General features: G+C 51.2%; 1 protein-coding gene across 1 annotated transcript; it reads left to right on the plus strand.

Moving 5' to 3' along the window:
- Positions 1–8363: 8363 nt before the first annotated feature.
- Positions 8364–35047, plus strand: NGFR (nerve growth factor receptor). The gene is made up of 5 exons (XM_032791483.2): positions 8364–8500; positions 21444–21803; positions 30470–30713; positions 32790–32950; positions 33373–35047. Exons 2-5 carry the CDS (start codon positions 21518–21520, stop codon positions 33672–33674), a joined length of 993 nt encoding a protein of 330 aa, XP_032647374.2. The 5' UTR covers positions 8364–8500; positions 21444–21517; the 3' UTR covers positions 33675–35047.
- The last annotated feature ends 35850 nt before the right edge of the window (positions 35048–70897 follow it).

Consider the following 70897-nt stretch of genomic DNA (forward strand, 5'->3'; position numbering starts at 1 on the left):
TACCCGGGTACAGGGGGGAAGGGGAGTGGTTAGCGGGGAAGGGGTGCGGGGAGGGGCAGGGTAGTGGATAATGGAGAGGGGTGCGGTACGCGGCACAGGGGGGCAGAGGAGTGGTTAGCAGGGGAGGAGTGCGGAGGTATCCAGGTACAGGGCGGCAGGGGAGTGGTTAGAGGGGGAGGGGTGCAGAGGTATCCAGGGGGCAGGGAAGTGGTTAGTGGGGAAGGGGTGCGGGGAGGGGCAGGGTAGTGGATAATGGAGAGGGGTGCGGTACCCGGCACAGGGGGGCAGAGGAGTGGTTAGCAGGGGAGGAGTGCGGAGGTATCCAGGTACAGGGCGGCAGGGGAGTGGTTAGAGGGGGAGGGGTGCAGAGGTATCCAGGGGGCAGGGAAGTGGTTAGTGGGGAAGGGGTGCGGGGAGGGGCAGGGTAGTGGATAATGGAGAGGGGTGCGGTACCCGGCACAGGGGGGCAGAGGAGTGGTTAGCAGGGGAGGAGTGCGGAGGTATCCAGGTACAGGGTGGCAGGGGAGTGGTTAGAGGGGGAGCGGTGCAGAGGTATCCAGGGGGTAGGGAAGTGGTTGGGGGGGGTACAGGTACCCGGGTACAAGGAACGGGGGGAGTGGTTAGCCAGGGGAAGGGGGTTTGGGGAGGGGTACCGGGGTCTGGGGGTGTTTAGCCGAGGGGAGGGGTGCAGGGATGGAGGGTGGCCAGGCAGGAGGGGTGCAAAGCAGTGGGCAGCTGGGCAAAGGGGCGGAGGGGTGTCACCCATCCCTTCCCTTCTCTTCTCTCCAGCCTATCCACCCACCCACACACCAACCTCCTGAACCTCCCCCCATGCCCCTTTCCAAACACTCCCCTTCCTCCCCCCCACTACCTCATTCTCAGGGATAGGGGTGGGGGTAAAATCTCTCCCCCACCCGCAGGAGTCTGCCTGAGCGTCATGGCAGGTTCCAATGTCCTTGCTTGGGGTGCTCTGGAAGCCATCCCCACCAGAGAGAGGGGAAGCCGCAGCCCAGGGAAGGTCTCCGCCTGCAGGCACCTTTCCACAGCTGGCTCAGCTCAGCTCAGCTAACCTCACCCTTAGCCTGGGTAGCAGCCCAAGCGCTCGGACCCCTGTGACCGTCACACATAGCAGAAGGGCCTAGCAGAGGGCCAGTGGTTTCTCCTCTAGTCTGGGGAGGGGGAACCTACCCCCATGAGATCAGGGCTCCCACCTGAGCAGGAGCTACAGGATCAGAGAGAAATTATGCTTTTTTTTTTTTTTGCTAAAGCACCCCCTCCTCCACCCTCCCTGGGTTCTTGGGGAGCACCTGACATTACAGTACAATAGGGGGCAACCGTTAAAAGCGTTGCATAGGGGAGAGTGCAAAAGGCCAATGAAATATTCACAAACCAAAGGCAGTGACCAAGCAGAAGAAAAGGCTCCTAGACAGAGGTAAATTATAGATCCTAGGGACAGAGGAATTGCTAGCCCAGCTCAGATCCGCAGCCTGGGCAGGTGTGGATATCAGGAATATCCAGAGTTATGAGAGTTACTGCTGGGCACATCTTGGAGGGGATTTTAACCCTCATGCTTCGGGGCTTGAGCCAACCTCATTTATTTAAAGCCATTTTGCGCCAGTGAGAAGTTCCTCCTCAGCTCACAACTTGATCTACAGAGCAGATACAGGCCAGGCACCCCCAACGCTCTCCCTGCTCAGCTGTGATCTGGAGGGATCACCTCTAGGGCTCAGAGGGGAGTTCGTTTGCACCCTTGATTCTCTGCTCAGACAGTCAGCCAAGCGGAGTGGGGGGCAGGCAGTAGTGGACTGCAATGAGAACATCTGCCCCTAGAAGTTAGGGAGACACCCATCAGCTCACTTCACACAGGCCACCGAACAGATGGCAATAACTTTCAGTCATCCCTGAGCTGTGCTGGATCAGAACCGCTTACTTAGTGCCAAAAATCTCAGTGTGCTATTTCCAACCCCAAGCAGCAGATAAACTCTTTGGGAGGACTAGGAAGGGAAGAGGAGCTCATCTGCTCTTTGGTTTGGTTTTCAAGTGGCAGGATCCAGAGAGGAACTGCCTATATGGTGCTGTGACTTGCGAATGACCCAGACTATAGAATTCAGATGCAGATTTCAAATGTCCCCAAAATGAGGGGGTTGTTCTGAGCTGGCATTTTGGTTCCGCTGGTTGTTGACAGTGAGGCAAGTAGCCATGGAATGTGCCAAGGCTGCGGGACAGTACGACTCCGGGATTTGGGGCCCATCTCCAGGTCAAAGTCTGCTCCAGGTCTCCTGTTCAGGATAAAATCTTTTTCGTGCCAGAGATTTACTGATAATGTGCTATGCTACCATGTCCTATGTATATTCAGGAGTTAATGATCAATCATCCTCTTCCTTAAAAAAACAAAACAAAACACACACATAACACACACATACACCCGAACAACTTAAAAAGCAATTAAAAGCTCACAGAGGTGTCACTCTCCCCTTCTTGTTCCAGCTGTCAAAATGCTTTATGGGGTTAATACCTGCGGCTTTGTCAACAGGAGTTGTGTTAGTAACATGCACATTTTGCTGGACTAATGCAGACCATGTGCCCTCCCATAAATGTGCTAATCTTTATGGGAGTTTTCAGGGCTCAGGACCGGAGCAGAAAGGGAAACGCAGGCTGGAGGGAGGGTGGATTCTGGAACCTGGGAATGGAAGTTATATTTTCCACACCATTTAGTAGCACTGAGGGGAGGGATTGCCGAGGAGCAGGGGGCATTGATAATTTCTTCTTATCTTCCCTGGCAAGAATTACAACAGAAGATGCAGAGTGCGGGCTGCCAGTCAGTAGCCCTTCCCGGAAATCAGATTGCGAGGGACTGGCCATATCTCACAGCTGCTCATCTCCAAGCAGGGGGAACTGCAGGGATTACTGGTGGCAGGAAAGCCTGTATATTTCACTTCCAGCTTCTAGGAAACCCTGGCAAAGGCTGGGCTGAGAGCCTGGGTCTTGGTAACCCATTTCCTTCAGTCCCAGCCAGCCTGAGCAGATTGGGGCCGAGAGCACAGCTGCTGTGGTCCCATTCATTCCCAGAGCTATTCACAGTAAGAAATGTGAGCAGCTGGTTTGTCACCCCAGCCGCAGCCTCTGGGAAGAGGCATCACTACTGGAAAGGATGCAGGACAAGTAACTAAATGGTGATCCAACTGCTGCAGTTCTTGCTCCTCTCAGCAGGGGTCACTGTGGGGTGATGCAGGAGGTGAATAGGATGAGCAGATGTCTCCATTTTATAGGGACAGTTCCAATATTTGGGGCTTTTTCTTATATAGGGACTGATTATCCCCCACCCATTTTTTCACACTTTCTATTTGGTCATCCTAGAGGTGAGCTGGGTGTAATGGCACTTAAAGCAATTTTGTTTGGAATCATTTGGGAATTTTTTGACGACACTCCCCGCTCCCCCAACCCCTGTTGTAGGCCAAAAGCCTAATGGGGAGAAATGGGGAAATTGGTCAAAACTCTTTGGTGGAAATTTACCAGTTTTAATGAAACTTTCACCAGGCAGATTCCTTGGGTCAGGATGGAATTTCTGAGCAAAACAAAAGCTAGCCCCTTGCCATGTGATAGCTCAGTGGTTAGGGCACCCAGCTGGGCTGCAAGGGGTGACCCAGGTTCAAATCAAGTCAAGGAAGACTGCCTCTGAAGCTGGTGGAGCCAGACAGAAGAAAGCCTTGAGTCAGGGTGTTTCACCTCCCTAGTCACAGGGCCCTTGGCTTTTTTCTCTCTCTCTCATGTTTTGTGGACTGTTTCGAAAGGTTTTGGTTTCATTCCAAGGTGGAATGTAAACACATTTTGGAACCTCAACATTTTTCACCAAATGGAGTTATTGTCTTCCGGCCCGCCTTCATTTAACTCTGATCTTCCAGCAGGGGGCATTGTTGAATGATGTGACAGTGCTGCCTGTGGAGGGGGACCCCACAGCTTTTCCACTCCCAGCCTCACCCAGCAGAGATGCACTAGACCAGGATTTCTCAACCCATGAGGCAGCACCTGACACTGGGTCACCAGACTGTTTCAAAGGGCAGCTCCTCTCCCACGGGGCGGCTGGGCTCGCCTTCCTGCAGCCTCTGGAGTCCCAGCGTCGCTCAGGTTTGGCCGAGCTGTCATAATGGCGGGAGCCTGGGCAGGCTAAATTTGAGTGAGTGGCGCTGCAACCCCACGAGCCAGGGCACAACTCTGCTCACACCAACTTGGTCCAGTTGAGGGGTGGGGGCAAACCGAAGCAGGTTGCAATGCCTGGAGCGGAGAGCCAAGCCCAGCCAGACCCACAGCACAGGAGCTGCAGGAGCTGCCACTGTGCGGTGAGTGCCAGGCAGGACCCAACCCTCGCAGGGGGCAAGATCCGACTGAAACCACCCCAGGGCCTCCACCCCCAGACTATTTACTGGATTGCGAAAGGCCATAAGAGTTTACAAATGGGTCCTGAGCCCAGGGTCACCTGGGGGGAGCAAGTGGGGCAATTTGCCCCAGGCCCCGCAGGGGCCCCGCGAGCCCTGGCCCAGTCGTGGTCTGGGTCTTCAGTGGCATTTTGGCGGCGGGGGGCCCTTCAGTCACTCCAGGTCTTTGGTGACATTTCGGTGGCAGAGGGCCCTTCAGTGCTGCCAGAGACACGGAGCGACTGAAGGGCACCCTGCCTTCGAAATGCCTCCAAAGACCCGGACTAACACCGAGTGAGTACAAGTGCTGCAGCTTCCTGGCTTTGCCCCAGGTCCCCTGAATCCTCTGGGTAGCCCTGCCTGAGCCCAAAACCATTGAGAACCATGGCCCTAAAATAATGATACAGGAGCCTGTGAGGAGCTTGCAGTTACTACTTTGCTTGTCAGGGACACTTCTTAGCCTGGAGATGCCAGCTGGTGCATGAAGCCCCATCTCTTGGGGTCACTGGTGTGATGCAACGTTTACAAGAGGGAGGGCATGTGCACCCTGCAAAGAAAAACCCGCCTCATCGAGCATCAGAGCCTGGGTCAACTGAATTGAGCTTGTGGGGCTTGGGCTGAGGGGCTAGAAATAGTCGTATGGGTGTTCAGGATCGGGCTGGCAGGCAGACTCTGAGCCATCCCCTTCACAGAGTTTCAAAGCCCAGGGTCCAGCTCAAGCAACACACCTACACTGCTACTTTGAGCCCCATGAGCCAGAGTCACTTGATCCAGCCTCCGAGGCTTGATGCCGTCGGTCTTTTAGTGTAGTCTTGCCCAGAGAGAGTCACCCCAGGGCCCTCACTAGTTAACTCTGCTGCCAAATGCAGCGCCAGTGCCCACAGGCTCTCAAGCGCTGGATAATTGGAGCCCTTTGTCATTCAGATGCCTGTAACTGGCGCTCCCTTGTCTAACGCCAGCATCTGTAAGAGACACAGAGTTTATCAAGTGGACACTGAGGGAAGTGCCTCCCACTGTGCAGGGAGCTGAGCTGGCTTTGCGAAGGCACTGGGCTCCTTAGCCCCCCAGCTTGTCTCCCTTGTGTGACAAGGGGCATGCGGGCAAGAGAAATTGTCGGGAAAGCATCTTCCCTGCCTCGATTTTTCTTTTCCTGGCAGGGTTTGTTTTGAGGGATGTTGTTTTCAATGCTGTATTTTCATTTCTGGTATGAATTGTATTGCTCATGAAAGGCGCAGTAGGGAGATGCTGCCTTAGAGTCCTGATGGGCTCGATAACTGTCCCAGACACTTCCCCGGCACAAGAGTAAACCTACTCGTTAGAGGCTGATACTATGGAAGTCAAGGGGGAGTGTGATGGTGAAAATCCAGGAGCTCCTCTCCTGGTTGCTGGGAACGTGGGTAGGACTGGGATTCCTTCTAGTGATGCTTTTCCTAGACTTTGCTCCATCTTGTGTAGCTGCTTCTGGCTATTGGTGGCAGATAAATGTGAATTTCCTATGTTTGCTGGCAGGAAGGAAGAACTTTTTTTCTCTTCCAACTCCACTTAGCTCTTCCTCCCACACTTTTACCTGCTGCTGCTGGAGAGGTCAGATTTCTGCTACTCTCCCCTTCTCCAAGTGCCACACTTTGACTCTTGCTTCATGAATAACTCCAATGCTTTCTCATGCTGCTGCCCAGAGCAGCAGACTAAAACTGACATGATTCTTGCTCCCAAAGGCAGTGAAACTGACCAGCTTGTAGGTTTTACTCTGCTGCTGTTTGAAGAAGCAGTCTGCAGCAGGTGAGCTATCTGTCTGCAGACTCAGGAATACAGTGCTGCATCCATTCCCATTTGGGAGGTTTTCTTCAGAAACCTAAAAGCTAGAAACAGAAATATTTTTTTTTTAAAAAGAGAATCTTAAATTGCGTAGAGTGTTGATTTATGCCTCTCATCATCATCACTCCCATAACCGCATTGGTCATTGGGGCACCACCATTGATAAGCAATCAACCAATTATCTTCGACCCTGATGATTGTGTGTCAGTGCTTGAGTTTCCGCAAAGTCCATTCCTGTCAACTCTTTTATGTTGTCAATCCATCTCTTCTTCTGTCTACCTCTTCTCTTCCCCTATACTGTCCCTTGGAGGATGATCTTGGATAGGCCAGATGATCTTGTTATATGGCCATACCACTTTAGCTTGTGCGTCTTCATGGTCTTCAGGAGGTCTTCATATGACCCAGTGCGTTGGGTAATAATGTTACAGACCTCTTCATTAGTGACATGGTCGAAGTAGGAGATGGTTATCAAGGGATTAATTTAGAGTATTATGAGTTGGAGCCATGCTCCACCTCGCCCTTACTTCCTGTTTTAGTCAATGGAAGCTTCCCCACTCCACTCTGTTGTGATGCAGTTGAATAAAGTAGCAAGTTCCAGCCTGCAGTGCTGTGAGCAGGTGTATTTTTGTTGCACTGAGTGGTCGCTTTTCGAAAATACCCCACTCCCAGGAAATGTTTCCCATTCAGAACTAGCCAAAAGGATTGTTCAAGTATAGCTGTGTTTATCGACGACCTTGTGGGACAAGGAGATAGGTATTTCAGCCTGTCTCTCCCATGTATTCCCGGGCCTTTCTGTTGAGACCGTAGACATGGTCAACAGTTAGCGCCAGTGGTGGTTGGTTTGTGATGTGCAGAATGGAAAGTGGTGTGATGCTGCCAAGCTCGTTTCATACAGAGTGCCAAACAACCGCCAGATAGTAGCACCTTTTGGTCCCTGCCTGGGCTAGATTTGCACTGGGGCCCAGAGCCTCAGAAGTATTTAGGTGCCCAACTCCCATTGGTGGAAGGTTCTGAATCTCGTTACCGTGCGCTGAGCCATCCAATCCTCCTCTTCTTCTTTTTGTTACCACAGCTCATACAAACCTGCAGGATCCTTCTACCAATGAGCATTGCAGCAGGGAAAAAATAATAGCCTTTGTACAATGTAACCTTTGCCGACACTCAGCCACTAGCTGTCTCTTCTAGGGAAGCAGATGCCGTGTTGCTAGGGAAGGTGCTTCACAGCAAGAAGCACTTTGTGAAGTTAAAGCACCCAGCCCTCCCACTTCTCAGGAAGATTGGTCTCGCTCATCTGCCGTTTACCAAACCCTCATGATGCATGTGCAGCTCTGTCCTAACCGCACAACTTGTGGCGTGTTATTGCTTCCATATGCCGGGGCAGCGTTTATTTAGAAAGCAAATACAGTACTGTTGCTTCCATTAGACGGTGATGCAGCCGAATCCCTTGGCACCATAATTACCAAGCACTTCTAAGCGTGCGCTTCCATTATCAGTCCTCGGAATTCAAGTACTGGAGCGCAAGTAAACCACGGTGCGCTAGGCGTAGGGTGACCAGATGTTCCAATTTTATAGGGACAGTCCTGATAGTTGGGGTTTTGTCTTACACAGGTGCCTATTACCCCCCCATCCCCATCCCAATTTTTCACACAATTTGGTCACCCTAACTAGGCGAGGGTTTGGGGTGGTAGTGCTTTGAGATCCTTTGGTGAAAGGCTCTATATGAGTGCGACTGAGGAGTGCAATAGGCACCCAGAAGAACCCAGCCCTCCCCTCCTCATCCTCCCCAATGTGCTGTGCTGGTGGAAGCCTGAATCCAGGCATTTGGTTGCTCTCCTAGCTGATGTCACTCTAATGCTTTTGGGGAATGGGAATCTGGGGGAGGTGGAGGGGAGAAACTATACTGTTTAATCCCTTTCTTTTCCCAAGTCTTTGATGTCAATAATAGTTGGTAGGTGAGCTCATCTTAAGCCCAGATGTTTCCAATCACGTGCATTTTAGGCGGGGGCGTTTGATCATGCTGGACACTCCTCCTGCTGGTGGGACTGAATGTAGTTAGTTTCTTAGTTTCTCACCCACCCCACCCGCCCAGCAAAGAGACTGACCCGCTCACTCTGTTTCCCTCTCGTGGCAGGGGCCGGCATGGGCTGCGAAGGAGAAGTGTCTCACCAAGAGGTACACCACCAGCGGGGAGTGCTGCAAAGCCTGCACCCTGGGAGAAGGGGTAGCGCAGCCCTGTGGGGTGAATCAGACGGTCTGTGAGCCATGCCTGGACAGTAAGTAGCTTGTCCTCGATGTCATCCCCGCAGCGAGCTTTGGGGGTGGGTGGAAACCGCCTGCTGCCTACTGCACTGGGGATAAAGCTGGAGGGAAGGGAGATTCCAGTAGAGGGGTGGGATGTCTGGGTTGAAAAGTCCTTTGGATCATTGCGTATGTATTGTCTTCTCATGACTACAATACAGGGTGCACCTTGAAAAAAATAGGTCTCCCCTTTGCTGTGTCCTCCCTTTTGGTACAGTCCTCACTCGGGTATTGGCTTGCTCCCGATCTAGCCAATTGCTCTCACCTGCAATTTTTTATGTGCCCGTTACTACGGTATCTGGTCTCCCTTTATATCAGTTAAACCCATTGTATCCCGCAGCAGGTGGGATATAACAAACAGAACATACACTCCACAAACACTCCAGCTACTGTCACTGAAGCCTGTCAACTGAAGTTGGCCGGTGTGGCCTCGGAGTCTGATCAGCCAGCTCCCAGTCTGCACGTACCAACTAACTTGCACATCCAAACGCAAAGAGGTTTGTGGGACTTTGCCCCCCGAGCCCTCCTCTGAGATCCCGGCCCTGTACGTTTTCTTCTACTGGCATTCCTGGCTTCCTTGGGGTCTCTATTCCCCTCCACACCCACTTGACCCCTACCCCTGGGCTTGCACTGGCCGATGGCAGTTCCTTGGTCCTCTCAGACGTTTGGGAAATTATCTATCTCTTGCTTAGCTGTATGGGCTGCCCAGTGGGACGTTTTCCAATGATCCCCCCCGTGTCTTTTATAGTGTAATAAAAAAGTGGTATTAGACTGACCATTTAGCAGGGGATGAGAACAAGGAAACCGCAGTAGGACATCAGATGCTTCATAGGCCCTGGTAGAGTACATGTGCTAGTGACCTGGGTGCACACGTAGTGATGAAATGATCGAGCAATTAGTTCTGTAGTGTAGTGTCATGGCAAGCACCAGCCCCCCCACCCCCAACCCGGCAATCCTCCACCACCAGAGCAGCCTGCCCTCCAAATATTTACCATGGCAGGAAAGTGCCAAAATGCTGCTGGTTCCAACTGTTTGCAGCGAAATCCACCCAAGCCAAAACATGATGGTGAAGGGCTGCGTGATGGTTTGTTTCACAATTATTATTATTTTGACCCAGAGCAAAACTGAAAATGCTGTTGGGGGAGAAGCCATCCCTGAGGGCAAGGCTGGGGCAGGATGGCTCAGTGGTTTGAGTATTGGCCTACTAAACACAGGATTGTAAGTTCAGTCCTTGAGGGGGCCATCTGGGGCAAAAATCAGTACTAGGTCCTGCCAAGTGAAGACAGGGGGTTGGAGTCAATGACCTTCCAAGCTCCCTTCCAGGTCTAGGAGACAGGTGTATAACTCTATTTACTATTATAAGGTTTCCCCTGTGGAGGAGAGGTCCTTGGGGCAGGTGTCTCCTGAAAACAGTTTTTGGAAGAGAGAGGACTGGTGGAGGAAAGGGTGCTGACCGGGAGGGAGCTCTGGGCAGGTGATCTGGCTCCATGACCAGTCACAGCTCTGCAGCACACCAGCTAAAAATATCAGCCTTCCTTCAAAATCAATGAATGCCACTTAACCTCGGAGTGAACGGCAGTAAAGACTCTGGATATTGAATGCCAGCCCCGCTGTCTGACCTTGGAGGAGACGCATGTTAACGCTGTGCAAAGCAGCTTCTACCAGGGAGCAAACCCTGCCCTGAGAATAGGCTGGTAACTCTCTGCAGCATTCTCTTTAGGTCTCTCTCCAGGTAACTCCCTGAGCAGAGATTCCATATTGATGCGCCTTTACAATCACACAGAGCACATGCTGGGTGAATCAGGTCCCAGAGGGACATGCCAGCTCTTCATTCCAGAAGGAAATGTGGCTTGAGAAGAAGATAAAATAATTCCCACCTGGGTAATGAAGGGAGCGCTTATGCAGTAAATGTCGAGTGGACGTGAATGGACATGCACGTGTCCTTGGATCACATTTGTTTGTGCAGGCAGATGGGAGTATCATGACTCTGACTCTGTGCTTGCACAAGTGTGTGTTGTGCCCCCACCTTTCGTGGCTGGTTCCCTGAGGATAACAGCCTACTACTGCTGCTGGTTAGTGATGTTGCTCCGTTAGCTCAAGTCTGTGCTGTGTAGCTGCAGGTTAACCATTCCTGGGGGTGGCTCTGTGTGCAAGTGTTTGCATGCTGGCTCTGTGGACCGTAGCTGTGTTTGTGGTGTGCATGCTGTTGGCTTTTCCATGCAGCGGCGGCTTTGTGCGTGCGATGTGCTGAATGCCAGGCTCCCAGACTCTTTCACAGATGTCGATATTAATCCTCATGGACACATGTTCGCTCTCCACTCTTGGCTTTCAAGTCGTTTCCAGCCTCACAATCCCAGAGTGGAGGCATGACATTTTTCTGCAACCGCCCCATCCTTCCGGCTGGGACGCATTCTCCCTGTGGGATGGAGCCATTCCAGTTCCAGGGAATTTGTGCAGCGGGGGGTGGGGGGGATTAAGAGAGCAGGATCAGAACTCGGATGCAGCCCTAGAGCGACTGGGAGGTGGCTGCATCTGTCCATTAATCTGCACGTGGGTGGCTGTGTGTATAAATACATAGGTTTCTGTTTTATGTGCCCAGCTGACCTTGACATGTCTTTGTATTGCATTAGTCCCAGGCTGGAGTGTGTATTTCCATCCTGCTGCTAGGACTCAGGATTAAAGGCTGGGTTTGGTCTCTGCTTTGTCACCCTGAGGAACTGAGCTACGCAACCAATCATGCATCAACAGAGTCTTGAGATGTCCCCTTCCCCTTACTCCTGTGCCACAAAGTAATCCAGAGGCAGGAGTTGCTCGGGGTAGAGGGACTGTATGGTCTAGATCAGGGGGTCTGAACCTTTTTCTTTCTGAAGCTTCCATGGACCACCAGTGCTGCCACAACTGGTTTTCTGCACATAAAAGCCAGGGCCGGCATCAGGGGGTAGCAAGCAGGGCAATTGCCTGGGGCCCCGTGCCACAGGGGCCACCATAAAGCTAAGTTGCTCAGTCTTCAGCTTCAGCCCCAGGTGGTGGGGCTCGTGGCAGCTGGGCTTTAGCTTTCTGCCCCGGGCTCCAGTGAGTCTAACACTGGCCCTGCTTGGCGGACCCCCTGAAACCTGCTCGCAGCCCCCAGGGGCCCCGGACCTCTGGTTAAGAACAGTTGATCTAAATAGGGCAGCAGGCTGGAAAATAGGAGCTCTGGATTCTAGTCTGACTCTGCCACTGACCTGCTGGGTGCGATTAGGCAAGTCATGTCGCTTCTCCGTGCCTCAGTTTCCCCATCCTTTGTTTGACTTATCTGTTTAGGCTGTAAAATCTTCAGGGCAAAGATTGTCTCTTACTATGTGTTTGTCCAGCACCTAACACAATGGGGCTACTTTAATGAAAATAATAAGGAAAAAACTAAGATGAGAAAAGCTATATAGAATAATTGTGCGGTTGCTGGTCATTATGTGATGGAGCCCTCTGATAATCCAGCCCCGTCATTTGGCCCAGGTGACCACCCACGCTCGCAGATTCCTCCAGTTCGCCCTGTGCCACCTGAAAAGCCTTTCCTTTGATTTGCTCTTGACTCGCCGGCCTTGTGTAATTGCAACTGATTCGACAACAGCAAGGCACAAAAGTCCATCCGTGCAAAACTCAGTCTGTGCAGATGGAGAAGAGAGCATCATTGGCTGCTAGGGAGGAAACCAGGTCTCCTTTCATGTTGAAGTTCAACCTGAGTCCTGCATTAGCCCAACTGGCTTCATTCCCCCTCCCACCGACAGCTTCTCCCGACCGCTGTCTCATGATTTATTTATTCATCTCCTCAACATCCATCGTTACATGGGGGCCTGTTGGATTCTCAGCTGTAATTGTTCAGCTCACATACCCTGCTGCCACTGAAAATGTGCCCACTCAGCCGATATGCTTTTCCGGTCCAGCTCCCCGTTCTAATGGCAGCTATCAATAATTCAGAATAATGTAAGGAATTAACCCAGGTTAATGGGAGCTGTGCACTTCAGCGTCTGACTGGGAACTGCTCAGAAAGGCACGGGAGGTGGGCAGGGGGGGAGCAGGACGGGTGAGAGGGAGAGAGAGAGCACAGATCTTTGTGCCGAGCTGGTGATGGGGTGGGGGTGGGGGGTCATGGGGGTCAGAGCCTGAATAAAATAGATTGGGGAGGGCTGATCTCCGTTCTGTGTTCAATTACGACCGTGAAATTGGTGGCTGCAGGAGGAACCAAGAAAGCAGAGGTGGGCAGAGAAGAGAGAGCTGCTGCTGGGATGGAAAACTGAAATCAACAGATTTAGGAGGAGGAGAAGAATGCTCCCCCCACCCCCCGCCCCAGCACACCCACATCCACTCCTTGAGGGGTTAAAGGGGCGGAGGAGCGCCTCCTGGGCAGGCTGGGACTGAACTGAGCCAGAGAGGATGGGAGTGTGGCAAATGGGAACATCATGGGGTGCCAGGGTGTTTGTTTGGGGGGTGCTTTCTGCCACAAAGCAGAGAATGGAAGCATCTTTCAAGGGCCAGCAGGGGGTGGTAGTCGTCCCCCCGGGCAGCACATGGTACAGCAGGAGAGGATGGTGTGGAGAATGGCAATACCTGGCCGCTGCCAGCAGGGAGGTGCATGGACAGCCTGGCAGAAGAAGCTGTGCCAAGGAGGTGGAAAGATTGGCAATATCCCCCTGGCACGCTCACCTTTCTGGATGCTCTTACTGCCGCCAGAAGCACTCTCTTCACCGGCACCAATGTTTTCCCTTAATAGCCAAGCTAATAGCGATCAACTGCTTTGGGCCACATGAGGACTCCTCTGCCTTTCATCGCTAGCAGCAGCATCCTTCTGGTGATCCTTCAACCCCAAGAACTGATGCTGCTGAATTATTGCAGACGCTGCCTAAAATAGCAAACCATGGCTGCTTTCCTCCCCTCTGAACCGGCGCACTGTCCTGCTGAAAGAAAAGCCCTCTGGCTGCACAGAGATGGAGCCGCGGGGCTTGACTGGCTGCCATCCATTCCCAGACCTCTTGGCAGATGGCCGGGACAGCTCCAAGCTATTCACTATGGCCGAGGACCCTCAAAGGTGCCTAACTTCCATTGGACCTGGGCCCAAACTCCAAAACCTGGTAGACACTATGGTAGGTCACCGTGTTCTGTTTATTGACATGATGCAGACCATGGGGAAGAGGAGGGGACTACATGGCCTGTTAAATTCTGTCCAGTGGCATGTCTGTGCAAGGAAAAATCAGCTTGTGATAAAGTCACCAGTCTGGGACTCACGTCACCTCCGAATCACACACCTACACGGGTCAACATGGAGTCTGTGGCTACCATTGTCTTCTCCTGCAAGGCAATACACATCCTACCATGGAAGACATGTCTACCACTCCCTGCCAATACAGCATCATGCCACAAGTCCGTGATTTAGCCACCTCTCCTTCAGGGCCGTACAGTCCTGCCAGGCAGGCCTTGGCTATACAGAACTCATTGCTTGGCATTGACTATCTTGCCAGCTCTTGCCCTGTATCGAGTCTTCCGCATTTGGTTGAGCTTATGGGAAAAGGTTGGGATGAGACCATGCTCAGATCTCCTGGCCAGTCTGGTTACTGAGAGAGACAACTCTGGTGGATGATCTCCTAATGATAGATGAACAGGAAGGACTGAGGCCAGTAGATTTGTCAGCCGCCTTTAACCCCATTGACCATGAGGTGTCACTGAGCGAGGCTGGTTCACAAGGTGCTCTCCATGAAGGCTCCGGACCTTTGGAGTTCACTTCCTGCCAGCCTTCAGGGGCCTACCTTTTCTCCTGGCTGGTGAGGAGATGAGCAGTTGGTAGGGATGGTAGCCATGGGTGGGTCTCTGGGGAACGTGTGTGATATGGTGCTTATGTTGTCGTGGGGTGGTTGGACTGGCTTGGTGGGAACTGACGGGTCTGTTTCTTTATTTTTTAAAAGATTGTCAAGGGCACTGGATGGGCTGCTGCCTTCTCGAGAGGAAGGGTGGCCGAGTGGTTAGGACACAGGACTAGGGAGACCTGGATTCAAGTCCAGAACTTTGGGCCTGTCACTTAGCCTCAGTTCTCCTCTGTACCATGCACTGCCTCACCAGTGGTGTGAGGCTCGGTATATTAGAGATGGTGAGGTTATAAGGTAACATGGCAATGGGGCCACCTTAGCTAGATGATAGTGCATACAAATCCCAATGGATGCATCTCCTTCTTCCTCAGCCCCACTTCTGTGCCTTTATTCATAGAGGTTCAGCCAGAAAAGGCCAGTCTGGCCTCCTGCCCAACACAAGCCAGCAAACCTCATGCAGGAATTCCTGCATCCAGCTAATAATTTCTGTTCTAGTTTCATAGGGGAGTGGGCAGGATATGTCATCCCACAGCGATCTGGCTTGTTCCTCTGCTCCCTTAGTTCTCAGCCCATGATCTAGCCGCCTCCTGTCTCCTCCTCTGATCCCACCATGACCTCCAAGTCTCCTTACTTCAGTGTCCCAAGCTCTGCACTGCTATGAAAGGCTCAAAGACCACAGCCCCCCTCAACTTTTCATTTCGAATGAAGCTGGAGTCAGATCCTGGCTCTGCTACAGACTCCCTGTCTGGCCTTGGGCAAGTCACTTAGGCTCAGATCCTCAAAGGTATTTAGATGCCCAACTCCCATGGCACTGGGAGATAGGTGCCTTAGTCTCTGTGCCTCAGTTCCCCATCTGTACAGTGGAGATAATACCACTGCCTTGCCTCACAGTTTGTAGGAGCTCAGGCTACAGTATCGGGGATCCTAAGTACCAGTGCTAGACAGGAAGCTAGCAAAGGGCAGGTTTAACCAAGACTCCAGGAGCAGGGCAGCTGTGATGGTAGCGCTCAGTCTGAGCAGAGCACTTTATGCCCTGTCATTCAGCAGGATAATTGCCGTCTCCGGCGAACGTCCTCGGGAGCTCGCCCAGGTAATTAAAGATTAATACAGGGATGGATCGCTTTCAAAATGCGGGGGAGGCTGAGCCGAGGATTAGGGTTAATTTCTCTGACACCTTTCTCCCCCAATGAGGGGAGAGATTCCAAGGCCCAGAGGGAGGAAGGAGGTCGGAGGTCCTAGCAGGTCAGAGCAGAGGAAATGAATTCAAAGGACGTAGTTGAAGAGACAGTGACGGGAGCCCTACAGGAACTCCTCTTCCCCGGGTTAAAAATAACTTCAGATACTGGGGTTCTTCCCAGTAGCTGGGGGGCGAGGGGCCCTCAAGAGTTTTTCTTCCCCCAACCCACAGGGCCCCCTCTGTCTGCTGTGGGGCCAGGTTAGGCAGGACCGGCGCTTCCATTAGGTGACCCTAGGCGGTCGCTTAGGGCAGCAGGATTTGCGAGGCAGCATTTTGCTGCCCTCGGTGGAAATTCAGCAGTGGGGGGTCCTTTCACTCCAGGTCTTCAGTGGAAATTCGGCAGTGGGTCCTTCACTTGCTCCAGGACCCGCCGCTGAAGTGTCCCGAAGACGCAAAGTGGAAGGACTCCCTGCCATCGAATGCTAAGAGGAGGAGCGCTGCCGCCTAGGGCAGCAAAAACCCTGGCGTCGCTTCTGGGGTTAGGGGCTGGGATAGCATGGGGCTTGGAGGGGAGCAGGCAGCCTATGCCCTGCTAGGGTCAGCTCAGAGCAGCCCATCACCCAGCTCCTCTGCCCAGCAAGGCCTGTGGGCCAAGCCAGCCCTGCCCCAGGACAGCCTTGTAGCCCTTTAAACTAGGCCCTGGACTCCAGCCTGCTGCACCTCCAGCAAAGTCTTTCTCTTGTGAGTTGAGTTCAGTAGCTCAGCTGTAGGTTAGGGGTTTATTACAGGAGTGGGTGAATGAGATTCTGCAGCCTGCAATGTGCCAGGTGCTGAACTAGATGATCATGAGGGTCCCTTCTGGCCTGAGAATCTCTGAGTCCAGGAGAGTTGGACATGCTGGGGAGGGGAGAGGGAAGCCAGTGTGGGATACATGTAGGGGAGATTGATTTACACGGAAGAATCAGTTCTGCAGGGTGCCGCTGAAACCGGAGACCAAGGAACCAAAGCTGGGGTGAGAGTCAGCAATTAGCATCGTACGCTCGTGTTTATATTGGACTCCTGCATCTTGATTCTGTCCTGGTCTCCATCAGTCATGGATGGGAAACAGATGCAGCTAAACAAAATGGGATGTGTGGCCTCTGTTTGGGGAAAATGGCTGTTTGGTGGGGGAATGGAGGGGGGGCAGCACCCCTCAGAAACAGCCCCGACAGGGCAAGGAGGAGAAAGCTTCCAGGGTGTTAGGAGAGGAAGGTTGGCTTTGTTGATAAGGCACCGGGCTGGGATTCAGGAGATCTTACTTGGATTAAAGATGTAAATTGTAAATGCTTTGGTGCAGGGACTGTTTTCTGTCCTACGTTTGCACAGCACCAACCTCAGTGGGCTCTGGCACTACAATGATACAACTATAGAAAATAATAATAATTCCGGGTTCAATTCCCATCTCCGCTAGACGTAGACGCCTCATATAACCTTGGCCAAATCACTCGGGCTGAGATCCTCCAAGCTATTGAGGGGGTCTAACTCCAATTGATTGATAATGGGAGTTTGGCACCTAAATAGCTTTGAGGGGCTGGGCCTGTTTTTCTCACGCGGTGTCAGTTCGGGGCCTAGCACAACGAGGCCCCAATCTCAGTTGGGGCCCTCAGGCACCTACAGTAATATAAATAATGAGAAGAATGCCTATAGCGCCTTTGGGATCACAAAGCACTTGACAGGCTGTATTCAGAGGGATCCCTTAACAGAAGGCGGGTGGCCAGTTCTGGGGTGGAACACAGCAGCCCCTCAGCACCATGCAACAGCAGTCATCCCCTACACTGACATGCTTAATGCCAGCTGCTCCCCTGCCCCTGTGGCTCTGAATGGATCGAAGCCCACAGCTGGGGGCCTGCAAAGTAATGAGAGGTGGACTCCATATCTGGGGAGGGTTTAGCAGCTGTGGGGGGCAGGTTGGTCACAGGATGGGGTGTCAGCATTGGGAGGGAAGCAGGATTTAATGTACGCCACTTAGGAACAATCAGTTGCACACATACAAAATGGGAAATGGCTGCCTAGGAAGGAGCACTGTGGAAAGGTATCTGGGGGTGATAGCGGATTGCAAGCTAAATATGAGTCAACAGTGTAGCCCTGCTGCAAAAACAAGCAAACATCATTCTGGGATGTATTAGCAGGAGTGTTGTGTTCAGTCCTGGGCACCATGTTTCAGGAAAGATGTTGACAAATTGGAGAAAGTCCAGAGAAAAGCAACAAAAACAATTAAAAGTCTAGAAAACACGACCTGTGAGGGAAGATTGAAAAAAACTGGTTTCAGAGTGGTACCGTGTTAGTCTGTATCAGCAAAAAGAATGAGGCATACTTGTGGCACCTTAGAGTCTAACAAATTTATTTGGGCATAGGCTTTTGTGGGCTAAAACCCACTTTATCAGATGCATGCAGTGGAAAATACAGTAGGAAGATATATATACAGAGAACATGAAAAAATGGGGGAGACTAATCAATTAAGGTGGGCTATTATCTGCAGGAGGAAAAAAAACTTTTGTAGTGATAATCAGGATGGCCCATTTCAAAACAGTTGACAAGAAGGTGAGAGTAACAGTAGGGGAAAAATTAGCATGGGCAGGCCTGGCGCTTCCATTTAGGCAACCTAGGCGGTTGTCTAGGGTGCCAGGATTTGGAAGGGCAGCATTTTGGCGGTGAGGGGTCTTCCGTGCTCTGGGTCGGCGACAGCAATTCTGCGGCGGGTCATTCACTCGCTCCGGGACCCGCCGCAGAATTGCCGCCAACGACCGGAAGTGCGGAAGGACCCCCACTTAGGGCGCCAAAAACCCTGGCGCCGCTTCTGAGCATAGGGAAATAGTTTTTAGTTTGTGTAATGATCCATCCACTCCCAGTCTTTATTCAGGCCTAATTTGATGGTGTCCAGTTTGCAAATTAATTCTAGTTCTGCAGTTTCTTGTTGGAGTCTGTTTTTGAAGTTTTTTTGTTGAAGAACTGCAACGTTTGGATCTGTAACTGAGTCTCCAGAGAGGCTGAAGTGTTCTCCGACAGATTTTTGAATGTTGTAATTCTTAACATCTGATTTGTGTCCATTTATTCTTTTGCATAGAGACTGTCTGGTCTGGCCAACGTACATGGCAGAGGGGCATTCCTGGCACATGATGGCATATATCACATTGGTAGATGTGCAGGTGAACGAGCCTCTGATAATGTGGCTGATGTGATTAGGTCCTATGATAGTGTCTCATGAATAGATATCTGGACAGAGTTGGCAACAGGCTTTGTTGCAAGGACAGGTTCCTGGGTTAGTGTTTTTGTTGTGTGGTATGTGGTTGCTGGTGAGTATTTGCTTCAGGTTGGGGGCCTGTCTGCAAGAGAGGACTGGCCTGTCTCCCAAGATCTGTGAGAGTGAGGGATCATCCTTCAGGATAGGTTGTAGATCCTTGATGATGCGTTGGAGAAGTTTTAGTTAGGGGCTGAAGGTGATGGCTAGTGGTGTTCTGTTACTTTCTTTGTTGGGCCTGTCCTGTAGTAGGTGACTTCTGGGTACTCTTCTGGCTCCGTCAGTCTGTTTCTTCACTTCAGCAGGTGGGTATTGTAGTTTTAAGAATGCTTTATAGAGATCTTGTAGGTATTTGTCTCTGTCTGAGGGATTGGAGCAAATGCGGTTGTATCTTAGAGCTTGGTTGTAGACAATGGATCGTGTGATGTGGTCTGGATAAAAGCTGGAGGCATGTAGGGAAGTATAGTGGGCAGTAGGTTTCTGGTATAGGGTGGTGTTTATGTGACCATCGCTTATTAGCACTGTAGTGTCCAGGAAGTGGATCTCTCTTGTGGACTGGTCCAGGCTGAGGTTGATGGTGGGAAATTGTTGAAATCATGGTGGGCTTCTTTTCCATGGCTCCAGATGTTGAAGACGTTATCAATGTAGCACAAGTAGAGTAGGGGTGTTAGGGGACAAAAGCTGAGGAAGCGTTGTTCTAAGTCAGCCATAAAAATGTTGGCATACTGGGACCATGCGGGTTAGGTTTTCTTTAGTCCGGAGAAGAGAAGCCCCAGAGGGGACATGATAACAGTTTTCAGGTACGCAAAAGGTTGTTATAAGGAGGAGGAAGAAAAGTTGTTCTTCATAGCCTCTGAGGATAGAACAAGAAGCAATGGGCTTAAATTGCAGCAAGGGAGATTTAGGCTGGACGTTAGGAAAAACTTCCTGTCAGGGTGGTTTAGCACTGGAATATATTACCTAGGGAGATTGTGGGAATCTCCATCATTGGAGATTTTTAAGAGCAGGTTAGACAAACGCCTGTCAGGGATGGTCTAGATAATTCTTAGTCCGGCCATGAGTGCAGGGGATGGGACTAGCTGACCTCTCGAGGTTCCTTCCAGTCCTATGACTGTATGATTCTATGTCATGGGGCAGTAGCAGGAGAGAGTGGGCAGCTGGGGAGTGCTGGCGGTGGGGTCGTTGGGGAGGGCTAGGCAGCTGCGAAGGGGGTGAGTGGACCCTTCTGAGGTAGCAAGGCATGGACTGGCTGCTGGAACATAGGCAGTGCCAGACTGAATCAGAGCGGGGATCCGTCTAACCCAGGACCCTATCTCTGACCATGGCCAGAGGGAGGTGCAAGAAACCCCAGCAGCAGGGCATTGTGAGACAATCTGCCCCTAGGAAAAATTTCCTCCCCACCCTTCCCTCCAACAGCCTCCCTGGCTCATACCCAGGCATGATACCACTTCCTTTCTCTGCATGACCCTCAGGGAGGCAGCACTGAATGAGTGTGTGCAGAAAACACCCCCCCACATCCCTCCCCCATTAACGACATACGCTAATTACTGGACAGTTATGCCAGAGATGAGCTTGTGGCTAACAGTTCTGGGGCCTCCCAACAGGGCAGGAGTTCAGGGTGCCTGGGGTAGCAAAAAGCTCCCACTGCAGCTTGGGGCTGCCCCCCTGTTTGTGCGGCAAATTGTCCTGCTCTGATTACAGGGTTAATGGCAGCTTCCTCCCACTCCCACCCCCGTTGTTAGGGTAGTTGGTGTCTTTCCCTCTCCTGAGCTTCCCCTTCCTTATGGGGCTGGGTGGGTTGGGGATTTGCTATCAGAATCCCGAGCTTCCCCCTACTAGGCTGCTGATTCAAATCCAGCCAGAGGGAAAAGCTTGGGAAGCGAGCCACTGGCCTCGATCCAGTGCCCGCTGGACAAGGAGCTCTATCATCCCCTTAGCACCGATGAGCAGGCTGGGGAGTGGATGGGCCGTGGAGAGTTAGGAACCTCAATACCTTTGAGGATCTGGGCCTGAGCTGTCAGGGAGAGGCAGGACAGTGTGTGGCCATGATCTGGGGAGAGGGGACGTGGGTCTCCAGGGTTGTCAGTCTGGCACCTTTCACCAGCATTAAACATGCTTCCTAGTAATAAAACCCTTAATTTCCTTGGTTTTTATAAGCTCATGCTGCAGCTGCAGAGGGCTCTTGAATCTCCTCTTGTTCCAGCTGGGGTAACAGCCGCATACAGCTAAAGAAGTTGCCTGTGCTAGGGCATGACAGAGCCCAGAGTGTTTGTCCTGCCACAGCTCCTGCCTTGGGCCAGTTTGCATTGCCACTAGTAGCTCAATTTGGGGGGGGGTGTGGCGGGGGCCTCGATATAGTTCTATAAGTCTTTGTAGGAGCAACGGTATTGTCTGGCTGTCCTGCAGGGCGGCACAGCTGTGGCAGCCACTCTTTTGCCCAACGCCGCAGAGATGGATCCAGGAGCTTCCAGAGCTGCTACAGCTTGAGTTAAAAAGCCAAGGCTGCCTAGTCAGGGCAGTAACAGACTCATATCTTCTGCAGATCAGCATAGGCCTGTACCATTCGCTCACCGGGGGGTTACCCGCACACTGATCTCTCGCTCGCGCTCTCTCTCATTGCTCCATTGCAGGCGTGACCTACTCGGATACCGTCAGTGCCACGGAGGCGTGCAAGCCGTGCACAGAGTGCGTGGGCCTGCAGAGCATGTCGGCTCCCTGCGTGGAGTCAGACGACGCCGTCTGCAAATGCGCCTACGGCTACTACGAGGATGAGGGGAGCGGCCAGTGCAAGGAATGCGACATCTGCGAGGTGGGCTACGGGCTGATGTTCCCATGCGGGGACACTCAGAACACGATCTGCGAGGAGTGCCCCGACGGGACCTTCTCTGACGAAGCCAACCACGTGGACCCCTGCTTACCCTGCACCATCTGTGAGGAGAACGAGGTCATGATCCAGGAGTGCACCCCGATATCCGACGCTGAGTGCAGAGGTAATGGGCCCCGGCGTCCCTGTGCTGTGGAGCGTGGATCATGGTGGTTCAGATTAACACATTAGGGCCAAATCCAGCCCCATTATAGGCAATGGGAGTTTGGCCCTTAGCTTCCTTGGGCTCATGATTTGTCCCTTAGTGACTTTCAGGTCAAAAGGAATAAGTCACCCAGCATGCCTTCCATTCCTGCCTCTCAAAGCATTTTCCCAAGGGTAGTTCTGGAGCATTAGCCTCACCTTACTGAAGGGGGAATTGAAGCAAAAGGAGGGTGAAGTGATATATCGATGGTCACACTATGAGCCAGTGTCAAAATTAGAAAGAGGACCCAGGAGTCCTGGCGTTCAGTCCCCTGCTTTGATTATGACACTGCTCAAACAGCTTAGCAAAGAACCCAGGGGTCCTGGCGTTCAGTCCCCTGCTTTGATCACAATATCACTCAAATTGCTTAGAAAAGAACCCAGGAGTCCTGACTCCCAGTCCCAGCCCCTAGACAATGTGGCCTCCCAGCAAACTGGGAACTTTAGAAGAACTCCCCTCCCCGCCTCTGCTCCCCACCTTTCCAGGACATAATGGTAAAGCAGGACGTGCAGGGTTTGATTGTTCCATATGGTTCCACCTGTCACTTCAAACAGATCTGGCTTCCTCAGCAATGTCACCATGCCAATATAGAAACAGGTCCCAGATGAGCAATGGAACCAGGCACCATGTTCTCTGACTCTGCCCCCACGGCATGGCCTTGGCAGCTATCCCCCCAAGTGAGAGAGATCTCCGCCTGGTTAGCCCCCCACCCAGCTGCTTCTGCATCAGAGACAGGGGAATGGGTGTATGGAAGTTTTTTCATATGGAAATTCTTTGACTGCCCATCTGTGTTCGCCTGGGAGGCCCAGGGATTAGATCAGGGGAATGTGAGCTTGGCCAACTCCCTTAGTGGCTTTGTGCCTCAGTTTCCCCATGTGGATAAAGGGGATAATGGTGCTGCACCCAGTGGGTTACGGTATTTTGGGATCCTCCAGTGAAAGACACTATAAATGCAAAGCACTGTCTGTCTCTGCTGTATCCCCAGGGCTGATACTGATCATCCATCAGCTTAATTCAATGCTGAACATTATAATTAAAACTGCTACACATAGTAGAGAGAGCAGCGTGGATCGTAGGCTGCAGCCACTGGAATGGCTGGGGTCAGAGTGCTGGTTCTGGACAGTGGCTCTGCACACATCAGGGTAATAAAGCAGCAGCTCCAAGGCTAGCAGGGAAATTGAGGATGAAATACTGTCTCTGATGCAGCCCTGGGGATTTCAGGGGTTTGACGCTCAGTAAGCAGATTCCAGAAAAGCCAGCACGTTCTGACCACGTGGCTTTGTATCTGCTGCTTCCAGCTCTCACGTGGCTTGCAAACATCCACCCTGCACTGGCGGCTGGTCTGGTGTGTTTCCAAGGGGTCTATGACTTCCCGGCAACGATAGCATCTTGGCTCCAAGGTGAAGCCCAGCTCATGTGTGGAGGGATGTGCCCAGAGGCCTTTGCTGGCTGCATTTAAGAATAATCGGCCTGCCTGGTAGTTACAGGAACCTGGAGCAAAGAGGAGATGTGTAACAGCTTCAGACGCTTTGTTTGTGGTAGTTGGAGCCTGGCAGTCCTGGCCTTCTGCAAAATGGCATTTGGCAGCCGGCAGGCCCCTAATGGGAATTAATTGAGGCATTTAGTCGCTGCCAGGCCTAGGGGCTGCACTGCCCCAGGAGGAGCTAGTGTGCTTCATTTGGGGGACTGGCGATGTGGAGCGGACACAACTTCTCTGAGATTCCCGGGGCACAAGGCCCAGGGACAACATCTCCCTAAAATCCTACAGCAACCCCATGTAGTTCAGGACCTGCTGGCTCCAATGAGGCTCAGTGCCTGGCAGAACCGGTCAGGGCTGCCCAGAGGATTCAGGGGAGCTGGAGCAAAGTGGGGAAGCTGCGGTGCTTGTACTCACCCTGTAGCTGTCCAGGTCTTTGGCGACATTTCGGCAGCAAAGGGTGCTTCAGTCGCTCCGTGTCTTCGGCAGCACTGAAGGGCCCCCTGCCGCCGAAATGTTGCCAAAGACCTGGACCGCCGCCAGGCCAGGGCTCGAGGGGCCCCTGTGGGGCCTGGGGCAAATTGCCCCACTTGCCCACCCCCCCTGGGCAGCCCTGGAACCGTGCCAGTTAGCATGTGGGATCAGTGACTGTTTTCTGAGGGTCCGCTGTGCCACCCCGCAGTTGGGATGCAGGCCGGGCTGCATTTTGCTGGGGAATTGTGTTAAGAAGAGGGAAGTAAGGAACTGGGAGCATGGGACAATGCTTCAATTCTCCCTTGGGATTATTGTGGAATCAAATCTCAGGATGGGGAAACAGGCCAGGGGGGTTGGGGGGTGAGACAGAGCAAATCCACGCAGCCCTGCAGGGAATGGCAAGCTCTGGCCTGTTGGCTTCAGTCCCTCAGCTCCTTTGCTGTTTCTTCGAATGCCCATGTTGAGTTCAGGTCCTGGCGTGTCATGTCAGTGGGATCCGGAATCGGGATAGAGACTGAGCTCTGGGGTAAGGAATGAGCACTTGGGGCCAGTTAGGGATCGGCTGTAATGTCAGCCTGGGACTTTGCCTCAGCCCCTCAAAGATATTTAAGCTCCTCACTTCCACCTAGGCACTCTGGGCAGAGAAGAGCTAAGCCTGGGCCTGGGAAGTTTATGGTCCAATGTAACCCACTGGTGGGTATGAACTACCAGTCCCAGGTCCCAGAAGAGGTGAGTCTGTTACGGCCCTAGCTAAGGCGCTTGGGCTTACACTACAGCAGCTTATGGTTTTTTTTATTTGTTTTTTTTAGCTCTGAAGATTCCCGGTTCAATCCCCCAGGGTGCAGGCCAACCGAAATTACATGCAGATTAGCACTGTAATGGTTTACACAAAATGTCACCCGTGTAGGGAAGGGATGCATTTATCGGAGGAGCAACAACGCACACGATCTGATTCCCTTTGTTAGAGGATCAGCTTCTGTCATCTGGCAGTAACCTCCTGTGCCCCCAGGCTGAGTCCTCTACTGCCTCAGCCATGCTGATGACACTTCACGGAGAGGCCTCTGTTCCCCAGAGGATTTCCCAAAAGGGGCAGCCCTTTATTTAGGAAGCTCATTAGCAGGATGAATGGCCCAATGGGCTGGTGGCAGGGGTGGGGGAGGGCACCAGTTTCCTCCTTTGGTTGGAGACATAGTTATGCTCCCTGCCCGGAGCACAGAAGTAGAGAAGAGACCATTGTGCCATGGGCGTCTCTGATTCACCACTGCAAGGCAGGGGGAGTTCTGGGCAGCCCTTTCTGGCTGATCCCTTTACAGGGTTGAATAAATGGAGCCAGAAGTCAAGGCACAAAGGGCGGGCTTTGTTAGCATGGTTTTATGCTCAGGGGCACAAAGGGTGGGATCAGAGCCCAGCAGGAAATAGCCAGGAAGGCCTCCCAAGGGCTTGCTCTGAAAGGACAGTGTGGGATGCCACAGGAGGAGTCTGTCCCAGCCCAGCCGAGGACAGTGTGCAGAGTAGGGAGGGCTGCCAGTTGCTATAAGCATTTCTTCTGAACCAGGAGCAATTGCCAGCCTGAGAAACTACCTCTGGATCTGGGTTTGCTCTTGTGCCAGGCCCCGTGTGGCACTTTAGTTAGACAGTTCCTATGGCAAGGGTCGGTGACTCGGCAGGCTCCATGGCCCTGCTTGCATCATGATTCACCCTTAGTTGGAGGGGATGGCAGAGGGGCCTGTGTGTGTATTCAGATGGGCAGGGTTTTTGTTAAAGGTTCTGGACAGGCATCGCTCCTGGAGCAAGGGCTCATCTGCAGTGTGTTTCTGACATGCCTCTCAGAGGGCAGTCTGGCGCGGGCGCGCTCTGAGCTGGGCATGGCAGAGCAGGAACTTGGGCAGCTACCAGAAGGGAACTGCTAAGGTCTGTCCTGATTTAGAGCGCACGAGCAGCCTAGAGCAAAAGATACCAAAGGTCTAGAACTACAGGCAGCAGCATGGACCATTCCAATGGCTGGCACTAGAACCTCGGGCTGCAGCATGGACCATTCCAACGGCTGGCACTAGAACCTCAGGCTGCAGCATGGACCATTCCAACTGCTGGCACTAGAACCCCGGGCTGCAGCATGGACCATTCCAACGGCTGGCACTAGAACCCCGGGCTGCAGCATGGACCTTTCCAACTGCTGGCACTAGAACCCCGGGCTGCAGCATGGACCATTCCAACTGCTGGCACTTTGAGCCCCAGACTACAGTGTGGACTAGTCCAATTGTTGGTGCTAGAACCCCAGGTCGCAGCATGGACCATTCCAACTGTTGGCCCTGGAACCCAAGGCTACAGTGGAATATTCCAGCTGTTGGCCCTGGAACCCATAGCCTGCAGCATGGACTATTCCCAGGGTCGGTGCTAGAGCTAGAAGGTGGATCGCTCCATACTCGTGTAGCAGACAGATCATCAGGCAATGGAGAAAGCAGCAGTTTTGGGAGGCTCGGTGGCACCAGAGAGAGTTAAAACAGAAGCCAAAGTGTCAGCTCAGCTGTCATGCTCCCCTGGCAATGGGATGCTGTATGCAGCGGAGGCTCCAGGCACCAGAGCTCCAAGCGCATGCGTGGGGCAGCAAGCCATGGGGGGTGCCCTGCTGGTCCCTGGAAGCAAAAAAGCTAGAGCCACCCCCGGTTGTAAGGCTCAGAGACTGTTTCTTGCAAGAGACTATAAAATCTCAGGCCTTGCCTTCGCCTGCCCTGCTCACCTCCCCTGCCATCTTTCATAACCTCCCCAGGACTGTTTTCTGCCTTTTCCCTGGCAACAAAGGGTTAGGGCCCTCCCTGCATCAAAGGTACAAGATGAGACACATTTTCTTCACCTGGCATGCCTAGGTGCGGTTCTTGGCTGAACACGGGGAACCAGCCAATAGGAAAATGTTTTCCTCCCTTCCAGAGCCGAAAGGACAGGGTGTGTCCCAGCAGGCTGACAGAGCAATGGGGCATGCATGGAGGGTAGGAGCGTCTGGGCACCGACAAGAAGAGAACAAACTGGGAACCCTGCTGCTCACTGACTCTGAATGAGCGTGCAGGCTACTTGCTGTGTGACTCGTGCCAGTAAGCTCGAGGGAGGGGATCCAGGTGAAATAGGAACACCTCGATATTAGCAAGGGAAGACCCTAGCTCCGTTCCTGACTCCATGCCTGTTGTGGAGACAGGTGGCGTTCCTGTACACAGGTCTCACGGCAGATGTGTGTTTGCTGCGTGATAGCTATGTCTGCAGGCTAGATAGCACAATAGTTCTGTGTATTAAAATCAGTGTGATGGTGAGCCCTAATTGAGGTTGGGGCCCCATTATGCTAGGCACTGTACAGACCCAGAGTAAGAGAGTCCTTGCCCTGATGAGCTAAGGGTCTGATCTGCAAAGGTATTTAGGCACCTAACTCCCATGGATTTCAGTGCGAGTTACGCACATAACAGTTTTGGGCCTACAGCCTAAATAGCCAAGGAAAACAGTAGAAATGGTATTATCGCCATTGTACAGATGACAAACCGAGGCCCAGGGAGAGTGACTCAAGTTCACACAGGACAGTCTGAGATGGGTAGGAGCTGAACCCCTCTCTCGAGTCTTGGACACCTGCCCACAAGCCCATCCTTCCTGTGCAGGAGAAAGAGATGTATATGCACAGTGCAGCACCCCGGCAATGCTGGGCTTCTGGTGCCTGGGTGGAGCTGATCCACCGAACCACCCCTGAGGGTTTGTTACTGCTGCTGCGACGCAACCAGGCTCCAGGTGGAAAGTAGGGCTGAGAAGAGGAGCAGCAGAAAGAACATCTCTCACCTCAGGCTCTGATCTAGTCAGATTTCATCAGCAAAGTGGGGTCGGGCCAGGCCAGGCCAGCACTATGGTGAGAGATCTTGCAGGAAAAAACCCTGGCCATTCGTGATAATCACACGTGATGTGGGCATATCTCCTAGGAGCAGGAGATGAGATGTTAACCAGTGTTCTGGCAAAACTCAAGCGGCACAGCAATTTAATCTCCTGCCATGCAGGATTGATCCTGACAATGTCTTCTAGTGAGTCATCCTGCCTAGATGTCAATATCTCCAAGGGTGGAGCTTCCATTGGAAGACTATCACACAGTCACGTAGATCCTACTGTTGAGGATGTTTCTCTTGATATTTATCCTGCATCATATTACCTTTTTTTTTTTTATTAACTATCCTGTTATGTCTAGTTACAACTTCTTGGACCAGTCTCTTTGATACTGAAATAGTTGTGGCTTTAGGTGGCCTGTCCCACCTTGGTTATTACTTATTCAAGAGAATTGTGTTTGGATGAGTATAATCTGACACCCTAAATTCCTTCTCAATGTTCCCCTGGCAATGGGTATTCTTGGCTCCTCTCTTCCATAAATTGTAGGCCAATGCTGCTGTACAGAGCCAGCTCTGAGGAAGGGACAGAAGGGCAGGAACAAAACCAATTTGAATCATAGGTGATTTGTAAAAAGAATCCATTCTGAGAGGTAATATGAGGAAAATCAGTGGATCTGATTTTTATTCCCCGGTCTCCCACTTACCTGCTGGGTGACTTTTGGCACACCACTTCCTCTTTGTCCTTTGGCACGTCTCTTTAGATTGTAAGCTTCTTGGGGCAGGGACTGCCTCTTACTAAGTGTCTGTGCACTGCCCTGCAATAGGGGGCTCTCACCTCAGGGTAACTGAAATACAAATAATAAGAACATAAGAGCATAAGAAAGGCCATACTGGGTCAGACCAAAGGCCCATCTAACCCAGTATCCTGTCTTCTGACAATGGCCAATGCCAGGTACCCCAGAGAGAATGAACAGAACAGGGAATCATCAAGTGATCCATCCCCTGTCACCCATTCTCAGCTCCTGACAAACAGAGGCTAGGGACACCATCCTTGCCCCTCCTGGCTAATAGCCAGTGATGGATCTATCCTCTATGAACTTATCTAATTCTTTTTTGAACCCTGTTATAGTCTTGGCCTTCAGAACATCCTCTGACAAGGAGTTCCACAGGTTGACGGTGCAGTGTGTGAAGAAATACTTCCTTTTGTTTGTTTTAAGCCTTCTGCCTATTCATATCATTGGATGAGCCCCTAGTTCTAAACCTGAACCGAAGTTAATTTTAGGTGTGTTTGAGGTTGGAGCTGAACACTTTGCAGACCACTAAAAAGCTGCCTCATCTCCACCCCAGAGGAGGCTGCATTTCAGTGACATGGGAACAGCTTCCTGTTCTACTGCAATGGCCATTGGATGAACAGTGCTACATAGACTGTCCCACATTCTTGCTAAGAATCTGCATTGCTCTGTGTTCCGTTCGACATTCTAACTGCTTGCTGCTTCTTTGCATTCAGCCTTCCCCAGTGGTGACCCTTACCTGTGAGGGAGGCCATCAGGTTACTGCAAACCATGCTCAAATGATCATCGCAGTTGCCTGCCCTGCCTTTCAGCTCTTCCCTGACCTGCTTCCCCCCTTGCATAGCCTCATCTACACAGTCTGCAGTCCCAGAAGCTCTGCTTGTTGCTGTCTTTTCATAGTGGGATGCATTTGCTCTGGTGCTGAGTGTACCAGGCACCGGGTAGCCTAATAGCCATGCTGCCGATTTCATGTGATGTTCCTAGACAACAGTGCTACAAAGGAGTGTGTGGCTTATTAATCTTCCTAGTCCAGAATGCTCCCCGCACTGCAGACTGGCCTCCCGCTATCAGCCGCTCCCAGTTTCCATGCTGCCCATGGTATTTGGCAGTAGCGCTGCGTTTCTGAAGCCCTTATCGATCTGCTTGGCGCTCCAGATTTCACGCCCTTTAGAGAGCGACAGGTCAAACCCCCGCGGTCCTTGAGCGTCAGGAAAAAAGCCTAGAGTGAACAAAAGCTGGTAAAGAGCAAAGGGCAAAGATGGTTCTGAGCTGGCTGGAGGCAGGATCAGCTGGCCCAGGGTGGAGAAAGGGTATGGAAAAGATTCAGCTCTCTCTGGCATTACATGCCTGCATACAAAGACTGCCACCTGCAGTGATATGTGACGCTGACCTGCCAGAGCTAATGAGAGGGACTAATAAGAAAGAAGAATGGGAGGCTTGGTAGATTAGTTACACAATGCGCAGCACATGATAACCAAAGCACCACCAAGGGTGTGCTCTGTTTAGGGTTGGCAGACAGTGGTTAGAGATGGGTTCAGGCTGCAGAATTCAGGGGTGTTAGGCTGTGGGCTTCCCACCTCTGCCAGGAAGTCCCGACAGTCTTTGGGCAGGTTTAGTTCCACCTGAGATAAAAGGCTCCTCTTGCCCTGAGCCCCACCGGAGACAGTCAACGGTGGCGATTGTGCAGTACCTGTTTTCATAGCTCGCCCATCCATGTGGCATGGTGGGGAGAGATGGCTAACAGTATTAAGGGCTCCAGAGGGGTATGTCTGTGTGAGGAGGGGGCGGGGCCTCATCTTGGCTCCTCCCCCTGGGTGCCAGCAGAGCTTCATTGGGAGACTGCTGGCTACCCCCTCCGAAAAGGTGGCAAGACTCACTGCCCAGCCCCTCTGGAGGCGTTATACCTCCCCTCCCCGTTCTGTACAGTGCCATTCCTGAGTGCTACAGAGGAGAAAGGGAGGTGGGGTGAATTGCTAGCTCCATTTTTATTCCCCTTGGCAGATCTTCACCCGCGCTGGACGCCTCGGACCCCAACCCTGATGGGGTCTGACAGCCCCGTGCCTTTCACCAAAGACCCGTACAATACCGAAGGCATCACCAGCACCCTCGCAGATACAGTCACCACCGTCCTGGGTAGCTCCCAGCCAGTCGTGAGCCGCGGCACTGCTTATAACCTCATCCCTGTCTACTGCTCCATCCTGGCAGCCGTGGTGGTGGGGCTAGTGGCCTACATTGCTTTCAAAAGGTAGGCAGGGGCCAATGCGCTGGGGGATTCTAGGACGGAGGGAGGGATCCAGGAGTCGGGGAGGCTGCCGGCCTCAGACTGAGACCCAGGGCCGTTACTGCCTCATCGGGCAGCTTTCTCTAGCAGCACCTGATTATCTTGGGACCTGTGGTGATAATGGGTCAGATCTGGAGTTTTACACAGATTTACACTTCGCAGTGGTGTAAATGACAGCACTGAAGGGGCACCTATGGGAGTTGGGCACTCATCTCCTATGGAAGGCCAAGAGGAGTTGGGCACTCACCTGTCCTGCAGTGCAGAGCAATGGAGAGTGGGGCCTATATGGTCTCTCTCGCCTATCTTGCTCTATCTTTAGCTTGCTCGTTTCCCTTGGGGAGGCTGCTTGTAATTCTGAGACTTTCTGCAACGCCATCACTTTCAGGGTCGTGCACCCTCTCACCCCCTTTTGTGCTGAGGTTTGCACCTGGTGCCTATGCAGGTCGCAGCTGGTTCAGTGCTTGCACAGAGGGTTACAACTTCTCCACATACCCACGCGCTGGAAATAATCCCTTATCACTGTTATTCCTAGGGAGGAGGCTGAATTCTCTGCCATTGACTAATCAGTGATGCCAGCAGAGGTGCATCCATACCCCCCTCCAAAGACATTCCCATGTGCGCACCCACAAGCATGTTCGCACATGCACACCACACAGTTTATATTCGCATATTCTCACCCAACTGCCTGTGTGCACTGAGTCACTAAATTCACATTCAGCTGCCCGTGCGCACACAATCCCATGTACCTTTGCATTTCGCTTGGTTCAATGCTTCACATGCACACACCCACATGCTATTTCACAGGCATTTCCACGCGCACACAGCAAAGCACATCAACACATGCCTTTACATGCGTGCACACATGGTTTAACATGCATTTATATCAGCACGCACAAGCATAGCTGTATTATTGATGAAAATGCAGTCATTTGATTAGCCCTACACTCGCTGTCCATTATTAAAAACATTCAAGAGATCAAATCATAGAAGCGTAGGACTGGAAGGGACCGCAAGAGGTCTTTTAGTCCAGTCCCCTGCACTCAAGGCCGGACAACCTTATGACCAACCTCAGCGAAGTTTATTGTCTTAAGAAAAAATAGTACAATACAAAAAGGATGTTTATGTACCGCTCCCTATTTTTATCGTAGGCCCATTTACAAGTTAAAAGCTTTCAATATAACACCCAAGACTAACATTCACCCATCAGCTTTTTTTTACCTTTTTTGTCCTGGTACCAGGGTGTGCCCCTTAGCACCTTTTGAACAAAGCACTCCACACCACGCCATGAAGACGGGCTCTGCGTTGTACCAGAGCAGGACACACGTGTGTCTTGATTTGGACAGGATTTATATTTGCTAATGCTAAATGCCGTCTCTAGCTTTGCAAAGTATTGTGGGAGGGATCACTCTTAATGTAAGCAGCCAAGCGTGACCCTAATACAACTTAGTGCTAACATTCATATCTAATGTAATGTATATAATATTAATATGGTGGGTACAACATACACCTCTACCCTGATATAACGCTGAGTGCCGCCTCTCAGAGAGGTGTATTAACTGCATCGTCAGACAAACCCGCGTGGGAAGTGTCTACAGTATGATGCTACAGCTGCAGCACTGTCACTGTGCCTCTGGAGGGTAGCCATACCCTCGCTCCTCATTTATACCTAGCTGAGACTTAGACAGCCAGCCCTTTGAGGCAAGGAGAGTCTCTTTGCTCTGGGATTGTACAGCACCTAGCACCCGGGGGGGGGGTCTTGATTCATTACTAAGGCTCCCAGGTGTTACTGCAATACATCATAGTAATCAGTGTCACGATGCTGGAGCCTGGATCTCTAAGGCCAGCAGGTCTGGCTCTCTGCTGCTTTGCCCTCGTATCAACATTTATACCAGCACTGCAAAGGCAGACTGGGCACAAAGGGGCAGGACAGGGAGAATGAGGCTCTGTGACTCTGGCTGACTTACAATAAGATCCAGGTAAGAGGCTGGTGGATGTGGCAGAATTGGCTGTTTCATTCTTCTTTGCTGGGCCCGTCTGTAGGTGGAACAGCTGCAAACAGAACAAACAGGGCGCCAACAACCGCCCTGTCAACCAGACCCCCTCTCCGGAAGGAGAGAAGCTTCACAGCGACAGCGGGATCTCCGTGGACAGCCAGAGCCTTCACGACCAACAGCCACCAACGCAGGCCGCACAGGTGCAGGGTAAGGTTCATCCACCAAGCTGCGCGAGGGTGGGCCCGGGGCTGGGAGAGCAGGGAGGAGTCTGCAGTTCATGGCTGGGGAGCCCTGGTGGAGCTGAGCGGGTCAGACATGGTATGGCAGGGAAGGGAGCTGCGGGTCAGGATTGGGGTAGGAGTGGCTGGACAAGGGTTGCAGATTGGGACAGGGGGGCAGTGGGGAGCCCAGGACTGAAACAGTAGGGTGATGCTGCAAGTCCAGACTGGGGAAATGATACACAGGAGGGTACGAGTCACAGGCATCCCCTGGTTTGCCAGTGTGTACAAAGCACTAAGCTGCCCACCCCCGATCCTGGTGCTCTCCTGGGCTTTCTGACCCCTCCTGGTTCAGTTCCACCTCCCAAAGGCCGTAGTGACCCTGCTCTGTCCATCCTCTTCCCTGCACAGCTGTCAAAGGAGATGGGAACCTCTATACCAGCCTGCCACCAAACAAGCAAGAGGAGGTGGAGAAGCTCCTGAACAGCTCCCCAGAGGACACCTGGCGTCACCTGGCGGGGGAGCTGGGCTACAAGGAGGATCACATAGACTCCTTCACGCAGGAGGAGTGTCCTGTCCGGGCCCTGCTCTCCGACTGGTCCAGCAAGGACAGCGCCACCATGGACACCCTTTATTCCGCCCTGCGTCGAATCCAGCGGGGAGACATTGTGGAGAGCTTGTACAGCGAGTCGACCGCCACGTCGCCGGTGTGAAGGGAGGGGTGGGAGAGGCGCTCCCCAGCCAGCCCCTCTGCGACCCCATGGAGATACCAGCCGGCGAGAAGATATGAAGGAAATGGGGTTCCCGCCTGGGTCCCCCGCTATTTACGAACAATCCCATATGCACTGACCTCTTATTTTCAGTATTATCTCCTTTTTTCCATTACCCTTTCCCCTGGGGGACCGGCCGATGCTAAAGCAGAAGCGATAAGCCAAGGCCACCGGGGGCTGTGGCCTCCTTCGGTCTTGCTGGGACCTAGGAGCGCTTGACGGCTTCGGAGCATCTTGTATGAGCAGAACAATCTCTTGTGCACCCCCTCGAACCCCAACAACATGTCTCCAGTAGCTGCAACAATGACCGCGTTTGCTCTCACTCAGATCTCTCCTCTTTCTTTCTCTGTCTGCTTCGTTTCCCCTCTTCCACTCCCCCTCTGCCCCCCACAATATCCACCCCCTTCTGTTTGCCCCTGGTCACCAGTTGCTCTCCCTTTGAATTGCATCTACCCAGCCAGGAAGGACGAACCCGACTGAATTCAGAGAGAACTGGGTGGATTTCAGGGCTAACATTTGAGTGAAGATGTTATTGACAGGGCATTGGGATGGAGGGTGGGGAGCAGAGGGATGTAATTAGAAAGAGCTACTCAAGGATGCAGCATGGGGGAAAAAGGGCTTCTGACACATTTGTGCCTCTGCACTGTCCTTGGGAGTGGGAGAGGGGTGAGAGGACTTTGTTTCTAGCAGGCACAATCTATACTGTGAATCATGAAACATACAGCGTGCGGGTTGGCAAGAGATCCACGTGCCTCCGTGACACGCACATGCCTCAGGCTTGGAAGAGTTTGCCTTGGTCATTAGCAGCCAGGCTGCCTAACACATTAAGAAACAATCTAGTTACCTATGGAATAATGTCATTTGCCTGCCTTGGGTGCTCAGCGGTCAATTGCCAGCACCTTCCCAGGCACTGAGCTCTCCTGGGTAGACGTCACCCTTGTTAGAGCCACCAAATTCCAGTGGAGAATAGCAAACAGCTAACAGTGCCTGGGAAAGCAGAAAACAATTGCCATCCGCTATGCTACAGGTCAGCCATCAATCCTGGTGCTGCCATGGAGAGCTGGAGCAGCTGCTGTCATCCCAGACCTCTCCCGTATTGCACCAGTTAGTCACTAGGAGACAGGCTCTGTGCCCTTCCTCGGATCAGTGAGCCACCCACTGTAGGCTACAACGTATCACGCTGCTGCATTAGCGGCCAACGAGCAAGGGGAAAGTGGGGCTGGGCGATCTTAGTGATGGAGTTGATTTTATCCTGTATGGGTTCTTAGAGCATGATCAGTACCGTAGTATCTGAGCTGGTACAGATGAGGCTTGAAAGGGTCGGAGGGTGATTTGGAAAAGTGCCCAGAAGCTCAGCTGGCTTCACTGTATTATCTGAATCTCTCAGTCTTAGCAAAGCTGGAAACATCCCAAGAACAGGCTCCTTTAGGTAGGTTGAGGCTTCCAGGGAAGACCCAGGCGGTGGAGAGGCAGCTGCACCACCCTTTCTAAAGGAACAGGGGGTCAGGGAGTGTGTTCGATGGAGTTTTTCCCAGGCTCGGAAATGGGTTTGGGTGAACACTGGTGTTGGGGAGTGAGGGGGTGGATCTTGCTCCTTCCAAACCAGCTGGGCCCAATCCTCAGTTAGAAGTTCCTTCTTTGAAGAAGACCCTAAAAAGCAGCAAATCATAGGACTCAGCTGTTTCCCACCCGTTCCTGAGATGTATTCCTAGGAGAGGCGAGTTCTAATGGAGCCCAGGGTCGCTGGCAGCCAAGTTGTATGAGTGGCTTAGCCCTGTCCATAGGGTTCCCTTTCATATAACACTCCTGATGGGAAGGGTGACTTGAAAAATGCCTTTCCTTCACCTGAAGGGCTCCCACACCTGTCGACAGCCATCAGGAAGTCAAGGGAAGTATGTAAAGCGTTCTAGCCCTTAAGAGGTTTGGCAGACCTCACCCAGAGCTGAGGCACTTCCCTGCTTTGCAAGCTTCCTCCTCCTTGCCCGAGTGGAAGGTCTACCTCCTGGACCCATTGGACTCCTAGTATGGCTGGTAGGTGATGGGAAATGACAGCACAGGGGCAATAAAGGACAGTACTGGTGATCATACCTCACTCCAGATTTGGGTGGATGACTCTGGGACTGCAGCATTCCCACATCTGCAGACCAACAGTAAAGTTTCTCGAGGGGTGTCCAGCAGCTACAAATGAGGTGTCCCTGCAAGAGGCCCCAAAGTGGAAGAACTCTTAAGTTACCAACCGTCTGTGGAGCAAGGAGGCAGAAAAATACAGAATGTGAATGTGATTGTAGAACTTGCATCTGTTGTAATCAGCCCAACCAGAGAGGAACGGTTACTTACACTTCAGATCACACCTGGGAGCATTAGAAGCTGGAGACAGGAGATCATTCTTGAGTTGGCTCTTTTTGAGGGACCAATAACTGGTAGCAAAAGTTTTGATGACTTAGAAGATTGTTTCACGGCATTTTGATCTTTGGAGAAGGCTGGATTCTATTTGCTCCCACTGAATGGCTCCTTGCTTCCCCAGGAACCCCCGCAACAATGAAGACTCATTGAATAAGGAGCTATTCAAACCCAGCTGGCTAGGGAATGATTTTTCCAGTCCCATGAAAGTTTTCAAGTTATTGAAACATTTTCTCATCCCCAATTGAAAGGAAAAGTCTAAATGGCAATGTTTTTTGCACATCACAAAATCTGGCAAAAGAAATTCAGATCAGGTCAAAATATTTTGTTTCAATAATTTTGAAGCATGTTTTAATTTTGACCATTTTAAGGGTTTATTTGGGGGGGTACTAGAATTAGCTTAAAAATTTAAGCGAAAAGCCACTTTGAACTGGAAAACTATGATTTTTCATGTAGAAAATGTCAAAATAAAAGATTGACAATTTTGAACCACCACCACCCTCCCACTCCCCCAAAAAATGGTGGGTAGAAAACTTTAGTTCCTTTTCTGAAAAAAAATAGTTTCAATTTCAAAGAATCAGCATTTTCCAATGGACAAAAATGTTTCTTTAGCAAATTCCTGACCAGTTCTACTGTTCAATGCAAGTACGATTCCGGCCTCAAATGTCTCCAGTTCTAGAATATTACCTTGCTTCTGCCCTCACAACACAGGATCAAATCTCATTTGACTGGTAGCTAGTGAAGAATTGTAGCAGAAATGGCAGGTAGCCCCTCGCCCTGCCTCTTTTTATGCCTCTGGTCTGGCATCTTCCTCCAGCCCTCAAGCCAGTAAGTCCATGTCATATATCCGACGTGAGCTGCTACTTCATTAACAGCCGGATTCTAGCCTTCTTGCGCAGACAGCTTTGCCTTGGAAAGCAATGGGCACGCTGTCAGAGGAAGGCGTTCAGGATCAGGGCCTGCAGGAGCTGAGCGCTGGTCATGTTCATGATTTCACAGACAAAATGAAGTCTATGGGCCACGTTCAGCTCTGCTCCAAAGGGCTGAACTTGTCCCTGAAGAGGGAAAATCTGAGAGACTGAGCTACATAAGTGAAGGACCTGCTGTTTGCCTCCCAGCTCTGCCAGAAATCTTGTTATTAAATGAGGAAGAAAGAGGGGGGGACCTAAATGAGACGACTAAGAATTATAAATATTATTGTCCTGTTTTACGCACTGCTAAATGTTTCTAAGTGTGAAGTGGATTACAGTGCTGAAGCGCAGGAGGCCTTGGCTTTCTCCACAAGGCTTCTGCTCACCGCTGCCTTAGCATGGGGTCTAGCTGTTACCTGTTCTTCCACAAAGCTATAAGCGTTATAACTGGTGCCATTCGGCACCAATGAACTGACTGGCCTCTCAGCGTCTTCCTGACGGACAGCGTGGTGGCAAAGATCCGTTTGCTCACGGCTCTGCACTGCAGGTTGAATTTTACGTTACCAGCCTTGTATCTGTTATAATAACCTTAATTCTGGCCTTAAAGAGACGACAGAGGGAAATTGACAGATGCACATTTTATTTTTTTTACGACGCTGCTGATGATGCCAGCGTTGAAAGGCTATGTGAAACTGACGAAAGGGGAGAGATTAGATCCAGGATGGAACCTCAGGCCATTTTAAAGGGACAGGTTGAAATTTTCAGATGTACCCATGGTTGTTAGATGGCACACAAATCCCATTGAAAGTCAATGGAAGTTGAGCACTTAACTCCTGTAAGTGCTTTGGAAAATTTCACCCATCATGCTTTAAAAGACTGGGGGGGGGGGGGGGGAGTTTGCTAAGAATTGAGCTTCTAGAATGGGATTTACAAAAATGCCCAGCTACCTTCATACCTTTGATTGATTTAGGAGTACAAGTCCTATCAGCTTTCAGTGGGGGTTGAGCTTCTAGGTCACTGAAGATGCATTGGAAAACCCCACATCCATGATGACCATATGTAGGCATGTAATTAAATGGCCTGATTTAGGGTTGAGCACTCAGCAACTGAGGTCAGTGGGGAAATGCGCACCCCTGAAAATCAGGCCACTTAACCAGATGCCAAACTATGGACTTAGACAAAAAGAACAGAAGTACTTGTGGCACCTTAGAGACTAATAAATTTATTTCAGCATGAGCTTTCGTGAGCTACAGCTCACTTCTTCGGATGTAGCTCATGCAAGCTCATGCTGAAATAAATTTGTTAGTCTCTAAGGTGCCACAAGTACTCCTGTTCTTTTTGCGGATACAGACTAACACGGCTGCTACTCTGAAACCTATGGACTTAGGAGTGGCTCATTTAGGCCCCCGTTTCTGAAAAATGTTGCCTGTTTAAATGCACATTTTTTTAAGTTTTAGAAAACTTAATATGAGTAGACATTATCCCAGATATTTTAAGAAAAAAAAAAGACAATGGAAAAAGGAAAGTTTTGATCCAATCCCTCCTGCTTCGGGGCTGAAAATGTAAATACAATGGCCAAAGTTTTCAAAAGTGACTAGTGACTTCAGGTACCCAAGTGAGGACACCTTAAAAGGGCTGATTTTCAGGGGGTGGGTGCTCAGCCCTTCCTGAAAATCAGGCCCCTTTAAGGTGTCCCCAGTTAAAAAGCCATTTGCAGAACTCTTGGCCAGCAGCACTGGGCTAATGCATGAGAAGCAAAAACTGAAACTTACCAGTGTAGGTCAAACTATAAACAAGTGATGAAAGACTAAAAATAGTAAAAAGGCACATTTGAATCAGGCAGATTTTTTATCTTTAGCAATCTCTGTGGTATTATTAGCAATGCAGGCAAGGGATTTTTTTTTTTTTAAAAAAAATGTTAATAGTGACCTTATTACTCATGTTTTTTTATGCAGGCACTGAAGCATCATATAAGAGATCAGGTATTCTTCACAGAACCCAGTGGTGCTTAGATATTGTACATGAAGCAACAGCTTTAATTTTTGAGTTGCCTTATATATGTGGAAGGTGATCATAGTCGTAACATACATGACAAAAATGTAACAAGACAAAAATGCCTTGCAGAGAATCTGAAAAGCAAATGCAGACTCATGTCTATGTGGTAGAGCTGGTTTAAATTTTTCAAACTACTGGTACCACCAGAAAATTAGGTTTTCCTCAGAAATGAAAAATATCACAGGACAATTTAGTTTTTCATGAAATTTTATTTTCATTTTCAAGGGGAATTTCAGAACAAAAAAATTCATTTAGCTTCATTTGAGATGGCAATTTTTGTTTTGATTGTTGAAAACTGAAACGAATTGAAAATTTGTATTATCATCAAAGGGAACATTTATATTTGAATCGGAATGAAATGAAAATTCTCAGGTTTTATTTTAAAATGTCCTGCAAAACATTGAAACAAAACTTTAGCTGAAGATTTTCAACGAGCTCCAATATTTTGGGTTATCTCAATTTTTTAATCACATGGGAAACTTACATGAAAACAGGATTATCTTGGGATTTTGGCTGGGATTTGCAAAGTAGACACTGAAAGTCAGTGGAAGACATCTGCAGTACTTACATGGTTCCCATCACTGTGGTATCTGTGCAGGGATGGTGTCCCAAGTCTCTATTTGCCAGAAGCTGGGAATGAGCGACAGGAGATGGATCACTTGATGATTCCCTGTTCTATTCATTCCCTCTGGGGCACCTGACATTGGCCACTGTTGGAAGACAGGACACTGGGCTAGATGAACCTTTGGTCTGACCCCATAGGGCCATTCTTATGTTCTTTGATCACCTCCCATTCTTTAAGGCAGGGAAGTGCTATTATTCTCACTTTACAGACAGAGAAACTGAGAGCCAGGGAGACTAAATGACGTGTCAAATCAGAGAGGAAGTTTATGGAAGAACAGGGGAAATAAATCCAGCTCTCCTGTGCCGCTGGCTAGCATATCACCATCCTGCTTCCCCTGCAACCACACAGACCCTGTGCTATCTCTCTCTGAGGAGTGATTTATATGTTCTGATGTCTAAGCAGGACTCTATGAGTTAATGTTCTTCCACCTTCTTAAAAAAGAAGTCACTCAGCACCACAAAGCAGTATTTGATTACTTGCACTGTGAATCCTAAAAGCAGAGAACAGAACAAAAACATCCTCGTTAGTCACAGATCTCCAAATAATTCACACACACCCCCACCCCCGCCGTAAAGCCTTAAGAGTCATGTAGGAGAAAAATTGTGTTCCTTCCATTCAGGATTAAAGGGTTAATTTAAAGCAAGGTTCTTGTTTACACCTCCCGCCTGCAAAAGCCTGTCCCTTGCAGCAAGAGACTAAAAAAAAAAAAAACGGCCCAGATGGCTGCCAGAATGCAAAGCAAGTCCGTGAGGGTCATGTACAAGGATCACATGAGGTTTAAAGCACCTGCCTCAGGTGGGAACAAGGGAGGACTCAGGGGTTATTTAGGGCACGGTGTGGAAACAAGGAAAGATCAGGCTGGCTGTGCAAAGACAACAGGAAAAGATGAGGCAGCTAAGGAGCATGGCAGAAGAGGTGGGGGTGGGGAATCTCTAATGGAGGAGGGGAAGAGAGACTATTAGGTGTAAGGGATGCCTCTGTGGGATCCAGAAAGGATCAGGGAGCATTGTGGCATCAGGAAGCGGGGGAGATGGCGTCTGTGTGAGGAGGAAGGCTCAGTGTAGCGTGATGGCTCCAATGGGCATGGAAGGACGGGCACTTTGGCAGGGAGGGATTCAGCAGTGGTAGCCACTGCGGCTCCTGCCTGAGTAGCAGCCTCCATCTCACCCAGCATATAGTCCTCTGCTTGCGCCCATCCCAGTGGGACACGGGGAAAGTGAGAGAGGTCAGAAGCAGGGTGTGGAGCTGTCAGGAGAAGGAGGAGGTGGCTCAGCAGAGGATGAATTAAGCCCTGAAGTGTCTGCATTCATGCAAATCTCTCTGTAGAGAAGGCAGAAAGACCCATTCCAAGGACAAACCAGTTCCATGCTGCATCAAATGCTGAGGGCCTTAACCATCAGCTGCGCATGCAAAACCAGTTTGGAGAATTTATCCCAGACTCTGAGCCCAGCCGCCCTGATGTAAATCCCAATGGAGTCCAACTGAGTTTGTCTGAATGTGCAAACCTGCTGGCATTGGGATGCCTCTGGATTTATGGCCTGTCCACACACAGAAGTGGCACGGGTTTAATTAAAATCCATTTCAAAGCTATGCTGTTTTCATGGCTATGGTGTAAACGTACCCTCAGCTCAGCTTAAAACTGGCTTCCAGTTTTACTTGTGTTGTTAAATTTACTGGTAAAAAGTCAACCGTTAGAAATTAGTTTTAAATGGCTTGATGAGCGGCCACGTTTGGTTTTTGCACAACTTAAACTAAATTGGTTTCAAGTCGCATTTTCATTTAACTGGGTGCAATTCAGTGTGCAGAACTGGCCCTACTGAGCTCAGAAATCTCTTTCTTGTCACCGGAGCAATATAGTTAAGCTCTCAGGTCCTAAGGGCCAGGTAGGAGAAGCTCCTCAGCGCATCACCAAATTCCATGCTGAAGCATTCAGTACGCAAAGAAGGACTTAAGGATGCCTCACCGTCCTAGTCTGAGACAAACATAACGAGGAAAACATAAGCCAAAGTTAATGATCTTGGAGATTTCTGTTGCTTTTTATAATGTTTTGTTGTACAAAGCCAGTACGTTCCTCTTGTTAATACCTGTTATTATCTCTGCCCCTCGGGTTTCTCTGTAACAGGAGAAATGCCAATTTATTAGAAATTCTTACAGTGAATAAATAGTCCTGTAATGGAACCACACAAATAGTCCTTTTGCTGTGATTGGTGTCAGCGACTTGCAGTGGGGGTTTGGGTGGCTGGCTGACCTGGCCCAGCATCAACAGGTTGCATCTGTGTGTCTGTGAATGAACCTGTGCTTGTGCGGGCAATTATCCAGGTGTATTGTTCAGCCGTGAATAAACAGCATACAGTGCTGGTGTGTCTTGGATGTATTTTGTGTGCGATTGCTTTTGCCTTCATTGACGTGTGAGCATGTAGTTGTGATTGGTAGCATGCACCTGTGAGTACATTGGTGTTTCGTACTGTGTGTGTGTAGGCTTGTGTCCTCACTTGTGTGTCGCGCTGGCATTTGGGACTGTGGTATGTGCTTGCCTGACTTTGTGTTTTTATTGCTTGGACGGTCTCTCAAGATGAGGCTTTTTTGGTCTAGCTGAATTGGGAACACCTGGATTTTAAGTGTGGTTCTACCACTGAGCTTACTCTGAGATGCCAGTCAAGCTGCCTTTAGCAGTCTGTGCCTCAGTTTCCCCAGTGAGGATGATGATATTGCTGTTGGGATTAATTAGTGGAAGGTGACCTTCAAATGATTTTTAAATAATGAGACTTGTGTTCCTTTCCCTCCATGTTTATGAAAGATAAAAACCCTCTCAAGTCCCTTTTAAGGTGGGGTTTTTTTAATTTTATTTTTTCCCCCCTGCTTGATTTTTAACCTTAGAAATCTCAGCGGAATGGTCTTCATTGAGTTGGAGAGAGGCTGGCCTGGGAGTGTCAGATGTGTACTATGGGAACTCGCACCTCAATTAAAGCAGCAGGGTTGAGGACTCTTTAACAAAGACTTCTTTTCTCCCAATGGTTCATTGGACATGAGTGCTAAAGAGATCGTGCCAGAATCAGCATCTGACCGAAGATACTGCCCCGCAGGTTTCAGTCTTGTGGGTGGTCATAGTTTCACTAGTTAGCTGGTCCCCAAAGCATCTTCTAATGCAGACAAGACCTGTATTTCTAATGCTTTAAGAAAGAAAGAAAAAGAAAGAAAGAAAACAAACATATTTCCTGCCCCCAAAACACCTTCCAGCTGGTCCCTAGCTATGAAAAAGAAGCCTACATAGACACAACCCAAATTATTTTGGGGCATCTTTTAGATTTGCACGGTGCTTTCACCAGCAAGTGCCCCACTGAGGTCAATGAGCATAGAACTAACCTGATAAAAACATAAGTGCGAAGTTTATTTTTTGTTATGATCCAGTTTTCCAAAAAACTCAGGGCCAGATTTTCAAAAGGGGCTCAGCACCCACCACAGAGGCCAGATTTTCAGTGGCCGCCTGCTCCCATTTAGCCACTGAAATAAGGGCCAGATTCCCAATGCTCAGCAACTACCATGCCTAAAGCGAAGCTAAGGTCTTTGGAAAAAGCCACGGGTTCCACAGCAAAAAATATGCCCTTCAAATAAAGGCAGTGCTTGGCGCAGAGTGTTTATAGCCATGTGTGGTTTTGCAGGGCTGTGGTGTGGATTTATGCACACAGGTTTTGGGGGGTGGGGTTTCACTCACAGAAGCATGTACGCAGTCCTGCTCCCAGGGTGTAAGAGGAGTCTTGCATGCAGTTGATTTTATTGTCAGCTGCCTCGGTTCCCTCTCTTTGGTGGGTGTTGTGGTAAAGCCCAGGATTATAGATCTGTCGCTCCCCTCCGCTTGCACCTTCCTCCTGACAAGGCAAATAACGAAATGGTTAATAACTGTGGTCGATTCATTATTTTAACCTGCTTCCTCTTAAACCCATAGGAAGGGGGTGGGAGTCTTTGAGAGGTCCAGGTGGATGAGCTGGGTTGGGCTGTGATCTGGATTTCCTTTGTCCCAAGTTTCAGGGTGACAATGCCACCTGCAAGGCTCCAAGTGAGAGTCACTGCATCCTTTCCTCCTGCTTCTCTTCCCTGGATGCAGAGCCCTGATTGGGAGAGATGGGGGGGCTAGGAGGAAACTCAGCAAGGTGGTCTTGATGCGTGGGAATGGCTGTGTAATATGCCCCCCCCCCAGGAAACGAAACTGATTTATGGTTATTGCAGGAGGAAAAATATTAACAATAAGGTCTGGAAAGGAGCCTGAGGTTCCCATTGCTGTGGTGAGAGGGGCTGAGGAAAGGGACTCAGACAACTTCCTTTCTGCTGTTTACTGCTCCTCGAGGAGCGAGAAATTGGCCCCTGGCTCAATCGCACATGTGCGGTAATGAGCTCCAGCGAGCCTCATGGCAGGCGACTGATGGAATTTATTCAGGCAGGAGGGGAGGGCAAAGAGGGAGGCTGGGGGAGTGGTTTATTGACGCTCTGGTATTCGCTGCACCCTGTCAGCTCCTAAACCCATCAGCCCCTCACTCTGTGCCTCAAACAAAATCCCCCCCAGCTGTGCCCTATCGTCCCTCTGCTCTCTTGAGACCACCATGTTCCATTCCCTGTCCCAGACTTCCAGGCTACAGATGAGATCTGATTTCTCAGATCTCCTTAATCTTGTCCCATTCCCTGCTGTCACCCTACATCAGACCATCTGCAACCGCGGCCTCTTCCCAAGCTCTGTGTCCCCAGTCTCATGCCAGATCAACAGAAGATTCCTCCTATCACCTGCCTCCTTGCATACCTCTTCCGTCCATGTTTTCCCCTACTCACCCCATCAAGGCATTCTCTGTTCACGATTAGCCCCAGATCCTACTCTACCAATCTGCTTTAGCCAGTAACCCTTAATCCATTCTTCCTACCACCAGCACAAAGGTGAAATCCCAGCCCCAGTGACATCACTGTTAGAATTCCCATTTGACTTCACGGGGCCGGGAGGTCACCTTTTCTGTTGCTGTGTCCTCTGTCATGTCCCTTAACTCAGTTCATAGCACCATTCTCTCTAGACACCTGCCACCCTGCATTCCCCAGTTCCCATCTGCACCCGCCCAATTTGCCCAGTCCCCTCACCCATCCCAGAAGCAAAGATCACAGAACCTTCTCTCCCCGTGCACAGCCCAGGTGGTGGTAGTGACAGAGATGGACCCAAGCCAGGACCATAGCTGACCCCTCTCTGAGGATACATGCTCTAGTGGATGCTGCACTGGGCAGGGCATCAAGATATCTGGGTCTAATTCCTAACTCAGGCACCAGCTCCCTGTGTGACCTTGGACAACGCACTTAATCTATTCTGGGCATAATGCTTCTCTGTTTAATTCTCCCAGCATCCTTATGAGGTAAACTCCATTATTAATTAGGGGGTGCTCAGATAGCATGCACTTACCTAAGCACTTGCCTAGCCAGCTAGAAATGAGGCCAGGGGATGGATAAAGTGGGACCCTATTCTGGGCAAGTCCCTCTCACTTTGGTTCTGCGAAACCATTAAGCTCCAACTGTTCAAAAATTGCGAGTCAGGCCCAAAAATATCATGAGATCCACTTAAAATCCATGAGTTTTTTTTAAAAATGACATTATAGGTTCTTTTTGTCTTCTGGTTCCTGTGCCTTTAAGGTGCACTTGGGTCCCATTTCCAAGATTTCCTCCTCCAGGAGGTCTAGAAACTTCCTTTTTCTTTTTAAATGAAAGCAGAGATTCTCTCAAAAATAGCAGGACTCCAGGTGCTGGGGCTTTACGAAGAGAACTTCCTATGGCAAGGCTTGCGTGCAAATCACATGAGTTGGCAACACGGCTTTGGGCCAGAGTTTTCCAAAGCACAACACCCTCGTGCTTTCATTCCTGCTGCTGGCTCCCTCTGTTCCTGGATCTTGCCGAAGCGTCTGTGTCGATCCCTCTCAGCACATTAGCGCTGACTCACATGCACACTTAGATGGAATATACAGCAACTCCAACCTGCCCCAGAAAGCAGTGGCACCAGCCACGATCCACCCCTGGTCTCCAGAACGCGCCTGGCATAGCTCAGCTCCTGACACCCAGGTGACGGTAGGAAGCGATTTGTAATCAAAGGCGAAAGGGCCTCAGCTTTGCCTCTCCCCACTGAGGCTATTACCTGGTTTTGCCAGAGGAAAATGGGGCACGGGGGTCAGAGGCTGGAGCAGAGCAGCCTGGCCTCCCCATCATGCCCCCGGGCACAATCTGGCTGCCATATGTGGAGGAGAACGCACATTCCCAAATAATGCAAAGCAGGTCGCTCGCAAAGCCAGCCGTGGCGGCAGCATGCCAAATTCGCGTCAAACTCCATCCCCAAAGGCCAGCTCAGTGTCTTATAAACACAGGGGCCGTGCAGAGGACGGCAGGATTGATGTGGTGAAATAGCAGCGTAGAGAGAGGCATATTTCCTCCTCCACTCACCCGTTAACTCTTTTACATCCATCTTTGCTTCCATTCTGAAGGGACCGCTCGTTCTAATCTAAAGAACAGGATTGAAGCTGGTAGGCAAGAAAGGGCAGAGATTCCCCCAACAATCCCCAAGGGAATCACAGAGCAGAACCGTCAAAATAGGCACATGCCAAGAAATGAGTTATTACTACATGGGTTACAGTAGCAACCAGAAGCACCTGTGGAAATCGGGCCCTGTTGTTCCAGGTGTTGAATAAACACATAGGTCTGCAGCTCATGTACACAGAGCTGAGAGGGCTTTAATCTAGGTCCGGGAGCTGGGAAACCATATATCTAGTAAGAGACAGTCCCTGCCCCACTGAGCTTACAGTCCAAATATCCTAGGACACAGAGGAACATACTTGAGCTCTGCCCAAGGGTGAAATCTCATCTTTATGAATGTCAAGGGCAGTTTTACCACTGATTACAGTGAGCCTAGGATTTCACCCTAGCTGTCTAGTATCTACGGGCAGGACTGACTGGGAATCGAGCGCAGCACTGGGAATCAGAGAGCCAGGCTGTCATTCTGCCTCTGGCACGTAGTGAGACCCTGGCCAAGTCACTTTGCCTCCCACTTTCCTAATAGGGCCCCACCTTTGCAAAGTGCTTCAAGCATTTCAGAGGTGATGGAAGCAGGAAGTGCTGTCATCCCCTTAGGATCTTCCCCCACCCTGGTCGCCACCAGCATTTAGGTGAAGGGAGCTGGGACAGGGGAACGCGGGGAGGGCCGCCTGCAGCAAGTAAGGGGTGGGCCGCATGCAGGGGAACTCCCCACCCCAGCTCACCCCTGCCCCGCCTCCTCCCCGAGAACACCGTGGCTGCCTCAGTTCTCCCGCCTCCCAGGCTTGCGGCACCTAAGCAGATTGGCGCTGCAAGCCTGGGAGGCGGGAGAAGTGAAGCAGCGATGGCGTGCTCGGGGTGGAGGCGGGGCAGGGGTGAGCTGAGGCGGGGGGGACCTCAGGGCAGAGGGGGGGAGCTGCTGCAGGGCAGGGGAGGGCTCTTGGGAATGGGGGAGGGTGCAAGGTGGAAGTTTCGCATAGGGCACGAAACATCCTTGCACCGGCCCTGCTTATGTCACTGCTCCCCCCAGCTGGGAATGCTCTGGCCTGGCACTTTATGCAGTCACCCAGGTTGATCTTAGAGGTCTCTCATCCCGGTACAGACCCCAGTCACCTCTGCTTAGCTCAAGAGCCAAGAGGGTTATCCGGCACAACCCGAGCTTGAATGGGACTGCTCGGCAAAGGGCTCCAGATCTCTTCCGCGGTTGCCATTATCTCTGCTCTGAGCCGACTGTGTCCAAGAACGCGCCACATCGCTCTACCCTACCACTCATCCCTGCTAGTCCTCTGACCCCTCACCAAAGAGCATCTGCGAATGTTAAATCTCTCCCATTGCCCCTATCTGAGCCTCCTGCGTGGCTGTATCCAGTATCCCCACCGCATGCCGGTCCCATCTGGCTAGGTTAAGGGAAGCACCGCTGTCAGCTCCCTTGTGACCCCAAGGTGGCTGCTTTCAGGACTGTTCCGAGTGCCCCGGGTGAATGCTCAGCATGGCCTTGACTGTCCTCTATGAGCCCTAGTGTGATGGTATCTGGGTACATCTCCCCGATGCTCTGCCCTGACACCCAGCCTGAAACCGTGAAATGAACCATGGGGAGATTAAATTAAAAGGCTCTAAACAACCTCCTCCCCTCTATCTTCCCTGCCTCCGGGGAGGTTGAGATTCCGAGAGCCGCTCAGCCCTTCATCAGAGCAGATTGCTGCCTGGCAGCACCATAAATGCCAAGGCTTAGAGCCGTGCGTGCCAAATGCCCAGTGGGGGAGATAAAAGGCGGAGCATGACTCAGCGGCTGTGAATGAAAACAAGAGCAAAGCAGTTGTGAGCAGCTTCCCGGCTTCAGCTCAGTTTCGCCTTCCCAGGCTGATGAGAAAGAAAGGTTAAAAACTAAACACTGCCGCACAATAGCCCACTACTGGCATGTCAGCTAAGTGAGCTTATCTGTGCAGTGCTAACCCAATTTGTCCTTCCGAGGAGCTCAAAATTCATCGGCATCACATCTTAACTGAGTGTCACCAGATTGCTGGGAAGCGGGTCTTGTTATCCCCATGTCACTGAGGCACAGGGCAGGGAAAGGACTCACTCAAAGTCCCCGAGAGAGCCAAGACTTGAACCCCAAACTCCCAAATCCTCACCCAGTGCCTCAAACCCAAGACCCTAACTCAGCCAACCTTGTGGTGTCCCGAGGCCAAGCTAACATAGCCACAAGCTCCAATTTCTCTACCCGAGAGTGTTTGAAAACGAGGACGCAGTGCTGGGCCACCTGAATTTGCTGCTGGCTCTCAAACATACTGAGCTGGAGTGGGGTTCGTGGCATCTCAGCCCAGGTGGAAGTAATGGATGCTGCCCTCGTTGGAAACTGAATCACGCAGATGGTCTTTAAGTGGGGTTTTAATTGAGGACAACACGCTAGGGAACCATGGCCTGCTCCAGGCATCAGCAAAGGAAGCAGGTGCTTGGGGTGGCCAATGGAAAGTGGCGGCACATCTGGCTCTTCGGCAGCGGGTCCCTCAGTCCCTCTCGGAATGAAGGACCAGCCGCTGAATTGCCACCGAAGAATGAAGCGGCGCAGTAGAGCTGCTGCCGAAGTGCCACCGATCACAGCTTTATCTCGCCTTCCCCCCCGCCCCCCGCTTTGCTGTTTGGGGCGGCAAAAAAGTTGGGAGCTGGCCCTGTAGCGAACAGCAGTGAAAATGGTTGTCTCAAGCCAATAGGCTTGATGGTGGGGGCAGGAGGTGGAACAGCCCCCGTCACTCCGTGAAATACCTCCGGGCTGAGCAATGCTAAGACAGACTTGGCAGCAGCTCCCCGCTTCGGAACTTTAATGATTTCCTTTCTTTTGGTTTGGGAAAAGGAAAGGATTATTTATGGAGTCCAGGAGAAAGTGGTTTCTTTCCAGCCAGAGCCGAGGATAGAATCCCTGACAGCAGGCAGGAGACAGAAAACTCCAGTTCATTTCTACCCCTTCCAAGCCAGGCCGGTGCAGCCGGGGGAGTTTTAGTCCCAGCAAAATTAAAGTATTGTTCAGAAAGGCGAAAATGCAGCCAAACGGCAGCCCCACCAGGAACCTCTGCTAAAGCAGGATATTGCTCCTTTGCAGAGGGACACTTCCAGGTCCCCACTATCCTTTTTGAAAGAGCACAGGGCCAGGTTTTCAAAAGATCTTGAATTCCATAGATTCTAAAGACAGAAATTGTGAGCCTCTGGTCTGACCTTCTGCATAACATGTAGGCTCTTTGACCCAGCTGCTCAAAGATATTCAGGCCTCTAACTTCTATTTAAATCAACGGGAACCTAAATATCTTTGATCTTCTGGCCTGGCCATTATAGACTGTGCTTAAGTCACTGCTTAATCTTCTCTTTACTTAGATAAAGAGACCGAGCTCCTTGAGTCTTTCGCTGTAAGGCAGGTTTTTTCAATTCTCGCGGCTGCTCCAAGGATTGGCCAGCATGCCATGTAACGCTAGACTCAGGGAGATGCCAACTCCTCAGAAGAGTTCAGTGCTCTTGTACAAATCTGACCATCAGTGTCATAGCCGGAGCTGATGGGGACCGGAACAACTAAGTCCCTCAGAACTTTTGGAAATGTCACCCCTGGAGCACAGAGCTAAATGAGAGTCATTGGAGAACCTTGGGCATTGCTTTGTGACTCAGTTTCCCCACCTGCCAAATAGAGCTGTTCTTCCTACATACTGGTCTGTATCCTGTTCTGCCACTACCACACAGGGGTATCTTCAGGTTTAATTTATTAATGTCTGTAAAGCCTTAGGCCTAATTAATTAATGTTGTCAGGGTGCTTCCAGATCCCCGGTCTGCCTTGCTTGCTCAAGTGCCTAATATTGCTTGACGCAAGCAATGGGTTGTGGTAGCCCCACCATGGAATGAGAAAACATGGGACGACTGAGGTATTTAATACCCAAGAAAAGGCAACTACCACAGGTGAACAGCAGCATAACTGTCAGGGGGGAAAATCTGAGACCGGGGCTGTCAGGGGGGAAAATCTACCACTAATGGAGAGCCTTGGAAGAGATCTGCTGTGCCAGGCTGAACTTCACCTTCAGGGAATACAGCCTTTGAGCTGGTTCTATGCAGGTCAATCCCAGCGGAAGTCAATGGGAGTTTTACTTGCTTGAAGATTGCAAGATTTGGCCACTGGGACTGTAACAATTTTCTGGAGGTTACTTTTTTTTTTTAAGCAAAAGACATTGGGCTAACACTGGAGAGTCAGCAAAACTAAGATAAATTCATCCCCTGAAAGCCAGTGGACACACACCAATGATGACCTTGGTCTCATGTCTTTGGGTGGTATGTTTCACAGGTGGTGTATCACCTGATCTGGTGAGACTGTGCAAAGCTCAGATTTTACACCCAATAGGTAAGCCAAACGGCTTTAAAAATACTTAGCTGCATACACCCAACCATACAGCTGCATACACCCAGCCACCCCACACACTAACACAACTGGGGGGCTGAATCCAAAAAAGAAACAACTGAGAAGCAGAATAGTTAGCTAGGATTTAGTTCCCACTCCCCAACAGGAACGGAACAGCTCACTTTCCCCAGAGGTGCAATCTGCCTTGAAGCTCATGGAAGCACTAGCATCCATCCCACCCACTCATTTGTTCTTCTTGAGCAGCTGGAAGGCCTTTGTTCCAATTCTAATTGCTTTAAACCTGCCTGACAGAATCAGCGCAGGCTCTGCAGAGACTCTTCAGTGCTGTCCTGGAAAAGCCCCAAAGCAAAAATACCTGGTCAAAAACCAGAGAGTCTAAAACAGTTGTCAACTCACACACTGACAAACACACAAACCTGCGTACACATGCTAATCTAACACAAATACCCAAGCTGGGCTTTTCAAGCACCTAGGAAGCCAGCTGCTGACCGGCCCTTGGAAAATCCCTGCCCCTCTTCTGCAGTTCTGCAGAAAAGGATCTGGGGATTACAGTGGACGAGAAACTGGATATGAGTCGTCAGCATGCCCTTGTTGCCAAGAGGGCCAATGGCATATTAAGTTGTAGTAGTAGGAGCATTCCCAGCAAATCAAGGGAAGTGATTATTCCCCTCTACTCAGCACCGGTGAGACCACACCTGGAGTATTGTATCCAGTTTTGCTCCCCCCACTACAGAAGGGATGTGGACAAATTGGAGACAGTCCAGCGGAGGGCAACAAAAATGATTAGGGGGCTGGGGCACATGACTTATGAGGAGAAGCTGAGGGAACTGGGATTGTTTAGTCCACAGAAGAGAAGACTGAGGGGAGATTTGATAGCAGCCTTCAACTACCTGAAGGGGGGTTCCAAAGAGGATGGAGCTCGGCTGTTCCCAGTGGTGGCAGATGACAGAACTAGCAGCAATGGTCTCAAGTTGCAGTGTGGGAGGTCTAGGTTGGATATTAGGAAACATATCACTAGGAGGGTGGTGACGCACTGGAATGGGTTACCTAGGAAGGTGGTGGAATCCTCATCCTCAGAGGTTTTTAAGCCAGTTTGACAAAGCCCCGGCTGGGATGATTTAGTTTGGGTTGGTCCTGCTTTGAACAGGGGATTGGGCGAGATGATCTCCTGAGGTCTCTTCCAACCCTAATCTTCTATGATTCTAATTTTACACAGGGACACACCTATGTACCTTTCCAGGTGTCTAAATGGCTCCCATCATCAGAGTACCTCCCTCCCAAGGATGGATCCTGGGAGATTTCAAAGCCAGAAGGGACAATTACATGAGCATCTAGTCTGAGTGCCTGCATCACGCAGGGATAGACTCTCCCCAGACCCTCAAAAAGGAGGGAAATATGAAGTCCACTCCACAGATAGGGAAGTAAGACTGAGAGAAAGGAAGTAATTTGACCAAAGACACTGCCAAGGCCTGTAACAAAGCTGGCATTGAACCCAGCCCTCTGCAGTCCCACTCTAATGCTTTAACCACAAGCCCATCCTGCCTTCCCCCATGTGGGACCACCCCCATGCCTGTGGAGCCTTGGATCAGCCCTTCAGTCTGCTGGGAGCTCCCAGGACAGGCAGAATTCTTCCATTTGATCATCCCAATGAGTTGTCTTTTATTTCGTAACCCCATGCTCTGGGTGGCCCTAAGTGTCTGAGTGCCACAAGCTGGGAGTGGACGACAGAACAAGGAGTAATGGTCTCAAGTTGCAGTGGGGGAGGTTTAGGCTGGATATTAGGAAAAACTGTTTCACTAGGAGAGTGGTGACGCACTGGAATGGGTTACCTAGGGAGGTGGTGGAATCTCCTTCCTTAGGGGTTTTTAAGGCCTGGCTTGACAAAGCCCTGGCTGGGATGATTTAGTTTGGGTTGGTCCTGCCTTGAGCAGGGAGTTGGACGAGATGACCTCCTGAGATCTCTTCCAACCCTAATCTTCTATGACAGGGAGGGATTACTGACAAATTGCTCTGTTCTGTTCATTTCCTCTGAAACATCTGTCTCTGGCCGCTGTTGGAAGACAGGATACTGGGCTAGGAGGACCATTGGTCTGACCCAGTCCGGCCGTTCTTACGCTCACGTGAGCTGGCAAAGGACATGTGGCAGACAGTGAACGTGTATGTATTTTCGGGTCATTCTCTCAGCAGGATGGTGGGATTATGGGGGGAAATACAGAGAAGAGAAACAAATGAGAGAGAGAGATGGTAACACCCATAAAAAGAAAGTGTGCACCCTTCTCTTGGGATATGTCTATACTGCAGTCACAGGAGGTGATAGCAGCTTGAGTAGACATACCTGAGCAAGCTTGGGACCCAAAGCAGTGACGGTGCAGCTGAACTGGATTCAGGGTGGGCTTTCTAACAGAGTAATTACCCCAGTTTCTGGACGGCCATCTAGAGCCTGTACTGCTGCAGCTTCACTGATCCAAACTAGCTAGATGGAAGCCAGTTTAGGGAAGTCTATTTGAGCCACAGTCACCTCCTGTGATTACAGTACAGATACACCCATCAGCTGCAAATCCAGCAGCATTCTCGCGCCGCTGGTGAGATGTGTTTTCCAAACCCTGGCACATTCCAGATACCCTCTTCCCAGCCAGGCGGTTGACACCTCTGACTGCAGTGTATCCTGCCCAGCCCTGCACCAACATGATTCTGATGGGGAAAGGGAAACACCTCTCATCACCTGTTGCGGCATCTTAACCAAGCTCGTTAATTGCCGTTGGAGGAGGAAGTTGGGAAAGACTTGAAAAGAGCAGTCAGCCATTTGGGGCTTGTTTGGTGTCATTGAGCCTGGGGCACGAGAGCTAAACGTGCCTGGTGAGAAACATGCAAGCAGGGGCAGCTCTAGCCTTTTTGCCACCCCAAGCATGTTGGAACGCCGCGGGGGGCGCTCTGCCCATCGCCGGTCCCGCGGCTCCGGTGGACGTCCCGCAGACGGGAGGTCCACTGGAGCCACCTGCCCCCCTCCCGGCAACTGGCAGACCGCCCTCTGCAGCATGCCGCCCCAAGCACGCGCTTGGCCTGCTAGGGCCTGGAGCTGCCCCTGAATACAAGTCCTGGCTGGTGTCTCAGTCTCCAGTTAAAGAAAACTGTTTTATACTCAGGACAGATTTCAGGATTGCCAACCCTCCAGGATTGCCCTGATGTCCTACCAAGAATGAATGATTAATCTTGAATTAAAGCTGATGTCATGCAACGAAACCTCCAGGAATACATCCAGCCAAAATTGGCAACCCTAACACATTTAGCGAGGGCTGATAAAAGATGAATGGAAGCCTAAGCATGTGACAAACAACACAGCATTTTGAGCACAGAGCATCATTCATACAAATTATTACTCTTATTATCTTGAGGTGAAACCTATGGGACCCAGCCAAGGCTCAGGGCCTCCGGGTGCTAGGCACTGAACATGCACGTCTAATGAAAAGACCAACCCCTGCCCCAAAGAGCTTACAAATTTAGTCTGTCACAAGACACACCAGGGCAGGTAGCTACAACTACTTCTCAGATGGGAGGCAGATGGCAAGATGAGTAAAACAAACAAGCAGTTACAGAGATGGATCACAAGCCAAAAGCAGAGGGAGATGACAATTAGGAGCTGTAGGCAAAAAGGGAGGTTTCCAATGGGATATGGGAAGGGAGGGCAGAGAGATACGGAAAAGCTGCTCCCAGGAGTAGCATAGGTGGAAGTTCTTGTGCCACCATATGGATGAAATAGGAAGACATGGTCAGTGCAGTGGGACAGAGAAAGGTGAGGGACAAGTTTAGAAACCCAAGGAGAGCAGCTTTCAATTGGATCCTGAAGCAAAAGGGAAGAAGCAGAGATGCTTCGGGTACACAAGAGGTCTATGGTGGACCCGGGCACTACACCTTGATTGTGCCAGCACCTTCGCCACAAGCCCATCTTTCTCTTCTGCTGCAGGCATTTGGATGCGTGCTACTGAAAGCCTCTGCAGTGGCATTACCGCAGGGCATGGGCCCATTTTTGTAGGATGTGGTAGCATGCACACACACTGACGTGGGACATTACGTGTATCTCCTGGGGTTCAATCCCTCACCCCATATGGTCAGGAGAGGCCAAAGCTCTGAGGTTGCATCAGCCTACCTCTCCCGCCACCCCATCCCACCCCACCCCATTGTGGGGAAGTTGCCTAATGAGCCCCTCTAGATGCCGGCTTACCTCCCTGACATAGCTGCAGGACACGGGCACAAGGTGTCCCCAGGCCGCAGCTGGGGCTTGAAAGAGAAATGAAAAGAAAGGTAAGGTGAACTGGATGGACGACATGGCATGAGACTGAGCAGGGGAGGGAGGCAGCCTGTGGGTGAAATGAACCCCCCTGTGCAGAAGGGCAAATTACATTCTGTATACGCCCTGTCTAGATGAGCTGTCCCTTCACAGGACTGCTCCCATGTTAACACTTGGGCATCCCAGTCAAGGATCAGGGCTGTCCCATGTTAGGCACAACACAGACACCTCACAAAGACAACAATTCTCTGCCCCAGAGAACCAAACCTCTCCAGTCTGCACTGCAGATCTCCGCAGCAACAAAAAATCCCACTAGTGCCGCCACCCCTGGAGAGAGAGAGCAGTGTATGTAACATTAGAAGCAGAGAGCCCTGTGGCCTGGAGCAGAGAGGGTAAAACTTACGAACCTCTGCCCATCGGTCAGTTTCAGGTTACTTGTGAGTAGAGAGGTGGAAATAACTGATTTTTTTGGGGTCACTGGGGGCAATTAAAAAAAAAGAATAAAAATTAGTTTCAGGTTGACCCAAACCAATTTTTAACATTTTCAGAAAGTTGAAAAAGTTTGTGGAAAAATCATATCAGGTTGAACAAAACCATTTCCCTGCCATTTAAAACGTTCAAATGGAAGGATATTTCAAAACAAAAAGTCAAACCGTCTCAGCGTTCTTTGGTTTTGTTTTGAACAACTTAGCAAAGCTGGCAATGTTTCAGTGTCCCTGGCCCAGCATTTTCCTCTGCAAAAATGTTGTGGATGAAATATTTCCCCCAGCTCCACTGAGGAGGCAGCTAGTGCATGGGGCCGACAGCCGGCTCAGTGAAAAGCACTCAGTACCCCCTCCCTCTGCAGCTATCACCCAGAGCACATTGCAGAAAAATGGAGTTGGCTCACCGGTGCCGAGTTGATAAAGAGCAGAGTCATAGAGCAGTTGCCATTAGCAAGCGGTGTTAAGCGACACTTACCCCACATGAGGATCTGTTCTTAGAAATGGATTTAGCTGTGCCACCGCTGGTGGGACTTGTTGGCGACTTCTGTCCACGGCTGCTTAGACAGATCCTGATTTTTCAAGTGCGCCGAGCATCTACAACTCAGGTGCTTAGCACCTCTGGACATCCCTTTTCTTTGTCATGTCATAAGCAATGGCCTGCCTGGCCCTGGAGGAGTATTCAAGGCAGGGAATTGGGAAGCAGGACTCCCGCACACAGCCAGCAGCAGCCTGGGGTAGCAAGTCTCAGAGGCCAGGTCTGTAGACTTGGGCTCAAGGGGCAGCACTGAAAAATAGCTGTGCAGAGGCTTGGATCGGGGCTGGAACTCAGGCTCCGAAGCTGAGGCCGGAGGTGCTTCTGAATATCTACACAGCTATTTTTGTCGCCGTCGTTTGAGCCCCAGGCTCAGACTCGCTGCCATGGGCTGCTACTTGCTGTGTTGTTGTGCCCTGTGTGGCCATGGGGAAGTCACAATCTCACAGAGGGAAAAGGAGGGTGTGGAAGGAGCTAGGAATCGGTCATGGGTGAAGGCTGGCTTGTAAGCAGAGCGCTCTGGCCCTTGGAGGTGACAAGCCCTGTCCCACAGAGACAGGGGATGCTGGGAGATTTAATATCAAAATTCAGGAACTCGCTCTGAGGAACAAAGTCACCCGCTCCCTTTGATCCACCAAGCACCTGGCCTCCGTGGGGCAGAGAGAGGGACAGAGCCCAGCGTCACACCCTGGCTCTGCAGACCCATCACAACATTCCTACTAGTAACCGGGGATCAGGGGACGCCACCTTTGCCCATGAATCGCCTGCGCTGAAATCCCTCCCTAGGCACTCACACAGCCTGGAAGCATCTGAGCAATATACCATTGAGTGTTGATCCTTGTGGCACCAGCCAGGTAAGGCTGGCCCGGTGGTTTGGGTGTTTGTCTGGTTTTAGGAGATGTGGGTTTGAGTTCTTGCTTTGTGACAAGGCCTGTGTGACCTTGGCCAAGTCACTTAGCTGCTCTGTGCATCAGTTCCCCATCCGCAAACTCCCCTGGTGGGTTATGACGCTAAATCCATTAAAGAGAGTGAAGCACTCAGCTACTATGGGAATGAGGGGGAGGGGTGTATGAGCACCTCAGACAGATATTAGCCTGGTATTTACAGATTGTGGGAAGTAAGTGATTTGCCAGAGGTTACCCAAGATGCCTGTGGCAGACTAAGGAGTTGAACCCAGCTTAATGCTTTAACCAATAGCTTCCCTGTTTAATCTGCGGCCTCATCCAGAGATCCTTCTTCTTGCAATGACTGACTATGCCTTCCACACTGAATGGGCACCAGGCGGGGCAGGGGAAGAGCACAGCACCTTGCTCACGGGTGGCAGATATTAGCTGGGGTGAGCATGCATCTTGGCAAGGCCAAACAAACTAGTTCCCTTCAAACATCCTCATTTTACACTCCGAGCGAAAAGGTTGGGACATTAATGACTGAGCCAAGGCCAAAGTTCCTGGGAAATACAATTCCAACCAGATGGATTTGCTTCGCGTCTTTTTTAAAAAAACAAAACAAAAAACCCAACCCTCTAATTAGGTCAGAAAAAGCTGCTCACTGTCTGTAACTAGCTATCAGGATTCTGGTTTCAATTATCTCTGTGATTAACTTTCTCCATTTACAGGCCATTCCTGCCACCCCAAGCCCATCCGCCCCCCATCAACACACTTATACTGAAAGAGAGAGAAGAGATGTAGCTACCTAAGCGCAGCAGATAGCTGGGTCTTGAATTAGGCTATAAGGGAAGACAGGGGAAGGGTGAGTGATGCTCTCTATGCAGAAGATGCCTCTATTCTTCCACCCCATCCTCAAGGCTGGCTGTGATGGGAAGGAGCCCAGGTGCTGTGTTGGGGAGAGGAGGAGCCAGTGAGTGGTAAAGCAGAGAAAGGATGATGATGGAAAGAAAAGGAGAACAGAGAGGGTGAAGATAAATGGAAAGAGAAAGAATCAGCAATAGCAGGAGCTAGAAAGCAAGAAAAGGAAAGAGAAGAGGTAGAGGAAAAGCAAACCAAAGAGAAAGGGGGAACTCAAGCTTCAGTTATCAGTCTATTTGTATCTGGTAACACCTAGAAGGTCCAGCTGAGATCCCGGCTCCATTGCGCTAGGCGCTGCACATACAGTCACTGCCCCAAAGTGCTTGCTGTCTATGTAGACAGGAGGGGACATGACTTGCCCAAGGTTGTTGGCAGAGTCAGGCAGAGAACCCAAGTCTGCCGAGTCCCATTCCACCTCCCATCGAAGTCAGTGGGAGAAGGATCAGACCCCCAGAGAGGAGTTGAGAAAGGGAAAGAGCGAGCCAGTGCGGCGAGCGAGAGCGCGAAGAAGAAACGGAGATGCAGAGCAGGGGAGTCATGGGTGGTTTGTTTTTATTTAATTGCCCTCATTTAGTCACGACTCGCTGCCTCCCCTCCAGAGCATCCCCCACCCCACAGCATCTGGGATCTGGGTTTCATTAGCGGCTTCCCCGCAGGTCACAGCTCTTCACCCCCCTCACACCCTGTGCCTGCAAAACCACAGCCCCAACCCTTCAAAAGCCTCTGAGCGCCTCTTCTTCCCCATGTGGCAGAGCGTGGTTAGCCCGTGGCCAGCTCTCCCTTCCTGCTGGCTCTGCGGCTTGCGGGGAAGATGTACGGCAGGGTGGCTTAGGCCAAAACAACCTCCCACGGTGCTAATGCACTTCTGCTTCTGCTGGGCCGGCTCTGAGCTCCCCGCTCACTTCCATATCTCCTACTCACTCTTGCTCTTCATCCCGTACCAGCCACTCTCTTCTCCTCCTTCAATCTCTAGGCAGTCCCAGAAAAATCTTCAATCCTTCACCAAATTTCCCCTAATCCCACTAAACCAGACAAATCCCAGAGATTCTCTGTCACATCAGGTCCCCCGCCAACCCAGCTCAGCCTTCGGCAAAGCGCTGCTCTTACTACAACCCAACGAACCAGCCATACGCTCCTCAGGACTCTCCTAGCTCCCAGCCCCAAGACCTGGGGGTAGATTCTGGGCTGTACCTCCGGGAAGTTCTTTGTGTTCCTCCCAGTAAGATTCTGGGCTGCTGCAGCCTCCCCAGTGCTGTGGCCCAAGCCAAGATGGCGGGAGCAGCCTGCACAGTGGCCCCTACCCCATCCACCCCAGCATATCCCCTATACGGGGGCTTGCATAATGAGAGGCAGCATAAAACCTCCTATGGCTGCCCAGCACATCATTTGCACTGGAGAAACTGTTCTCTTGTGAGCTATTTATAGTCTCTGTAGCAGGGGTAGGCAACCTGCGGCACGCATGCTGATTTTCAGTGGCACTCACACTGCCTGGGTCCTGGCCATGGGTCTGGAGGGCTCTGTATTTTAATTTCATTTTAAATGAAGCTTCTTAAACATTTTAAAAACCTTATTTACTTTACATACAACAATAGTTTAGTTCTATATTATAAACTTATAGAAAGAGACCTTCTAAAAATGTTAAAATGTATTACTGGCACGTGAAATCTTAAATCAGAGTGAATAAATGAAGACTCGGCACACCACTTCTGAAAGGTTGCCGACCCCTGCCTGATATGCTGCTGAGTGGCATATAGGTGCCAGAGTGGGGCACCAAATGCCTCCCTGGCATTCCAGGGTGCACGAACCTCATAACCTCCCCTGTCCCCAAGGCTTAGGGATTGCTAAAACATTCTGTAAGGAACCTCAATGTGGATGAGGAGCAGGAGCTCAGGACTCCTGGGTTCCACCCTAAGCCCTGCCACTGACTCACTGCATGGCCTCAGGTAAGTTGCTTAATTGTTCTGCCCCTTAGTGGTAAATGGGATACATAATGCTTACCTACTTCAAACAGCAGGAGGTGTGAGACTGAAGTGTCAAGTGAGGGCTTGGTGTATAAAAACTTAGCACCGTGCAAGCCAATGAAGTTATATTGATTGGCACCAGCTAAGGATCAGACCCACAGTGTCTGCAAAAATGCTTTGACTGAAAGTTACTATCAAAATGCGAAGCCTGGTCCTGGCAGGCGCTGGCCAGTGGTGCTGTTACATTGAGAGGACATCAACGCTGCAAATACACAACCACGGCAGCAAATCTCAGAATCAAGCTCAAATGACTAGGGCTCGGGTTACTGGGCGAAAAATAGCAGTGTAGACAATACCATGCGGGCTCTGAGAAACTCCCACTGAATCAGGGTTCAGAGCCTGGTTCCAGCCCGTACAAGACCTTCAACATAACTATTTTTAGCCTGACATCCTGGGCTCCTCAAGCCCAGTTAGCAGATCTGGGCTCTGAGCGTCACTGCCAGAAGAGGTTTGTTGTGTAGACATACTCTAGATCTGTTGAGTTCTTTTTCTTAGTGGTCAAACCAGATTTTAGCCTTAGAAGAAAGGTTAGTTCTGGGTCATAAGCGGCTGTGTAGAGAGCGGGCTGGGTGAGCAGCAGGAGAGTTTGCACTCTGGTTCAGTCTCTACTGAAAGTCAGTTCTTGAGGCAGAGGGGTTCTCTGGGGAGTGGGCATTGCTGTTGAGCTGAGATTCCTGGAAGAAGGGATTGGCCCAGCATGCTGTTTGACCACCTCTGTTCCAGGACTGGGTGTGGGTAAATACAGAAAACGCTTCCACTTAGAATATACCTGATTTCTCCTTCAGTGGGCAGCTGCTGTAGAAGGCTCCGGGCCCCTGCTACCGCTCAACTGGTGCTGGTGTCAGAGCAGGATAATCGGTGTCAGAAAGGCCCTTCACCCTCTTTTGCCCAGAGCAGACGGGATGACCCAGCTCTGCAGGGGATCTGCCTTCCCGCTCGTCCTCTGCTTCCCACAGCTTGAGGTATGTACAGAGAGCAAGGAAGCCAGAGACAGCCCTCCTCCTGGCTGGCGGGTGTTTACCGCCTGCCCATACGCTTCCACTTCCATGGCATTGAGAACACGCGGTGACGATGAGGGTTAAGAAAAGACCAGCTCTGACCCGATCGTCTTTCTTCTTGAAACAATAAACACATGGAGCTGCTTCCCACCCTGCTCAGGATGGGTGGGGAGGGAGAGCACGTGTCCCTCAGCTTCAGGAAGAAGGAGAAAGCTGTGGGGCAGCGAGATAAGGGCCCTCTAGGAACCTGTGCGGTCCACTGCTACCAGGCGGAAGGTCGAGTGAGTGAGACAGGGACAAGCTTTGGATCCCCATCTCCTGCCAGCCGCATCCCCCACTTGGCCCTCTGTGCCCTCAGCTGCCCCCACAAGCCATCAATGTGCCTGTCAGTTTCCAGCAGACGCTGGAAGCTGATTTGATTCTCATTTCCTTCTCTTAGCTCAAACTTGATCCCTTAATCTCACCTGGCCAATAGTCTCCACACATATTGCTTGATGCTGGCTCAGTACTCCCCCTCCCAGCTCCCTCAACAAACCTCCCCACTTTTCACCCAGAGCTACATCGCTAGCCAGGCCAGCTGGGACCCATCTCCAGCACTGAGTGCTCCAGCAGACCCCAGGTCCTTCCGATTACTGGGTACTCAGGGCTGAGACAGCGGCGCATCTTTCTGTCAAGAGAAACACAGCTCAGGCGAGTCCCCAAAGCGCCACAGGCTGAACTGGTTTAGTCCCTGACACTTGGTCCAGTGGAGCACAAGCCATGGGTGGAGGGTGGGAAGGGGAAACCATGTCTCTGTTCTAGCTCAGACACAACTATTTGTTCTGCTGCGTCAACATCATATCCAACTATACAAAGTCCATATCCTTAAATCAACCTCTGCCACATTCTTGAGCAGCATTTCTCTTACTTTGCCTATCTGGACATTTTGATTATTATTGATGGAAATCTTTGTTGTTGGCGTGTGTGTGTGGGGGGCGGGGCATGTAAAATTGACATGTACTGGTAAAACTCAAATCCTTCCAAGCCTAAATATTTACTTGAAAGGAATTGGCTCCTGACTGACAAGTAGCATCCAATATAGAAGTTTTGTACAAAACAAATAAGCAAAACACAGTCTCCGTGGGAAAGCGTCATCTTGGATGCAAGGAATGTGCCACCCACCTAACACACACACACACACACTCTCATCTTCTCTCTAGTCCGGTTTGATCTGGGTTTGACTGACACACAGGTAAGGAGTCAAGCAGGGGTGGCTCTAGCTTTTTCGCTGCCCCAAGCACAGCAATCAGGCAGCCTTCGGTGGCTTGCCTGCGGGAGGTCCCCGGTCCTGCAGATTCTGCGGCTTGCCTGCAGGAGGTCCGCCAGTCCCGCAGCTTCAGCGTACCCACCACCAAATTGCCACTGAAGCCATGGGACCAGGGACCTCCTGCAGGCAAGCCACCGAAGGCAGCTTGACTCCCACCCTTGCAGGGACCGGCAGGGCGCCCCCCGCGGCTTGCTGCCCCAGGCATGCGCTTGGAGCGCTGCTGCCTGGAGCCGCCGCTGGAGTCAAGTCACTTGACTGAGGCTGGATGCAGTAACTTAGTGGCTCTGAAAGGCATTAGAAGCCAGAATCCCTGATAACAGGAGCTAGGCTTTTGCCAAGACCGCTCAGCTGGTGCCTGGCCACCCAGGAATTCCTCATTCTCCTGCCCTCGATGGATTATCATGCTTGGCATTTCAGTCTGTCCCTCACGGAAGAGGCACACCCGATTAGGTGCTGCAATGAACAGCTCAGCTGACTATAAAAAAGTAGCTGCAGCAGGAGATGGAGGGCATTGCTGGGCATGGGATTGGAACGGTGGAGAACTACAAGGCACTGGGTCATGGAATCATGGGAATAGAGACAGAATTCTGAGACGGGGCAGCAGCAGCTGACTTCAGCGTCAGTTCCTAGCAATCTGGGATTCCATTATCAGAAGGGGCCTGGATGGATCTGCAAATTTTCTAGTGCTCGTCTCTGCAGGATCCAAGCACAGATACTGCAGTATCTAAAGATGGTTTGTGCCAGTCCCCTGCCTGCTGGAGTGGACCAGCAGAAGCAGCCAGGTGACAGTGTAGGCGATGGTGCTAGGATGATATGGCATTCTGAGGTGGTTTACAGCTGCAGGGAAAAAACACAAAAACATCTATTAGCCAGGATGGGCAGGGATGGTGTCCCTAGCCTCTGTTTGCCAGAAGCTGGGAATGGGCGACAGGGGATGGATTACTCAATGGTTGCCTGTTCTGTTCATTCCCTCTGGGGCACCTGGCATTGGCCATTGTCAGAAGACAAGATACTGGGCTAGATGGACCTTTGGTCTGACCCACTATGGACATTCTTATGTTCTTATCTGCTTTAAACCACGGTGGACAATATCTATAGTAGAGGGGGAGGTGTGCGGTTGCCTCAGTCAGGGCTGCTTCACTGGCAAGGAAGATCAAGGACCCTGGAGTTGAAGAAAAGAGATTGCTTGGCATGGGGAGAAGTGTCTGTCCCAACAAAGAGGGTGGAAGAGCCCTGATCAGCTGTTCATTCGCTCCTCCACCCACTTCACCCTCGGCTGCATTATCACTGTGACAGCTGGGTATTGATCCCACTGACTCCAACAGACAAACCAGGCGGGAGCGGAGGCATTTCAGACCCATGGAGGACAGAGGAAGTTGTGTTGTTACAATGTATCCAAAAAGGGATGGAATCGGGTCACTGGCCCTAGCACACAAGCTGGCTGTCTGCACCTGGACAATGAAGCGGCAGTAATCACCGGAGCTCTCTCCCGCTTTGTCTGGAGTGAAAGGAAAGGAGGTCGGGTTACAAAATTACACCCATCTTGCCATCCCCTTCCCGGGGTTCTTTTTTCTCCGGCCTTCTCCTCCGCTGGCTAAGGTTACTACTCCCACAATGGGTCCCAGCTCACTGCAGGGGGCTCGAGTTCTCTGTAACCAGGACATGTCAGCACTGGCTGCTCTTTGATCCGGTCCCCACAAGCTGGGGATGGCGACTGCGGAGCCCAGAGCAGACTGCGGTGGTGAGAAGATCAGAAGGGAGCAGGTAGACAAGAGCCCGACCCTTTCATTAACCAGCTCGTCTCACGCTGGACAGGACAGCTGCAGCCAGAGGGACTCCTGTTCCATATGAGAAGCCTGAGAGATCCGTCTCCCCTGCTCCACCAGCTGAGCTGCCTCTGCTGATACCCAGAAAACATCACAGCTTACCCTTTCGCCCTGGCCTCAGCCCTGCACTTGTAGGGCCATTTCGTGGGGTGGCGGAGATCATGATCCTCCTCGTAGGTGCTCTGCTATAGGCAGCTTCTGATTTACCAAGCATACGTGCAAAGTTAGGATGAACACCAGCATCCTTCAGTTCCAAGCCACGGGGCCCTATCACTCAAGCCAAAGGAGGAGAACTCCCTGAGCTAGAAGTGGTAGCAAGTTGTATTAGGTCCAATCACTGGAGTCCTTAGGAACCCTAACTCTAGCTCCAAGTGCCCTACCCTTAAGAACCCTAACTCTAGGGCGGGAAGCCCTACCTATAGGAAAGCTAACCCTAGATCCAAGTGCCATACCCATAGGAACCCTAAACCTGGCTCCAAGTGCCCTACCCTTATGAACCTTATTCCTAGGGTGGGAAGCCCTACCCATAGGAACTCTAACCCTAGCTCCCAGTGCCCTACCGTTAGCATCCCTAATACTAGGGCGAGAATCCCTACCCATAGGAACCCTAACCCTTGCTCCAAGTGTCCTAACCTTATGTACCCTAACCTTGTGGCGTAAGTCCTACCCATGGGAACCCTATCTCTAGCTCCACGTGCCCTACCCATAGAAACCCTATCCCTAGCTCCAAGTGCCCTACCCTTAGGAACCCTAACCCTAGGGCTGGAAGCCCGACACATAGGGACCCTAACCCTAGCTCCACGTGCCCTACCAATGGGAACCCTAACCCTAGCTCCACGTGCCCTACTCTTAGGAACCCTAACCCTAGGGCGGGATGCCCTACCTATAAGAACCCTAAGCAGGGTTGGCTTTAGGAATATTCCACCAATTCACCCAAATCGGGCCCTGCGCCCAGTTACAATCCCTTCCCTGGCTAGAGGCGCCTTTTTTATTTTTACTCATCCAGCGGCGCTCCGGGTCTTCGGCTGTACTTCAGCGGTGGGTCCCTCTTTCGCTCCGGGTCTTCGGCTGCTCTTCGGCGGCAGGTCCTTCACTCGCTCCTGGTCTTCGGCAGCACTTCAGCGGCAGGTCCTTCAGTGTTGCCGAAGACTCGGAGCGAGTGAAAGACCCACCACCGAAGCGCCACCGAAGACTCAGAGCACCGCCCGGTGAATACAAGTCCCGCGTGTTTTTTTACATGTTGTTTTTTTTAGTCATCGTTGCTGGGGCCCCTTCCAAACCATTTGAATTGGGCCCCGCACTGCCTAAAGCTGGCCCTGATTGGAGGAACCCTCGTCACTCATTCCTAGATCCCGCCGCTGGCACATGTGGTCCTTAGCAGGAAATCCTGCCAGTGTCTTTGTGGGAAGAGGAACAAGCTGTTCCCATCCCAGCTGGCACCTTCCCCTGAAGAGGATTTGCCCAGCTACTCATGCCGAGTGACCCACTGCATTGATTCCATCAGCATCTCTTTGAGCACCACTGGGAACTGGCCCAAAGTATCCTTTGATGGGGTCCTGATGATGCCAGCAGCTGAACGTCAGATCATAGTATAAAAAAGGCCGAGGACCCCTGGCACAGAGCGACTCCTCTGTCCAGCACGCAGGGCTTGTGACAACAGAACACAATGATTCTGTGATGTTCCTGCTTGGAATGGGGCAGGCGTCTCTCAAATGGCCCAGTAATCACATGGTGAGCGCTTGGACAATCAGCCTTTTCCTTCTCCCCTTGCTCACGCTGCCACAGACATCATCACCACCCATCAGAGCCGCGGAGTGTCCATGGCAGAGGCTTCAATCACCAGCACATCCCAGGCTGCCAGGCAAGGGAATGCACAGGAGGGTGAGTGCGCATTCATAACTATTCTGGCTCTCAGCCCCTTGCTTGGCAGTTGCTGTGAAAGGGTTAAACGAGAGCAATCTGGAACGCGTCTCCAGCCCATGTGATTTGTGGGGAGACATGTGGCTTTCCCTGTATGCGAAGAATCCTCCAAGAGGGCGACTGTGTAGCTGTCCCAATCCCATTCCACCCAGTCTGGGTGATACAAACCAGCTGCTGATTTGGGTGGGGGGGTAGGGAGGTCCTTTTGCTGCTGCCATTTGTTTGCTGCTGCCATTTGTTCCACCACGCCAGGACGCTGGCCTGCCCTCTAGCCTACACTGTCTCTCAATAAGAGCACAACCTAGACTGTAAACTCCTTGGGGAAGGGTCTCGCGAACAGCGCTGCCCACAACGGAGCCCTGTTCCCTTAGGGGATAAGCCCAAGGGCCTCCAGCAGCTCAGTGGCAGAGTCGTGGCTAGAACGCAGGTCTGCTGAGGGCTCTATGCAACACAGAGGATTTGATATCCTCTAACCCCCACCAGGATGCTGAGAGGCAAGGTGTACCCAAGCTTTCCACGCACATGTGCTTCCCCCACTCCGTCCAGCAGCATTTCTTTGCTGCCACAGAGCTTCAGGTTTGCGTCATGCTCTGATGTGGAGCTTCAGCTCGGCCAAGGACGTCAGCAATAACGTGGGTCCGAGGCCCTCAGGAGTCCGCCGGTTCCCTAGGTGAAGGACAAGTACCATCCACCACCCTTCAAGTGTGGTCTGCTACCGTCGCAACAGCTTGCAGTGAGGTCTTGCTGGCAATCAAATCATCCCTGGTCTAACGTTGCATAAATAGGCTCAGGGATCAGGGCCAGGTTTACAATGCTGAGCTCCCACTCAGGCAGGGGGAGAGAGAGGAAAAGCAGCCCCTTGAGTCTTTCTTTCCTGCTCCACTCCCATCCCTCCTCTGCCTGGAGCAATGAACCGCACTGCTCCGTGATTAATCACAGGTACATTTCGGCCTGTCCTCTGGAAGGATCGGAGATCCTTTTAAAAACAAAGGGGCCTCCTACTCAGCTAGAGGGTTTCACGGCTCCCCACGTCCAGCTTTTCTGGAGTGTTATTCATTGCAATTGCTCATAGAAGCCAAAACAGAGCTCACTCAGGGCCCCATTGTGCCAGGCATGCAGTCCCTGCCCTGGAGAGTTTACAGTCTAATTAGACAAGACAGACGAAGGGTGGGAAGGGAAACCTGGATACCTTCACAGTCTCAACCATTGTCATAGAGTCTCAATAGCCATGGAAAAGACCAGTTGGTCCACCTGCTCCATCTCCCTCACTCTGCTAATGCAAGATTATTCCCTGCTGAAGATTGCCTAGTGCAGTGGTTTTCAACTAGGGGCCCAGGGCCCGCTGGGGGGCCAAGAGCAGGTGTCAGGGGGTCCACCAAGCAGGGCCAATGTTAGAATCACTGAGAGCCAGGTCAGAAAGCCATAGCTCCCTTGTGTAGGGATGAAGCCTGGGGTCCTGAGCCCTTCCACCTGGGGATGAAGCTGATGCCTGAGCAACTTAGATTTGCGGGGCCTACTGTGGCATAGGACCCCAGGCAACTGCCCTGCTTGATACCCCCTAACGCTGGGCCTGGCTTTTATATGCAGAAAAAACATTGTTGGGGCACTGGAGGGCCGTGGAGTTTTTATAGCATGTTAGAGGGACCTCAGAAAGAAAAAAGTTGAGAACTCCTGGTCTCGTGTTTTGTCCAATGTAGGTTTGAAGGTGCCCAAGAGATGGGGCTTAGCCTCCCGCAGGAAGAGGGCAATAATTATTTCCTGATGCTCAGTCTAAAGGTGGCTCCCAGTGGGGGGCACTAAGGCAAAGAAGTGGGGAGCAAGATACCTCAGTTCGTGGTTCTGTAAACTCTCTGGACTGTGTTTTACTGCATGTCCAGCAGCAAGCCCCATGGAACCTTGAGCTCAGCTGTATCCACTATGGAAACGACTGTATTAGACACCACAATCCCCTCCCACACCACTCGGAGCTGTTCCTCTTGCTTTTTCTCGGCTCAGGACTCCTTCTCTCCTTGTGCCCACTTGTTCAAACATTCTCCGGTACCCTCTCTGAGGAACCCTGTATATTTTACAGTACAAGTGAGCAAGTTCCCATGGGTTGAATCCAGGACATTACTGCTGATCTATGGAAAATAAACTCCCAAATGACCCCTGGCATCATGTTCAACTCCTAATAACCCGGGAAGAACTCGTCTGACCCCTCAAACATGGCAAAGACCCAGGTTCTATAGGATCTCTAGGTCCTGCGGATGCTCATGAGAATTCCTCCATAGCATGTTTTTCCACCACGCTTAGTGAAGCCAAACCCTTGATTTGCTATAACTATGAAAAACGCTCCCTGAGCAGGCTACTTAACTGCTTTTTAAATGATTATGTCTCAGCTGCAATAACATGGATTGAAGCTCAAAGCAGGGGCCAGGAAAAGGCACTGAGCCATTGTACAGCCAAGCATTATTAACTATGATTATTATTATTATCATCATCGTCGTCGTCACAGACCAAGCGCCTGCCGGGCGTTGCTTTGGGAACACAAGTTTTTTCCTCACAAGAAGAGAGAATTTTGTGTGAAATCAGCACAGTCGTTCTTCGCTCGCTCCCTAAGCGTCTGTTCTAAGGTACTGGCCTTGGAGTCGGGTTTGGTTCCTGGCTCTCCCCCAGTCTGCCTGGGGCAAAGTGGCTCTCTCTCTTGGGGGCTCAGCTCCCCACCTGTGTAAAATGGGGATAACGGTACTTCCATTCTCCCAGCCTCTCTCCGTCTTGCCTGTTGAGCTGGTCGGCTCCTACGGGTAGGGATGGTCTCTCGCTGTCTCAGCATTGTCCTCAGCACAACAGGGCCTCCAATATGGTTGCGTTGGGAGGAGGGTGTCTATCACAATACACATAATATAGCAGGGGTGGCCACACATGCACCAACTTTCCTTGGCACCGGTGGGTGCTCATGCCCCTGCCCCAACTCCGCCCCCTCCCTGCCCCTATTGGACCCCTCCCCAAATCCTGGCCCCACCTCTTCCCTGGGCGCACTGCATTTCTCCTCCTCCGCGCTTCCTCCCAGTGCTTGCCATGTGAAACAGCTGTTTTGCGGCACAAGTGCTGGGAGGGAGGTAGGAGAAGCAGGATGCGGTAGTGCACTCAGGGGAGGAGGTCGAGCAGAGGTGGAGGTGAGCTGGGGCCGGGCGGGCAGGTCGGGGAGCTGCCGGTGGGTGCAGACCACCCACCAATTTTTCCCCGTGGCTGCTCCAGCCCCAAAGCACCCACAGAGTCGGTGCGTATGGGTGGCCAACCTGTGGCTCCGGAGCCATGTACGGCTCTTCAGAAGTTAATATGTGGCTCCTTGTATAGGCACTGACTCCGGGGCTGGAGCAACAGGCACCAACTTTCCAGTGTGCCCGGGGGTGCTCACTGCTCAACCCCTGGCTCTGCCACAGGCCCTGCCCCCCCCACCCCTTCTCACCCTCTCCCCTGGGCCTGTCATGCTCTTGCTCCTTCCCCACCAGACCCTCTTGCATGCCCCAAAACAGCTGATTGGGAGGTGTGTGGAGGAAGGGGGAGGCGCTGATCAGTAGAGCTGCCAGTGTGTGGGAGGCACTGGGAGTGGGTGAGGGAGCTGTGGGGGGGGCTGCTGAGGTATTACTGTGGCTCTTTGGCAATGTACGTTGGTAAATTCTGTCTCCTTCTCAGGCTCAGATTGGCCACCCCTGTAATACACTGTTACCAGCATACTCCCAATTACCTGCATAGCACGTGGGACACAGATTTTATTCTGAGCCATTCAGCAGCAGGGTGGCCTCCCCCACATCCGGGGGCTAGTCTTCCTCTCCCTCCTTCTCGCAGTCTTGCCCAGGGGGGGTCTGCTCCATCCTCTGCAGCTCCGTTGCCACAGCCCCTCTCATTCACTTCAGTCACGGAAGTAGGGGGCTGCTGTGACCTCCCCCGCAGCCTTGCTCGTTGTGGTCCCCCTTCTCTGCGCAGTCCTGGCCAGTGGTCTCTGCTCTATTATCCGAACCTCCGCATTATCCCTTCCATGTCTCCTAGCATGAGATACGTGCTGCAGAGGGCATCTATCGCCCTATAGCTCAGTCTGGGGGACGAGGAAGGGATTTGGATAAGGTGGAGGTTTGCACAATAGGGTTTTGGCGAAATGGGAGTATATTGTAATAATGGCTCAAAAAAGACACTGATGGTAGTGAAAAAGTAGTGAAAAAATTGTGCTCTCTGCACAAGTTCTTTGGAGCAAGCCCCATCTTTTTGTTTTGTGTTTGTACAGTCCCTAGCACAATGGCATTCTGGGCCATGGCTGGGATTCCTAGGCACTACTGCAATACAAGTCATAAAGAATAATCATGGCGGGGTGGAATGATACTGAGGTGGAGACAATGTGGCCTAGTGGATAGTGCATTCAACTAGGACTAGAGATCTGGGTTCTGACCCATCTCAGGCACAAGGGCTTAAAAGATGAGTCTTCAAGTCCTTGTTCTATCACAGGCTTCTTGCATGCCCTTGGGCAAGTTACCTAGTCTCCCCGTGCCTCAGTTTCCCCTCTTTACACTGGGATAATTGTCCTACCTCACAGGGGGATTGTGAGGATAAACCCATTAAAGATTGTGAAGGGCTCAGATACCAGGGTCATATAAAGGACCCAAACAGTTTAAGGCTTTATACTACTTTTATGACAAGCGGTTAAATTGTTTTTTTTGTTGTTGTTGTGACTGTTGAGGTGTTGGTTTTTGTTGTTGTTTTTTTTTGCTCCCTGATTGGTCACCAAACTTACACTTTTTTTTTTTAATAGGAGAATGACAAATAATCAACCTCTTACATGAATCCTCGATCAAGCAAACATCTGTGCCACGCTCACTATTAACAAAAGGCCAGGGGCTGGCTGGACAGACACACAGAAGGTGGCCCACACACACATCTCCAAGGCAAAATCAACTCCTGTCTTGGGAACGTTTTCAGGGATCAGGTCTGTCATTTTGCCCTGTGACTAACTCTTGCCCGCACTACATAAAATAAGCGGATCTGCAGCGGCATCTGTGGACTCAGCCCCAGTTTTGAGTCTAACTGCTCCAAAAG

Source organism: Chelonoidis abingdonii, chromosome 21 (genome assembly GCF_003597395.2).
Source record: "Chelonoidis abingdonii isolate Lonesome George chromosome 21, CheloAbing_2.0, whole genome shotgun sequence".
In the NCBI taxonomy this organism is placed as follows: domain Eukaryota; kingdom Metazoa; phylum Chordata; order Testudines; family Testudinidae; genus Chelonoidis; species Chelonoidis abingdonii.

Coding starts and splice junctions, on each gene's coding strand:
- NGFR (XM_032791483.2), top strand. CDS start 21,518: ATGTCGGCTCCCTGCGTGGAGTCAGACGACGCCGTCTGCAAATGCGCC. Junction 21,804..30,469: donor ATCCGACGCTGAGTGCAGAG/GTAATGGGCCCC, acceptor TCCCCTTGGCAG/ATCTTCACCCGCGCTGGACG. Junction 30,714..32,789: donor GCCTACATTGCTTTCAAAAG/GTAGGCAGGGGC, acceptor GCCCGTCTGTAG/GTGGAACAGCTGCAAACAGA.